General features: G+C 40.7%; 1 pseudogene; it reads right to left on the reverse strand.

Moving 5' to 3' along the window:
• Positions 1 to 6626: 6626 nt before the first annotated feature.
• LOC102251212 lies at positions 6627 to 8355 on the reverse strand (annotated as a pseudogene).
• Positions 8356 to 72089: the final 63734 nt, after the last annotated feature.

Here is a 72089-nt window from a genome sequence, read left to right on the forward strand (position 1 = left end):
TTACTACACAACATCTGCTGACCACATATTTGATTTCTTTTTTCCTTTCAACCATCTTCCTGTTGGTCCTACTTTTCAGTTTGTCTAGTCTTGGAATCGTAGCCTTTGTGATTTCTTTTGGGAACTTATTCCAGGCTAAGACTTATTTTAAAGGGTAATAGTTAAAAATAATGATAGTAATAGTAGTCACTCAGCTTTATAGAGTGCTTGCAAATAAGTACTTCACATGGGTTAATTTAATTAATCCTTGAGTAGCCCATGGCCTAGGCCAGTGATGGCGAACCTTTTGAGCTTGGCGTGTCAGCATTTTGAAAAACCCTAACTTAACTCTGGTGCCGTGTCACATATAGAAATTCTTTGATATTTGCAACTATAGTAAAACAAAGATTTATATTTTTGATATTTATTTTAGATATTTAAATGCCATTTAACAAAGAAAAATCAACCAAACAAATGAGTTCACGTGTCACCTCTGACACGCGTGTCATAGGTTCGCCATCACTGGCCTAGGCCTTAGGTCATCTCCAATGCCTTCCATTGTCTCCATTTTGTGGTTGAGAAATCTGAGGCCCAGGCACAGAAGGTTGTGAGACTTGCAAGGTCTCAGAGCTCTGGGGACAACTATCAGGTTTGAAAACCCATCCTATTCTGCCTTAAGAACCTGTGTATTTAACTGCCCCTGGTAGTAAGGTGGTAATGGTGAGTTGCTTTTCTATTCTGGTTTATTGCTTTCTGTGGACCTCAGTCAAAATTAACAGCTGTATGACAATATCTTGCCTTCTCTGCTAATTTGCATATGAAAAGTTAAAATAGTGATTAGTGCTCTCCTCAGAATGGAAATATCTCCATTGTTTTCCTAATCTCCATTGTTATACTAATTCCCTGGGTGTGTTGCCACATCTGATCCTCACTAGACCCTGATGAGATAGGTTCATAATTACCTGCATTTTACAGGTGGAGAACCCAAGACACAAAAAGGTTAAATAATATGCCCAATGACAAACAATTTAAAAGGAAAAATTGGGATTCAAACGCAGACACTATGGCTCCAGAATGCATGTTATGCAATACTGTTTCTAATATCTATAATCTATAATAATAAAAGGGTAATATGCTATTTAGACCGGATGTCTTTCCGGACGAAGTGCCGGAGCAAATCTGCCCGGGTCTCTGGTGCCTGCCAGGGGCTGGAGGGAAGCAGCCCGAGTCCCAGGTGCCAGAGGGAAGCCGGTGCCAGGAACCGGGGAAGGAAGGCTTACTCTTCCACGAATTTTCATGCATCGGGCCTCTAATATATATATATATCCTTTACAATTACAAGCTCATTGGGGAGAAAATAAGAAAAATACAAACAATTTTTTTTTGAAAAGGAAGAAAGATTACCCCAAATCTCACCATTGAGATATTAACCACTAATAACATTTTTTATACATTCTGGAAGACTTATTTTCCCCAATAAAATATAAAATAGGATATGCATCCTACTTTATAACTCCTTTTTCACTTATAGCTATACATGGCTTATTGATGTTTAGGGTCAATAACTGTCTCCTTTTCACCACTGAATATCATTCCATTGAGTGGATCTACCATATTATATTTAATAATGCCGTAATATACCTTTAGGGTTTCTGTTTATTTGTTTTACATTTTCACTGTTTTAAACAGAGCTGCAATGTATTCCCAAGTTTTAAACAATTGTCCAGTGATTTTCTTTGGTAAATTTCTAAAGTGAAATTGTTGTGTGTCAAAAATCTGCCCATCTTTCACACACGTTGCCAGATTGCCCTCCAAAAGGTTTAATCTGCACACATTCCCTCCAACACCCAATGAAAGTACTCATCTCCCCAGTGAGGAGGCCCTTCCAGTTATAAAGGCACCTGTTGTTTAAAAAGCACCTGACATTGTAAAGCTTTTTTCCCCCCTTAAAAAATGTTCAACATTTGGAGGTTTTGGCTATGAATCATCAAATAGTTTTAACCTGAAAAATGACCAAATCATGTAACCCAGCAAACGGTATGCAGTGTGATTTTAAGGGAAAGTGAATGTCCTCAATTAAAAATTTTCCCCTAGGAAGGAGTGCTTTTATAAAACCGAACTAATAAAGGAAGTAAATGACTGAGTCTCCTCAAAAGGTGAGGCTACTTTGGCTGATACTCTGTGCTTGCAGGCATTCTTCTGGACAGCTGGAAAAGGCTCGTGGAAGAGGGCCCAGCCCTGCATTACAACAAGGAGGAGGAATTTCCACTTACTACATCGCTCCCGGCTCTCTATGTTCTCTGTCCACCCAGCTGCCTGTTCTACTACATGGTTTTAATCATCCGAAGAGTCATAGGTCCAAATTGCAGACACTTTTTGCCAAATCTACATGGCATCTACTAATATGTTAAGAAATAGAATTACATTTGTTTAAAAGATGATGGTATTACTCAAAACATTCTTATAATGTTTATTCTGGAATTGCCTTGTAGTCCCATGAGAAAATAGCCTCATTGTTTACTTGTCATACCTGACACAGATATTCTAACTCAAGTAGATGATATTCTTCATTCACCAGATTTGGCTCTAACATACTTAAAAAAAATCATCTGAATATATGATTTTATTGATTTTTTTTGGCAGAGAAAGGGAGCAAGAGGGAAACATCGATCAGTTGCCTCCTGGTCACACCCCGACTGGGGATTGAACCCACAGTCTAGGTATGTGTCCTGACCACAATCAAACCCACAACCTTTCTGTGTACGGGATGATGCTCCAACCAACTGGGCCACCCAGTCAGGGCTCTAACTTACTTTTTATCATCTCTTTCAAATTGATCTTCAAAGGATGGAGCTCTGTTAGGAATATTTAAAAGAATCAACCCATGCTCCAGAAAAATATCAAAGAGTTTTATAAAAATGGTAGGCATCAGTTGTTTCCATGGAACAAGCACATAGGGTTTCCAGTGACTTGTGACAAGGAGACGTCACTCATTTGAATGTAAATTGTGATATGATCACGTTCATTAGAATGCTGAGATTTTTATATTCCTATTCTATATTTCATACAGCTGACTTTTCATTGAAACGAGAACTCACTACCTAGGTTACCAATATCTATGTTCCTTCTTTTCATTATGGACACATGACTAGATGCACAGCTATCTTCCTTGCAGTTGGATGGTGCCATGGAATGTGGGTGGAAAGGATGGGATCTTGTCTAGGCCGGCCTCTGAAACCTCTCCACAATCCTGCATATTTTTTATTCTCTGCACTGGTGGGAAGCACTACATGGATAGAGTTTGGAACCACTAAATGGATAGATCCTAGGTCCCCGGATGACTACATGAAGCAGACCTTCCATGTACGACATATTGACACACACACACCTCATTGAATCTCAGTGAGATTTGAGTGAGAAATCAGTCTTTACTGGGATAAGTCACTGAGATTTGGGGATTGTTTGATACAACAGTTAGCCTGTCCAAACAGACTACTTTAGCTTGAACAGAAATAACATTTACTGTTTATTCAGGCCCTAACTATTATTATATGTTCTCAGACAAAATGCAATTTTGACATAAACTTATAACTGAGTTGCATTTGTTTGTTGACTAATCCTGGCATTTAAAATATTTTCAATATTATAATGCTCCAAGAAGACCTTAGCATTTTGCTTGTATTGATTAAAAGCAATTAAAATAGGTAGTATAGGAACTTTCCACTTACTCAAATGAGAGGATGGCCATCTACATTGCACTACCCAGTGAGTTTTTCTGAGGCTCCATACTCTCAGACCATCGCTGCCCATGACTTTACAGTGGGTTACCGAAGTTATATGCACTCAAAGGAGAATGAGGCCCTTCAAATCCTCATTTTTTTTCTTTTCCCCCAAGTCCTTCAGAATATATTACTTCCTCCCCAAGCTTCTTCTGTAAAACTTCCCATGTGTGCTCCCCTTTGAGGCCTTCGTCACCAATATCATCCTCATTGCATCAACGTCCATGGAGTTATTATGAACTTTAAATCCATAGCTCACTTTGAGGCCTTCGTCACCAATATCATCCTCGTCCATGGAGTTATTATGAACTTTAAATCCATAGCTCCTTATATTTGTCATTTGAACTTAAAGAATATTTTAATATTTTGATATTGGATTCTAAGGTCATCATATCCCTCTCCTTTATTATTAATGTTCTTTGAGAACTTAATGTATCTTGGTCACTTTATTGGCTACAGTGGTAGTTTTTTGCCAGCTTTTCCAAGCTCAAACTAAAGTTTATGCAACAAATCAAGTTCCATGACCAAGTGCTAGCTGCTAGTAGGCTGTGACTGTGTAAATGACTACTGGTCTGAGATTAGCAATAAAACTGTAAGAGTAAGCTCATAAGGCATGAAACCATGCAGGAAGAGGATATAAGAGATTCCAAGAGTGTCTCTATCATTAGCTGATTATTGCCAAAGACCACGTCATATTTTCTATTTAGATTTGCCAGGGAGAAGAGCTAACCAGCAATGCCAATCACAGGAGCTGGAACAAGAGGACTGACTAGTCTATTTTTTCCTTGTCAGATTATTGTCTAAATTAGGAATGTCCTCCATGATGGCGAGGCATTGTGCCAAAAAGTGCTCTAATGGAAAGAACATGATCTTGGGAATTACGTTGACAGGATCAAATTTTGACTGTGTTCATCCCTGTTGTATGACTTTGAATAAATTATTTTGTAAGTGTTTTATTTTTTTCATCAGTCACTTAGGGAATTAGCACCTATAGGATTCTGAGCATATAATAGATAATAAGTCTTTTAACATTTTTAATGCTGAGATTCTTAAAAAACCTGTAATAGGTTCAAATATTCACTAAATGTTTGCTACTTTTAAAGCTTGTGAGATGAGATCCAGTCTATGGTTCTAGAACAGGGGTCCTCAAACTACGGCCCGCGGGCCACATGCAAATACAAATATTGTATTTGTTCCCGTTTTGTTTTTTTACTTCAAAATAAGATATGTGCAGTGTGCATAGGAATTTGTTCATAGTTTTTTTTAAACTATAGTCTGGCCCTCCAACGGTCTGAGGGACAGTGAACTGGCCCCCTGTTTAAAAAGTTTGAGGACCCCTGCTCTAGAACATAGTAGTACTTCTGGCCTGTGTCAGGATCAAACCCATTATACTCCCTCACAGTCCATATTTCCCCTAAAATGTTACTTTTCACCTCTGTCCCTCCACTTACCGCAGGAGATGTCCTAACAGGCAGGATAGGGCCTTTGAAGCCAGGCAACTGGATCCTACATTCCTAATCACTACGCTAATGATAAAAATAAATGTCACTTTCCTTGTGCTTGAAGGTCTTCTGTCTAGTATGGGCAACTGGTAAATAAACAGTTTTAACATAGTATAATATAAATTTACATGAGGAAATTGAAGAAAGTTTCACAAAACTTTTTCATGAAGGAAAAGATAATTGGTTGAATCTTGAAGGAAAAATAGATATGAGGTTTAGGGTTAAGAGAGGGAGGAGAAGAGATTGCAAGTAAAGGAAATGGTGAAGTGCCTACCATAGGGCTTGGCACATAGTAGGTGTTTAATATACAGGGTGGGGAAAAACTAGGTTTATAGTTGTTTGTATGGAAAATAATACAATAATTAATATATATTAATTCAAGAAAAAACTCTGTTTCATGTACTCACAACTGTAAAACCTACTTTTGCTCTACCCTATATGCTGGTGAAAGAAAGCACATATGCTTTTTGCAATGGAAAAAATGAAAGTTTGAGGTAACTGGATGCCTGGTGGCAACTGATAGGAGACAAGGCCGGTAAGGTGGATCGGATGGCCAAGGCCCAAAACCTAGAGCAGATAGTTTAGACTTCATTCTATAGGGAAATACTTGGAGCTTTTAGAGACAAGTGACTGCATCGGATTCTTATTTTATAAAGACACCATATCTTATCAATTTCAAGACCCTTTCACAATATTTTAACAACTCTGAAGGTGAGGTGTATCCCACAGTTGATTTCATGTCACAGTTTAATCAACAGTTGTTTACTTTCTTTCCCAGTGGTTTATAAAATAACTAGAGGCCCGGTGCATGAAATTTGTGCAGGGGAGGGGGTCCCTCGGCCCGGCCTGCACCCTCTCGAAATCCAGGGCCTTCCAGGGGATGTCCGACTGCTGGTTTAGGCCCGGCCCCAAATGTCACAGCTGAGGTTCTTGGAAGTGGCCCAGCAAAGTTCCTTCCTGCCTTCTTCCTGCCCTGACCCCAAGTCTATGGCTTAAAAATCAGGGCACCAGGCTGGGGCTGAGCACCCCAGGGGCCTTTGTAAACATGGCAGCTACAGGCAGGGGGAGCTTGGGGGAACTGTAGGAACTGGTGGAGGCAGCAAGAGCCAGGGGAGGGCAGTGCCCATGGGGAAAGGGGGCATGGGGTGGAGGAGGTATGCTCCTCTGAGACTTAGAGGTACAGAGACTAAGAGAGACAGAGAGGACAGAGATGGAGATAGAACGAGTGACAGAAAGAGAGAGACTCAGAAAAAGCAAGAGAGAGATTGAGACAGAGAAAGATTCACAAAGAAGAGAGACAGACAGACAGAAAGATGGAGTCCTGCTCTGTATGAGTCAGCGGGGCCCGGGGCTCACATGGGATGTGTCAGTGTGATGGTAAGGCATAGTTGTGTCGCACGAGGGAGGTGTGCTGGTCATGCAGCACCAGCTCCTTCAGAGACCCGTACAGGTTGTAGGGCTCCGCAGAACCCAAGCCAGTGGCCATGCGGTAGATGACATAGTGCTGGGTATCGCCATCCACCACCACCGAGCAGGCACAGCAGCCCCGCTGGCTGCTCTCACGGATGAGGAAGGTACCCTCCCGCCTGCTGTTCAGCATTTCCTCAGCCGGCATGCGTTGATCTTGCCCACATACTAGGTTCGTTCCTCATGGTGGGGAGGTCATCCTCATCCTCCAACAGTGCATACTGGTCTTCAGGCTCATTTTTGATTCCCAACCACTCCTTGATTTTCTTCTGCCGGGCGCCTTTCTGGCTGAGCCATACCAGCTACTGGTCTCGGATCTTGCGCAGCTGCATGAGGTCTGGCTTCAGGCTGTTCACGCGCTGATCGAGCTCCCGGTTGTCCGAGGCCTGTGCCCGCAGCTCCTGTTCCAGCTTCCCGCGGCTCTCGTGGGTCCCCGCAATGCGAGACTTGCGCCGTTCTGAGCTCAGCAGGATCCTCTGCATCTCTTTTTCATGGCCCGCATGCCAAGCACTCCAGGTACTCCTGGCTGCACTTCTCTTGAGTCTGGCTCTTCGAAGATCTTGATGGTTTCATTGAAGGCTTCGATTGCGTGCGCTTCATCTGCAGTTCCTGGGAGGTGCGTGTGTGCTCCTCGTAGAGCTGGTCCTACTCGCGCTCTTTGTCCTCTGCTTCAAACCAAGGTAACAAAGGAAACCTTTAATTCTGATCTTCCTCGAGGCAAGGGAACAGCAAACCTCAATTGAAAGAATTTCCTGCCAGAAGTCACATCCAAATACTGCAGACTGAGAACTATAGGGCTGACCATGTACATGTGCAGTAACAGGCTGACGGTCTAGCAGCCGTAGGCGCCCAGGAGTCCTCCACAATCCCACAATCCTCTGGTCGCACACTTCGGGTTTTTCTAGCTCCTCCTTAAGTGGTGTTTCCTTCAGTCGCGGCCTCTAGTTGGAGAGGGTTTTTCTGTTCTTTGACGTTGATAGCTGTTTAGTATTTGGAATCAGTGAAGTTGCTGCCGTGAACATGTCGGTCCCAAGCGCACTCATGAGACAACCGCCCATTCAGTCCCCGGCTGGCGCCGTCCTGGTCGCAATGAGAAAGGTACTGAGCTGAGCCGTTTTCCATCGGATCTTCCTCTTCCTTCCCCAGCACAATCCAACCCCGCAGACTCTTAAGACCTTCCCCTCTATTTCTTCGACTTTCCCCCATCACACTCGCACCCTATTGCATTGCCTAGGGGTGCCCCTAACTGCTCCCTAGGGGGTCGGCGGGGGGGCAGCTTGGGCGAGGGGCCGTGGTGTTCTGGTCTCTGGTCGTTAGGTTTGCTGGCTTTATATCTATATCTATACATATAGATAGATATAGATATATAGATATATAGACATAGATAGATGTTGCTGCTTGCATGTGATGGTATCTTCTATTTAATAAAAAGTTGAAATTATGGCAGCAGAGGAACAGAGGGACAATGACTGGAAACCAGAAAACTCGTTGGGAGACTTACCAGATAGCATAGCTGTGGGGTAGTGGGCTGTGATGCAAAACGTAATATGACGCAATAGATTTTGAAATTCTAAAATAGATTCGGGGCTCCCTGAGTCTAACAGGTTGAACAACTTCTGGGTCTTCATCTTGTTCCTTACCGCATTGGTGAGAACCTAAAAAAAAGCTCCTAGCTTTTCATTAAAACCACATTTTCTTAGGTGAATAACTTAATTGTAAAGAATACCATGTAGCATCTATTAGGAATCAACATTTTGTGAGGAAAAGTACAGGCCCGTTGAGCTGGAGGCCCCTTGAGTGCCCTACCCAAGGGCGTCTGCTCTTTGCCCTGAACTTTCTTACAGAAATAAAGAAAGTTTAAAGTCCTGGAAGATGCTTCAGATACCCCTGGTTCAACTCCTTCATTTTATAGACGAGGAAAATGAGCTTTTGGGGATGCTGTTCACCTTAAATTTGCTGACTCTTAGCAGCCTCATCCACGGAGGCTCTAGCTTGGTCCCCCACCCCCGTCCCTCCGCATTGCAGGTTCCTTGTCTACCTGCCTCTGGATGTGCCCTGACTCCAGTTATTGAGCAGACAGCAGGAAAGGACCTTTTGCCTCTAATTGCCGCAGTTCAGGGTTAATCCATTTGTTATTAGTTCCCCTGTCTTTTTTTGGATTCATTCTATAGCTGGAATCTAATTCCTTTTGTCTAAATACCTGGTTATCGGCATCCAAACCTCAGCTGATGAGTGGTGGTGTCTGGGTTGTGCTCTGTTGCCTGGGCATTTGCTGCCTGAGTTTCTAATGGGCACCACCTGTCGCTCTGTGCACCAGCTCCTTCCACACCACCCTGAGGCACTTCACCTGGTCCAGAATAGCAGTCTCTAGAAAACAGAACTCCCCCTGTTTTTTTCCCTCCATCTGACTCCAGGGGTGCTGGATGGAGTTCTGTTGAGTATTTACTTCTTTTAGAAAACAGAACTCCCCGCATTACTGTTTTTTTTCCCTCCATCTGACTCCAGACTGTTTATATGGGGTGCTGGATGGAGTTCTGTTGAGTATTTACTTCTTTCTCCAAGCCCAAACTCTGGAACACTTATTCAACATGAACATCCCCTTCTTCTTCTTCTTCTTCTTTTTTTTTTTATCTCTAAGAAACAGTACACACCAGTAGGCTGTGCAAGACTCATCCCTTCTTATGGATTAGGCCAACTTTTCTCTTCATTGGGGATCCCTTCTAATTGGCCTCATTGGTCAGGTGCTTGTTCTGATTATCAGTGCCCATGGAGTTTAGTTCTTAAATAATTTTAATGTTTTCTCTGCTTCCTAGCAACCATTCACTGAGCACATGGAATGGAGTATATGCTAAATGCTTTGCGTATCTCAACTCCTTTCCTCTTCATAGCAATCTCATCGTAAGGTGTGATCAGATATCTCCACAGAAGAGGGACTGAAGCTCAGAGACACTACATAAATATCCCAAGGTCATAGGCCATGTGCCCGAGTTAAGACTGAGACCCAGGTTTGGTGACGCATACTTTATGCCTCATTATGACACTGTAGCACCCCCTATCCAATGCCAACTCATCCTACATTGAGTCTGACCTGGTTATCTCATTCCAGAACTAGAACATCGCAGTGGGCTGCTGGGGCTTCCATGCGTCACTTGCAGACCAGGGCAGTGGCTGTTCACCTGTTCAGCACATTGAGTTTACCCAGCCTTAGTGATCAACTGAGCTTCCAGGGTTTCCCACCCCTTCGGCATCCAGCTTGCCCTTGTCCTGTTTCTCAACTATCTAAACCAGTGGTTCTCAACCTTCCTAATGCCGCGACCCTTTAATACAGTTCCTCATGTGGTGGTGACCCCCAATTTCATTGTTACAAATTGAGCATAGTTAAAGCATAGTGATTAATCACAAAAACAATATGTAATTATATATGTGTTTTCCGATGGTCTTAGGCGACCCCTGTGAAAGGGTCGTTCAACCCCCAAAGGGGTCGCGACTCACAGGTTGGGAACCGCTGATCTAAACCCTGCTTAGGTGATGCAGAAACTAGAGACCTGTGCAAGAATTAGAACATACATTTTTATTCTCTTATTACATTCGAAAAGCCACCAAAGGACTAAGGTGAGAGTGCCCTTTGGTTTCTGATTTGTATCTCACACTAGAAATCTCTCTTTTATTTTTAAGTTCTTAAAATGAAATTTGAGGAGTCTGAATATATCATCAGGACAGCTTACCTCCAAATAGAGCAATAGAAGTACATGTAAGCAATGCCTTAAAGTATGCCTTGTGGTCTAGGTTTGAGCAGGCCATGAAACCACACAATATTGCACTTAATAGTAGCTATTAGATAGCTGAGCCCTAAATGTTCTTGGTTCTATTATACATACTTTATGTGCATCCTCTCATTGAATGCCCAGCAGCATTGTGCAGTAGGAGCTATTATCTTCATTTTATAGATGAGGAAACCAAGGCACAGAATAGCTAAGTAGCTTGTCTTGGGTCGTTATCCAGGTCGTAAGTGAAAGATTTGGGATTTGAAGATAGGCAATCTGATTTTAAAGCACAGGCTCTTAATCAAGCCTAATGATTAGAATGTTTTACTTAAGTATATAAGAATTGAATATACAGATGAGTATAGTTTTCAAAGCACTAACATTGTCACTTTGGGAAAATAAATCTATTTTCTAAGAATGTTGCCATTTCTCAATATATTTTTGGAACTGACCTCTGATTCAATTGCAAATCTACAAGGAAATTAGACTCATTAGGCTCATACGTGGGTTTTGATTAAAAGCAGCATTAACATAGTATAAAAGTACTTCTGTTAATCAATAAAAATGATGAACATTGCCTTCCCCAAATGGAAATGTACAAGGACAGGTAACTTACAAAAGGAGAAATATAAATGACCGATAAACAAATGAAAAGATGTTCAACTAAATATAGCCAAAGACATGCAAATTAAAATGAGAAAACACTTTTCATCTATCAGATTGATAAAAATTTTAAAAAATCCTCTCCCAGCCAGAGCTTGACAAACATTTTTTTCTTATTTAAAAAAACTTTTAAAAAATATATTTTATTGATTTTTTACAGAGAGGAAGGGAAAGGAATAGAGAGTTAGAAAAATCAATCAGCTGCCTCCTGCACAGCCCCTACTGGGGATGTGCCCACAACCAAGGTACATGCCTTTGACCGGAATTGAACCTGGGACCCTTCAATCTGCAGGCCAATGCTCTATCCACTGAGCCAAACCGGTTAGGGCAACAAACATTTTTAAAGATTGGCTATATCCAGGATTAGCAAGATGAGGTCAATAAATACCTTTCGAATTACTGGCAGTGGTAAAACTTGGTATAATTTTTCTGGAAGGCAGTTTAGCAATACACATCAAAATATTAGCTGGACAAATCCCTGATCCAGATATCACAATTTTAAGAGTTTAAGAAAAGAATTCTTAGAAAACTTCTTATTCTAAGAAGAAGAGAATGCAGTTAGATGTACAAATTTTAATAACCAGGATGCCAATTATAGTGTCGTTTATGGTTAAAAAAATAAAACATAAACTAACTGTCTGTTAATGGAGTTTTGAGTAAATAAATCTATGTAATGGAATATTATAGTTATTAAGATAAAATGTTGTTTTATGTTGACTATTTTGGAGAAATATTCACAATACAGTGCTCATTTTTAAAAGCAGGTGATAATATAACAATTACAGTAGAATCTTAGCTTACCTCACTCTATTTGTATCTATCTGTATCTCTATACCTATCTCTCTATACACAAACACACATATATTCTGGAAAAGCTATTCACCTAATACATTAAGAGTGATCATCTGTGTGTGTTAGGATTTCATACATTTTAAAAATATATTTTTCATGCCATTATTATTTCATGCAATGTATTCTTATATTGTTAAATTTTAATTTTACAATATTCTCTTTATAATCAAAAAAATAAAAATATTTACATTTTGGGGAAAAATGACTATGACCTAGCTAGATCATCCACAATCTTTATCAGACATGGTTTGCAATAATTTTGGAGTGTATTATAGATAAGAAATACACTCACAGATGAATATTTTGTTATGTGAAATAGAAACAATGTCAAAAGAGAATTTATACAACTATTTCATAATATCATTGAAACGAGAGTCTCCCAATGATGACAACATTTAAATGCTCAACATTTATTTGAAGATATAATTCTGGACTGTTTGTTAACAAAATCATCTCCCCACTTTTACTGGTGTGCCTCATATACTCTGTTTATTTACTTCAGTTTTAATAAAAAAATATGAGAGAGCTGAGTCCTAAAGAAATTCTCTCCCCTGGTGGATTATCAAGCTGTGATTTCTTAGCTTTGGCATGCATCTGAAAATAAATACATATTTTTACTTGCTTGACCAAACTCAGGAATCTGCAGGTCTGTTAACGTTGCATTATGTGGCTGGTGCCCTGAGTAAAACCAGGTGCCCTGTCACAAAAGCTGAGGATGCGCTTGTGAAATTTATTTTATTCCGATTTATGAGGACTGCTGCACACAAATAGATTATTGTAGTGTCTGTGATTAATGGGACACCACACGGCTGCGTGGACTTCATAAATCATTGGATGCAATGTCTGAGTGAATTTTACTTGCAAAATCAGTTTCAATCAGCTTGGCTTAAAAACCAGGGAAAGCAGAAGGATGTGTCCAGTTGTGGGAGGCATTGAAGTGGCGGAGCAGTCACTACGGGGTCCAGTTTTATGCCTCTTGTTATCAGTGATGTGGAAGAGTGAATAAGCAACACGCTAATTAAATCTGCAGATGGAATTGGAAATGTCACGAATGTGGAGAAGGCCAGGAAAATGATACAAATTGGCTTAAAGTGATAAGTAAGGGTTGGAATAAAGGCCAAAACTACAATAGACCTGAGCGTGCGTGCACACATGTACACACACTCATGAATCATAAATGATTTTTAAAAATTAGTTAATTCCATAACTCTTTGAAGAAACCAAATAGCGTATGAAAAATACAACAGACCTGAGCATGAGAGCCCACTCGTACACACACACACACACACACACACACACGCACACACACACACCAATCAATAAGTGATTAAAGAAATCAGTTAACTTGATAAATCTTTAAAGATCCCAAATATAATATGAAAGCAGTTTGAGTGTAATGAATATTAAAAAAGAATGACTGCAGGGCTTATTCTAAGATCAGTAGCATTTGTTTTGTTTGTAAAATAATGATTTTATTGTTCATTTTTGATGCATAAGTAATACATATTCATCATAACAGAATCAGAAATGAAAGACCAGCAAAAATAATATTCTCTATAATCCCATTATTCAGTGGTATAATCATATACCATATATATATGTATGTGTATGTGTGTATATATATATACAAAAATATGAGATCATATTGCATGTTCAATTTGCTATCCAACTTCATTCATGTAAGAACACTTTTTTAAAAGGCCAGGTTCCTGAGAGCCTTGCTCTGTACCCACCTTTCTCTTGCTCATTAAATTTGTTCCCTTCGATCTTAGTAATTAGAAGCTCTGAGAGAATGACAAAGGGGTAATATTTGTAAAGGCTAAAGCTGGATAGAAAAGAAAAAAGGGAGTTTTCGTTGAGGATTCTGCCTGCTCCTCAGAAAACCTGACGCCACCAGCTATCCATTTCTGTTAGCCCTCACGGTCAGCCTTTCTCCAAGGAGCCACCACAACCCCCGCGCCCACCTTTCCTGACCTGGGCTGAGGCTGGCCCTCTGATCCTGAGAATTGCTGCCATTGCAACAGAATCACTATTATGAACTGAGGAGCACTCCTATTTCCATAAACAGTTCTAAAGGAGGAGGAAATCCCCTGCACGATAGATTATTCACAAGGAAGGTAGTAATCTCCGATGAATGTCCTTCATGGGGTGGAGTCAGGGGAGGATGAAAGGAAGAGTAGTTTGCTTTTTTCACTCCTTGAAATATAGCTCGGAGCATGAATGTATGTATAAGATGGAACTTCATTGCAAAGGAAAGCTGAATAAATGAAGTAAAAGTCTAAGTCAGACAAACATAGGCAGAATCTGAATCCTACTATGACTCAAACGTGAAAGTATAGGGAGAAGGTTATAAAATCAAGGGAGACCAATGCACCAAAAGGTCTCCGGTTGCATTCCTGGTCAGGGCACATGCCAGGGTTGCAGGCTTGATCCTCAGTAGGGAGCATGCAGGAGGCAGCTAGTCAGAGTTTCTCTCGCTCTCCTCCTTTCCTCTCTCTCTAAAATCAATAAAAATATATATTAAAAAAAAGAAAAGACCAAGGGAGACCAGGATTCTTGGGGTTAATCTAGGAACACTGCCTTTGGCATCGGGTAGACTTCCCCTTTCCCAGCTCCCAGTTCTTGGTGAGGAGGGTCACACAGGCTGGCTTGGGTAACCTGTCCTGGCAGAGGCCAGATAAAAGAGAAAGAGCCATGGGCAGGAGCCCCTGGCTACCAGTTTCCAGGTTTCTTACCACCCACCTGGCTGCCATTAAGTAATGCCTGTCACCTCTTTGGGTCTCAGTTTTCTCGTTGATGAAATGAAGAGTTTGCTCTGGATTATCTCTAATGTCCTCTCCAATAGACCTGTGCTTCTAAATCTCGACCACACTTAGAACTACCTTGGGAGCTTTCAAAATCCACTGTGCAAAGGCCTCCTTTCAGACCATGTGTATCAGAATCCCTGGAATCGGACAGGTGTCAGTATTTTTATGCTCCCCAGGTAATTCCAGTGTGCCACCGAGTTTGGGAATCTCTGAACTATATTAGATGATTTTTGATTCTTAAAAAATTAAGAATAATAATAGCTTATATATTATTTTTAATTGATTTTTAGAGAGGGGGTAAAGGAGAGAGAGGTTGGTTGAGAGAGAGAAAGAGAGAAAGAGAGAGAGAGAGGTGAGAGAGAAACATCAATCAGTTGCCACCCAAATGTTCCCCAACTGGGGATCCAACCCAAACCTAGGTATGTGCCCTGGCTGGGAATCGAGCCTGCCACCTTTTGGTGTATGGGACAATGCTCTAACCAACTGAGCCACACCGGCCAGGACAATAGCTAATATTTTTGGGGTGCTCACTATATACCAGAAAATTTGTACATATTAAGCCTCATTTAAGGACCTCAGGAGTTAAAATTACCATTTCTACGGATGCAGAAATCAAGGCCTAGAGTGCTTAGGCAATTTATCTGGGCTTACCCAGCAAGTAAATCGTGAACTAGAATTCTAACGTAGGCAATTTGATCCCAGGATCCAGGATCCTGCCTCTTAAACCATACTGATACACAGAAGAGTGAGCAGCCTCTTATAGAGGAGTTAGCTTTGGAAGTTTTGTAGCATTACTATTTTTTTTCATAAAATAAAACTGTGAGGACATTTTATTCTGGTTCTGTGTCCTGTCTCCCCTTCTAATTTTGTAATTCACTTTAATTTTCACTGAGAGCAGTGCAATAGGGGCTGCGTCACGAAGCATCTGCACAGGTATTGTCATCTGTGCTGATAACTGGACTCACACACTGCTTTACTATGTGCTAGCCACTATCCTGTGTGTGTATGTGTGTGTGTGTGTTTTCATATATTTGTAAAAAAATGATGACAGTATTGTGAAGCTTCTCTCATCAAGAAGTTAAGTCTGTTTCTTTACCTCTTGACTCTGGACTTGACCATATGACTTGCTTTGGCCAATGAGATGTCAGCAAAGGTGACAAAAGAAAAGGGTTGAAAGGTGCTTTGGTACTGGTGTGTGACTACACATTTTCAGCTTTTAGAAGCCAGCCAGTAACTTCAGTTCCAGCTACACAGATACATGCTGAAGATGCATGGCTCAGTTACTTAAGCCAAGAACAAGACATGCAGTGTGGCCATCTGGGACCAAGCAGCCCCTGCTGACCTGCCAGCTGACTGCCAGCATGAGAATGAGCCAGGGAGACCAGCAGAACCACTTAGAACCATTTAGCTGAGCCCAGCTCAAGTTGTCAACTCAAAGAATCATTAGCTAATAATTTTTTAAAATATATTTTTAAGTTGATGTCAGAGAGGAAGGGAGAGGGAGAGAAAGACAGAAACATCAATGATGAGAGAGCACCAATGATTGGCTGCCTCCTGCACTCCCCACACTGGGGATCGAGCCCACAACCTGGGCATATACCATCACCTGGAGTCAAACAGTGACCTTCTGCTTCATAGGTCGACTCAACCACTGAACCATGCTGGCCGGGCTAATAATTATTTTAAACTATTAAATTTGGGGGCAGTTGTTTATTCTTTAAATTCATCAAAAGCTAATTGACACACACATTAACTCTTAGTTCTCATATAGCACTATGAGGTGAATTTTTATCATCATCTCCATGTTACAGATGAGGAAACTGTGGTACAGGAAGGTTAAGTGATTTGTCCCAAGTTCCTGAGCTGGGAAGTGGTTGCACCAGGATGTGAACCCAGATAGACTGGCTCCATCCAGAGCCATGCTCTTGACCTCCATGCTATACTATCTTATGTGTGCTTATCTTATAAGTGTGTTCATTACTGCGTTACTGCATTCATTTCCAATGACTTGGACCAAGAAACAGCACCAAAAAAGGAGAGGAATTTTATTACATTTTCCATTCCTAACGTCACCATTCTAACATTTCCTTCTCTTTCTTTCTTTCACCCATTTTTTTTCTTTCAGCATTTATTAAGCCTCTACTATTGTCCAGGCTCTGTGCCAGGCATTAGGGCTATAAATACACATTTCTTGCCCACAAGGAGGATCAGAGATTATAGGAAGAGACAACTGTATCAGTAAATAATTACAACACAAGATGAGAAGTGCTGTTATATGGATCTTCAGAAAGTACCGTCATGGAGAAGGTGAAATGATTAACTTCTGCTAAGGGGTAGCTGGGAAGTCAAAGCTTGTCACACCATGAGCATCGTTACTTATATTGTTTTTTTCATATCTTCCTCATGTATTTACTTCTAAAATATGGAGACATGCTTCTTTATTCACATTTATTTTATGTGTTTCATACCTTCTTCTCTTCTGTTCTTCCTTCCTTGCATGCTATCTTTTTCAAATAACCTATTGAGTACCTACTTTGTTGTCAGGCACAGTTTCTAAATGAACAAGATAGGAAAGGTCTCTGCTTTTAGGAAGCTTATACTGAAATGAATGGAAACAGACCATAAATAAGCAAGAAAAAAAAATCTTATTGGTATTAAAAGTGCTTTATAGTGCCTCAAACAGATGATGTGATGGCCATCTCAGATGGACCAAGTGGCTGCTTTAGATGGAATATTAAAGCAGATTTCTTTGAATCAGTAATCTTTAAGCTAAAATATGAGTGACTGCAAGTGAGCAATTCAAGGATGAGGCAGAAGAGTATTCCTGGCCGAGGGAACAGCTAATGACAGTCCCTAGACTGAGAACAAGCTTGGGGACAGGAGGACATTGTCGGGGTAGGAGGTGGGAAGAGGGATGGGGGAAAAGAGGGGAGAGACATACCTGTGAGAAAGGGGCCCATGGAGGTTTTGGATGTCATGCTAAGGAGCTTGGACATTATCCTGCAGAAAATTGGAAGTCTACAGGAGTTTTGAAGCCGCAGATAATATCAGTTTTGTTCCTTAGGAACATAACTGGCAGCTGTGAGGAAGACGGGCAGCAAGGTGGCAGACAGATGGCAGCGAGGACAGTGTGGGGACCTGTGCTAACAGGCACCGCGCCCGGAGGCTTCCACGCGTAGATGTCACCCTCGCGGGGAGGTCAGGAGGAGCCCTAGGCAGGAGGGGAGGTTGGAAAGGAAGGAAGACCGTGGCTGCCATAGGTCAGCAGGTCAGAGGCTGAGCCCGGAAAGCTGAGGAGACGCAGGAAGCAATATGCAGGTATGGGGTCCCGTCCAGAGAGGTCAGTGGAGGCTGGAATCAGGAACCTAACCAGGGAGAGAAAAAGGAACAGGAACAAGAAACTATGGGACAGGAATCCAGGCCAGAGGGCCTGGGGAAGCAGTGAGCAGGCTTTTGGCAAGAGGTCTGAATATTAAATGGCACAGGATAGCAAACACGCCAGTGCTCCTGAAGATGTAGTGAACATCAGAGTCACCTAGAGGCCTCGACACAATGCAGATTCCAGGGCCCCGCCCCCAGAGATCCTGATTCCTTAAAGGTCTGGAGGAGTATCTAATAATCTGCATTTCTACAAGTCCCCACGAGATGTAGATCCTACTGGTCCACAGCCTGTATTTTGAGTAACAAGGCTCTAGGGCAGTGGTCCTCAAACTTTTTAAACAGGGGGCCAGTTCACTGTCCCTCAGCCCGTTGGAGGGCCGGACTATAGTTTAAAAAAAAACTATCAACAAATTCCTATGCACACTGCACATATCTTATTTTGAAGTAAAAAAACAGAACGGGAACAAATACAATATTTGTATTTGCATGTGGCCCACGGGCCGTAGTTTGAGGACCCCTGCTCTAGGGAAGTGGTTCTCAAACTTGGCTGCACATTAGAATCACCTGGGAATCTTTTTAAAATCCTGATTTCTGGGCCTGATGTGAACCACTGCTCTAGGGGGACTGCTGACTCGGGTATTACACATGAGGGTCAGGATTTGAAAACATCTGACCTTTCAGGTGTAGACAGTTACCAGGCTGCAGAGAGGTCTGGGTGGTGGAGGAAGTCCAGTTCCCGACAGATCAAACGTACCATTTAAGAGGCACCACGGCAAAGTGGGCAGCTGTACACGAAGGCCAGAGGCGGCTTGGTCCTTCTGCTCTGTAGGTAGTTGCTACACAATGGGACTAATGGTTGTTTGAGGGAAAGTGAGAGGAGGAGGCAGGCCTGAGCAAGCACAACGTGTGCAGACACCGTCTCTTTGGAAATTGGATCTGTCAGCCGGGAGCAGGGGTTCTGCTGGACCAGTCCTTCAGGGCTCCAGCAGTCAGCACAGGGAACATTGCGCTTTCCCGGGCTGGTTGAACTCAGCTTCATCATGAAGCTTTTCTGAGGCCTCTGAAAATGAGAATGAAGGATTTGGTTGCATTATGAAAAAATTAGGTGAAGATCATAAAATTCTTGAATTGATGAAATTAGGGTGCGTCTTTTAACATGACAGACTGAAGAGGCTTCCAAAAATTAGGCCAGCTTTTCTGAAGAGCTGCCAGTAATATGGCGTGAATACATGTATAAGCAAGATGGTTCTTTTCTGACTTAAGCTGTGAGGGTAACACTACCACTGAAGCTGTACCCTGGCCGGGTAGCTCAGTTGGTTAGAACGTCACCCCAACATGCCAAGGTTGAGGGTTTGATTTTAGACACTACTCCAGACCTTTAAGGATACATACAAGAAGCAAGCAATGAATGCATAAATAAGTAGAACAACAAATGGATATTTCTCTCTCTTCCCCTCCCCCTCTTTCTCAAAAACAAAAAAGTAAAAAAGAAACCCCCTGTCCCCCCCCAAAAAAACACCCCAAAAGACAAACAAAATCACTGAAGCGATAACCAGTACAACCCAAGCAACAGGTGGCAATTTGCTTACATTGAGAGGTAGTTTTGAAATTAAAATAGATTAAAATACTAGTGCCTATATTAGATGAAAAGGAGTTGACTCATTTTCCAAGATCCTCCAAATATGGAAATTATTAGTCAGTGAATCAGCTAGTTTTTCACTAGGTATTAGCACATACAAACACATTCCTCTAAAATTCTTACCTATGTGACATACATTCCTTTAGTTGCATAAGCAAACACTCCATTTCCACATCCGTGAATAAGCATAACAGATAATCAGAGCAATACCAGCTAGAACAGTGCAGGTATATACTAGAGACTCAATATGTATTTACTTAACCAATGAGTGAATGAATGAATGAGTGCCAAAGAAGACAGTGGAGGTAATTGGCAGCCTGGCACTAGACCGGGACTACAAAAACGGAGAAAGTGTTCACTGTTTGGCTACAGAGCTCCACATTTAGAAAGCAGGAGATGCAGAGGGCTGGGAGAGGTAGCAGTGGGGGTAGGAGAACAGTAAAGCCTGGATTACTGGTGTGCGGGGGCCTGGGGGACCTGGAAGATCAGCGTAACAGAGACGGGAATGACTGAACCAAGGAAAAATACTCTAACAAAGTAACTCTTCAGACAAGAACCAGAATAAAATCAGCATTGATACGAGCAAGCTCTTGGTTATAATTATTTGGCAGCAACTGCTTGCTGCAAATCTCCAAGGTGAGTGGGAGAGGCCAATTGGCTCGATCAAGGGTTTTGGAGTTTATTCAAGCCATTTTGAAGGCCCTTAAGGAAACAAATGTCGTGAGGCTTGAAGAGTTGAGGATACTAAATTTTTTAGAAAGTGTTTATTGATCTCCTACTTTCAGGAGAAATCTTTTGCATGGCACAAAAGTGAATACGATGACATGCCTGCCCTCATACATCATACAGTCTATATGGGGAGATTATATATGTTCAGAAATAATTATATAATAGAACAAACTGAGATAAATGCCCAGAAGTATGAGAATGATTTAGAACATTCATTTCTTAGAGAGTGTGCAATTCAGTGGATTTTAGTATATTTATAAAACTGTACACCCATCCCCACAGTATAATTCTGGAATATTTCACCACTCAAAAAGAAATTCAGTAACCATGAGTAGTTACTCTTCATGCCCCCCTTCCAGTGGTTCTCAACCTTCTGGCCTTTTAAATACAGTTTCTCATGTTGTGACCCAACCATAAAATTATTTTCGTTGCTACTTCATAACTGTAACATTGCTACTGTTATGAATCGTAATGTAAATATCTGATATGCAGGATGGTCTTAGGCGACCCTGGTGAAAGGGTTGTTTGACCGCCAAAGGGGTCGCGACCCACAGGTTGAGAACCGCTGCTCTAGACCCTGACAACACTAATCTATTTTCTGTCTCTATGGATTTCTAGATTGTCAACTGATTCCCCCAAAGTGACCATAAAATGTAAGATTTCTCAACTCTGATATCTAGTCCAATGATGTTTATGCTTACTCTTCTGCCAGTACCACACTGTATTGATTACTGTGGCTTTATAGAAAGTTTTGAAATCAGGGAATTTGATTTGAGTCATTCAATTATGTTCTTTTTTTTTCAGATTGTTTTAGCTTTGTATTTTTTTTCAGATTTGTTCTGAATCTCTTGCATTTCCATATAAATTTTATGATCAGCTTATCAATTTCTGTAAAAAAACTCAGCTGGCATTTTTAAAAAAAATATATATTTTATTGACTTCTTACAGAGAGGAAGGGAGAGGGATAGAGAGTTAGAAACATCGATGAGAGAGAAACATCGACCAGCTGCCTCCTGCACACCCCACACTGGGGATGTGCCCGCAACCAAGGTACATGCCCTTGACCGGAATTGAACCTGGGACCCTTCAGTCCGCAGGCTGACGCTCTATCCACTGGGTCAAACCAGTTAGGGCTCAGCTGGCATTTTTATAGGGATTCCATTTAATCTGTAGGTTACTATCAGATTACTGATTACTATTGTGAAATTATTTTGTGTTTAATTCTGTGAGATTTCTGTTTCGTGCATTTTGGGGCCCTGTGATTTGGGAATTTTGAGGAGGGGAAAAAAATCAGGAAATGTATATTCCCCTAGATTAGTGATTTTTAACCTTTTTCATTTCATGGCACATATAAACTAATTACTAAAATTCTGTGGCACACCAAAAAAAAATTTTTTTTTGCTGATTTGTCAAAAAAGTAGGTATAATTTTGATTCATTAAGACCAGACAGCTATTGTTGTGTTGGCTATTGTCATTTTAAAAATTTGACCATAAGGGAAAAGAGGTCAGTGCCCCTGACTAAATAGTCAAGGTATTGCGTGTTTTAAAAATTCTTGTGGTACACCAGCTGAAAATTATTGCCCTAGACATATACAAATACACAGACCATGTATGTGTGTACTCAGACATATACACACACACACATATTTTCCTTTAAACAGCTTGTTCTGCCTTCTGTGTTCCTCAAGAAACACTTAGGAAACTGTTAGGCAACAGTTTAGAAAGTTGCCAGCTAAGCACCAAGCAATTCTGTTTTAATTAGACACGTTGGAGCAAAGAATCAGGCAGGGAGGTGGGTGGAGTGGAAGACAGAATTATACACTCCTGTTTTAATTAGACACGTTGGAGCAAAGAATCAGGGAGGTGGGTGGAGTGGAAGACAGAATTATACACTTTCTATTACATAGAAAACTATTGCAACATCCATGGGTAAAGGAAGGAAGTTTTACCTCAGTGGTCCACAAAGCTAAAAGGCTGTTTGAACTGGTGTGTTTTTAAAGTTATGTTTGATATTCCTAGGGAATGTCAATAAATGAGGTTAAATACTTGTCTTCCAGGTCCGACATTCTCCAGGCACACAAGGATTCTTTACCTGTCCATGGCAGATGAATATGATAGAAATATATGCATAGATATCTACTTATACATATACTTATCTTTCATGATTTAACCTCAAAAGATTAGAGATGTATCCCAGACCTTTCTGATAGAAAAATTTCAGGAATATACTTAAAACTTTCATTGTATTGATTTTTATTTTAATTAATACCTCTTCTGAGGGGGTTGTATTTCCTAAATTTGTTTAGTTCCATTTTCCCAATTAGCTTCTTGATTTGAAAAGTGGCCCAAAAAGATTACCGAAAATTTTATATAAATATTGTGATCCTCAACTCAACATTTGATAAATATTAAGTGACTTTGAGTTCAAATTACTCATATCTAATATGAAAAGCACCAGGTAGAAGTTTCTGTAGATACTGTTTAAGAAGAGAGCTGTGAACTCTTCCATTCAGCAGAGCTGGGCATAGGGTATACACCCTCTGAGGAAGGCTGAAGAACCTGAGAAAGATACATGCCCGGAATAAAAAAAATGGTAGTACCTTCCCTGGTACCCTGCACATCAAGATAAGGAGAGGCAATACCACTGGTCTAGGCCAAAACTCTCCTCATGAAGTAGTTTTGGGTTCACTCTAATTCGCTGAAGAAGGATGATCCTAAAACTTTGGTTCCTAATTATGGCCACAATACTATCAGTCTAGAAATACTTTATGAAAAATAACCAAATGCCCATTTGGACCATAACGTAAGTAATAACTATATATGGTGTGAGATGGGTACTAGATTTATTGGGGTGATCACTTCATAAGTTATATAAATGTCTAATCATGGGGTTGTACACCTGAAACTAATATAATAGTGTATATCAAGTGTAATTTAAAAATAAAAAGTATTTTAAAAATAATTCAGTAGAATACCAATAGAATGTATTACCTTGGGCAATCTAAAAATTGCCTTCAAAATGTAAATCCAAGCACTTGGATACATTATGTTGTTCCATAGGACTTCAACCTTAAGCCAGTGAATGTTGGTGCTGTGGACTTCTTTCAAAAATGATGCCTGGGCTTCAAACTGTTTGTGGCTGTTTGGAATGGAAAGTAGGGCCAACTGTTTATTAAGACTAGTAAATATATGGCAAGAATATGAAGCCATCTGCATATGTGCAAATGCTAGTCATTTTATTTATTGTTTTGAGGATGGGGAGCAAGGGAATGCAGATACCCAGGTCATTAAAAAAACACCATATGAAGATATTGATTAAAAATAAGGAAAGTCAGACATGTCCTTATTTTACCCCATTTGAAATTATTATTTCAAATGTAAAATTATTATTTCAAAGGTAAAAAAAATATTATTTCTTCAATTATTAATTTCAACAAAAAATTGTATTTTGTTAACAACCCTATTCCTAACCATAGGGCAAAATGCAGACTCTGTATTAGTATTTTTTTTAAATGGGAAATCTTTATTGAGCTAATGTAGTGTAGGCCATCATTGGTCATAGAGGCAAAAGTGTTTTTGAGGTCAAAATTATATGTTGTTTTTTTTTAACAGGTTTTATTTTAAGGTGACAAAAAACAAAACTATTGACAGTAGAGAAAAAACACACGTGCCTAAAGTTTGCTTGTTCTTTGAGTTGAACAGGTTCAGAATTCATCAAGAAGAAAACTACCGTATTTGGAATTGAACAATGTATAAGGCAGTGGGTTGGGACAGGTGTATTCTAATTCCAGTCAGGTAGAGTCATGGCTGTAGAGATGACAGAGAGAGACAATTTACAAATTGTCAGGGTCCACCATTCAATTTTGTGATAAGAAAGTTTCTCTGGATCTTCTTTGGCATGAGCTTTTAAAAATCAACTGTAAAATATCAAAATTATACCAGTTCCCAGATAAAAAATGGGCAAAATTTGGGGCCAGTTAACCTTTAGTTTATAAAGTTGAAAAAACCAATTATCTCAGGTTTCCACTAGAATCTGAGCTACTATAAATTCTCCCACAAGAAATTCTTCCAGTTATTATTTTCCAGGATCTTTTTTCCTTATCTGTTTTGCTGGCCAAATTCAGTCATATTTATGATATCTGGCTTTTAAAAAATCCTCACAATGGAGTTTATAAGAGCTAAATTTGATAAATTCTCAATGGCTTTCCCAATTTTTGCATGTTACTTAAAAAAAAATCCTGCCCTAGCCAGTTTGGCTCAGTGGATTGAGCGTCGGCTTGTGGACTGAAGGGGGCTGGGTTAGATTCCGGTCAAGGGAACATGCCCAGGTTGTGGGCTCAATCCCCAGTGGGGGCGGGGGGGGGGTTGTGTGTGCAGGAGGCAGTCGATCAGTGATTCTCTCTCATTAATGTTTCTCTCTCCACCTCTCTCTTCCTCTCTGAAATCAATAAAAATAATTTTAAAAAAAGTCCTTGTCAGTTAAAGACAAAGGAGGCCAAATTAAAATTTTTCTGGTTCTCACTTCAGAGATAATCTATTGACAAGTGGAAGAAGTAGAAATTCCTTTCTCAAGGCATTGTGGAGTTTTAAATGGCTCCCAGATAGCAACAGATCACCAGCATAAGCTGAAATTTCCTCACTCCATTATAAACTTCCCATTTCTCTAATTTCCTCAGACCAATTAGGAATATAGATGGGCAGCTGGACAGGTCCACCCAGCTGAGGTTTGAAAGGGAACCACGTGGAAATGAACTCTGGCATGAACTCAAAAGAATCCAACCACAAAAAGCCATTGGTCCTTTGAAATCTGTTGGGTTGGATACTGTGCTTTGTTTCTGCCTTTCAGATTCCAGATTTGGACAAATCTTTTTTCTCACACATCAGAATCACTGTTCCTTTCCACTTGGCAACTTCTCTCCACTGCTCAAATGTTAATTTTCTCTGTGATCTAACAATAAGTGGATATGTGGCCAAAAATTGGGGTATTGGACTCAAAATCAATGAACAGCTCAATTTGTTCACAGCTTATGAATATGGAGGAAGAAAAAAGGCCTTTACAAATGCTCAAACACAGACACACACATGCACATCATTCATTGCTCTTGCTATTAAAGGCGTCCTGGTGACCACTAGGTGTCACTCTGCACAGATGTCTATACTTGGAGATGCAAAGGCTAGAAAACTTGATTCTTTGGGAAAGTTGTTCTCTTTTTCTTTAGGAGACAGAGAAAAGATTCTGCACACAGTGAGTTTAATTTCCCCTTTCTCATCAGCGAAAGTTTTCAATTTGCCTTTTACTTAGATCTGAAAGAAAATTTGCTTGAGTTCCCCCCCTTGTGTCAATCTTCCATTCTCTTGAGCTTAAAGCTAAGAAAAAAGTTGTCTTGGTTGAAAAAATGCATGTTGAAGGTTAAGAATTCCATGTTGTATGAGCATTGTGGAGGTCTTCCTTTGGAGGTTGCTTAGCTAAGTCCAGCATCTCCTCAGACTCTTGATCCCTTTAGGGCAGAGCAAGCTTTAGTGGGGGGCACCTTTAGGGTGTGATTTGAAGGTATAACTGCGAGTATTTCCCTTGCCTCAAATAGTCACTTCATTAGTGGGTCCCTCCTACCTGGAGTGAGGTTCACACTAATGAAATCTTACCCCTAATTTAGACACATTATGTAAATAACATTGTAATTCAGATGTATATTATTTATACACTCCCCTGAAAAACACAGAGAGAATAGATTTGAGGGTATATGTTTCAAATAATAAAGAAAAAAAGGATGCCTGGCCAGTGTGGTTCAGTGGTTGAGTGTTGAACCATGCACCAACAGGTCGCTGGTTCAATTCCCAGTCAGGGCACATGCCCAGGTTGTGGGCTTGATCTCCAACAGGGGGCATGCAGGAGGCAGCAGATCCATGTTGATGTTTCTCTCTCATTCATGTTTCTATCTCTCTGTCCCTCTCCCTTCCTCTCTCTCTAAAATCAATAAAAACATACTTTAAAAAATTTTTAGAAAAAGAAAAAAGGAGGGACAGATGTTGATCTAGACAGTCAAATTGGATACAGGAAATGTAGCCACAGGAAATATAGAGAGGTTAAGTTTATCATGGAACGAACAGGGATTCTCCTTGCAGTCTTAATAAAGTAGATGGCCATGTTAAGGAGGCCCATGCAGTAAGGTTTATAATATCTATTCACATTGTTGTATATGATTTCAGTTCCTTTCTATGATATGAGTCCACTATTTCTACATAACCTTTTACCAGTGACAGTAAACCAAATTGCCTCTGATTTCCTGCTCTGATCACAAACAATGTCTTGGCAAATGTCATTGTCCACATCACACTGTGGAATTTGAGCACATGGGGTATATGCCTGGGAGTGGGATTACTGGGCCATATATAATATGTTACTAAATTTCATTAGGTACTTCCAGGTTGTTTCTGGACTGGTTGTACCACATGGTATGCCCACAGCAGTGCAAAAAAATCTGACTGTATAATTATCATAGTACCCAAGTTTTTCTCTCTCCCAAGAACATGTTCTTATTAAATTTAAATGCTATCCTAGTCATCCAAGTTTTGAAGACATTCAAAGACATGCCTTTAAAGATGAAAAATACAAATACTCAGAAGTTCCAGACATCACTGTATCAAAATTAAAAGAGAGGTCATTATCTGAACTTGTCATGGTTCATTGCTGTTTGTGTTCTCCATCCACCTCCTCTCTCCTGATAATGAGAGAAAACAGGGGTATCGGGAGAGGGAGGTTTGGAATATTGTATTGAAGTGTCAGGGAAGTAGCTATGCATGTATGTGTGTGTGTACACATAGAATGGGAGAGAGAAAGAGAGGCTGAGAGACGAAAGTAAAAGGGAAACAAGAGTGACATGTTATAACAAAGAAACATGTTTTCTCTTTAAAACATTGGTTGGGACCAAAGGCAATTAGGGTAGGAGACAACAAAGGGAATTTTTAATATGAGCTTGTATGTATGTGTGTGGTGAGAGGGGAGGAAGGACCTCTGGCCAACTTCTGCCTCATCAGGCTGCTTAAGCCCTCTCCATATATAGACTGAGCATCAGAGCTTAAATGCATCTAAAGAGCAATAATTAGTGCCGCTGTGTGCTTGGGGGGACAAGGAAAAGGTAGAATACAGCGATGGAATTAAGGACTGAGGTCATGTCAGCATGACCAATTTCTTCTTCGCTTTCTTTCCTTTAGAGCTAAATTGTCCAGTTGGAAAAGAAACTCGTAACCAGAATCTCCTCATCACCAAATATTATGTTTTAATTGCTAGGCATGCCAGATTGAAATAGATATCGCTAAATCTGCTTGTTGAAAGCATATAAAAAGCAGGCTTTCAAAAGAAATTAAGGCCTATATAGGTTTTTTCCTGACATATTTTATTTGAGAAAGTATTGAAAAACAGCAATTTCTCTCTTACTGAGTTGATGATTGATATGTAACTGTCTTATGCAAATCAGCAGGGAGTATGAGTTATAGTTAAGTGATAATCTATGCTAATGGGAGGGTCTGAGGTTGCAATAACTGAAACCAGTGGTTAAAAAAAAAGTGCACATACTTTTGAAATGAAGTCACCTAAACATTTACTCACACCTTGCAAACACCAGCCTGACTCTCTCGGGGGCTTGGTCCGCTCTCTGTCATCTGAAAATAAGGCCCAACTCTACCCTCCCCTGTATGAGTGTTGTTAAGTATACTAGGGGGGAAGGTTCCAGAAGGAACTTAAAGATCATCCAGTTTCAGCCTCCCTCTGGTGCTTGATTCTCCTCAACTCTGTGTCACATGGCTGTCCAAATTCTGTTTCCATATTCCTATTCTTTATATCAGCAATAAATAGAAAGACCTAAGTTTTGTTCTATTTAAGAAGATATCTGCACTCATTTAGAATCTTCCTCTTAGTCCTGCTTCTGACCTTTCAGATAACACAGGAAACAAGTTTCTGCTTATTTCTAGGGAAAACATTTGGAAGGCATCCCTCACTTCAATCTCAAAGCTTTCCCTTTGTAACGAAAAACCATTTCTAGTTTTTATAAATTTCCTGTGTCATAGTTTGAAGTTTCTTTCCTGTCTTGGTCATTACCCTCTGGACACCTTGTTTTGTAATGATTACTAAAGCTTAGCACTCATAACCAAGGATGATACTCAGAGAATAAGAGACAGCAGAAGGGAAAATATAGAATAAAATGGGGTCAGGCAGGTGGGTAAGCATAAGTCTTTTAGTGTACATTTTAAAATCAGAGATGATGGTTATAAATAGATGAAGTGAGATTTTTTTATATTAATAATTTTCTTTAGCTGCATGATAGAAAGTTGACATGCAGCTAAACAAAATAGGATCATGCAGCTGACATGAATAGGATCTCTCCTGGCTTCTGATAGTAGCGCCCAGAAGGTGGTCTATAAAGAATAAAGACAAATGGTGCCTGTCCTACAACTTATTGATGGCTTAACACATGAGCTGCCATTGGTCAGGGGGTTGGGATGGTAGTTAATGTGTTAAAATCTACATAATTTGACTTGCAGTAATTCTGATATTACTTAATTGCGTATACTAGACTCTTGAATGCGTTACCATCCTCCACAGGTATACCTGGTTACCTCTGCAATCATCATGACCCTGAGAACAGCCCACACACCCATGCGGCCCATCAGACTCCCATGGGTTTAGCATGCGAAGCTCTCCCATCCCCTTTCCACCAGTGTTGATGAGAATAGAATGCACTTCTGATTCAGAGAAGCCAGGCAATGCCTGTGTGTGGCCAGAACTGAGGGACATGGGACAACTGAGCACCGGTGGGTGACGAAGAGGTGAAAGGTGAGAGGTGAGGTTGGTGAGTATGAATTGAGGAACAGAGAAAGCAGATCACAGAGAATGAAGAATGACTGAACCAGGCAAGAGAGGGAAACAGAGATGAGAAACAAAGATGACAGCGCGTCTGGATTTCCAAAGTATTTCCACTTTCCAGTTCCACTTGGATCCGGAGGCCCAACTGCTTTCCTGATGAACTAGCTGGAGTTAGGTTTGGTTATTTGCATCCCAAAGTGTCCTAAGCGAAGCTCCATTTCTGACATTAGAGGACTGACGATGAGAGAGGGTGGGCCAACGCCAAAGCCATCAGGTCCCCAGAGGAGCTGTGGGGAGGTCACAACTGAAGTCCCTGCCTTAGAGCGATGGCCATTGTATAAACAGGAGAAAGCAATTACTCCGGACTGCTAGGGATATAAAGACTTGCCACATCACCCAGCACTCATTTAGGTGGGCAAAGGGGGAGGCTTTTGATCCTCTACAAAGCAGGCGAATATAACAAAACGCAATCAGGTGTGCATTGTGCTCCTTCGGTTACTATGGCAGTGGGACCAGACTTTACTGTGGCTTCTTTCTGGACACTTTTCTATATGTTAACAATCATGGTGAGTCTAGATAACAATGAAGTACCAGGACGGGGGTGAATGCTGTGACTGACATCTGTATTGTGCTCTACAGTTTACGAAATGCTTTCACACATATTCTAGTGCTGTAATTTATGGATCACCTATGGTGTGCAGGTGCTCGGTCAGGCTTTGTACCTAATAGCTCTGAATCCCACTACCACATCCAGAGGGAAGCATTCCAATTCATTCTCAATTTACAGAGCAGGAAACCAACCCACCTTTGAATATTCAGGTTTTGAACTAAGCTTTTAAGGCTGAAGTATGCACTGCTTTTGCCATAAAATGATACTTTCCCCCTTTCTCCACTTTACTCCATTCATCCATACAGATCAGAGGAAATAATACACTTTCATAAAACTGGGCATGATTAGGTCAAAGTAATGACAAGGGAAGTATTCGAAAAGAATTGAGAACTGTAAAATAAAAGTACAGAAGAACCCAATGAAGTCCAGAGTAAAAGTATTAGATCAATTCCCATTCAATTCTCTCTGGTGGAGGTGAGAAATGAGACTCTTACCAATTTTAATTTCATTTCATTATTTAGCAGATATTGAATGCATTGGCTACTTCGTGCCAGGTATTGTGCTAGACACTGGAGAAAGAAGTTGAAAATACATGGCTACAATTCACAATCTTAATGGGCTCTTGAACCATTAGGAGACAGATTTATAAGCAATCCCCCAGCAGTCTCTTAAGGGCATTGAGGGAAGTAAGATATTTACAGGGTGCAGCAACTATTTAAGTTAAGTGTGTATAAAATGTTTGTTTTTGCTGAGGGTAAGGTTTAGGGGACCTGGAAGGTAACACAGAAGTAGTAATTGAGCCGGGATGTTAAGGATGAGTAAGAATTTAAGTGAGCAAGAAGGTATTGTTGGTGAAAAAGATCACTGCCTTTTTATTTGCTTCAATGTAAAGGGAACAAGTTTGGAATTTTCAGAGCCGGTTTCTCTACCAGCATGTGAATTCATTTTTCTTGGAATGAACATGGACTAGAAGAAGGAGTTGAACAGGGAGAAGGAGTTGGAAGGTGCTGAGTTCTACCTCTGCTAGTGTAGAATTTCCTGTCCTAAAGTTATCATATGTAGCTCTTCTACGTGTGTGTGTGTGTGTGTGTGTGTCTTTGGGATTTTTTAATCATGTGCCATTGCAGAAGGGAATATAGCAGCCGCCGAGATGATATATAATCTGATAAAGCTCCAACTATATTTCTGATGATTTTTATTATTTTTTTACCACAATTTGTATAAAACATTATGTGTGTGATGCTGTGTATTTTCATTTACATCAGTGGTTCTCAACCTTCTGGCCCTTTAAAACAGTTCCTCATGTTGTGACCCCCAACCATAAAATTATTTTCATTGCTACTTCATAACTGTAATTTTGCTACTGTTATGAATCGTAATGTAAATATCTGATATGCAGGATGGTCTTAGGCGACCCCTGTGAAAGGGTCGTTTGACCGTCAAAGGGGTCGCGACCCACAGGTTGAGAACCGCTGATTTGCATGTTTAACTTGGATATCAACTGTGTGCTCCTTGAAAATGAATTATTTATTTATTTTTTTGGTTTAACTGTTTTTAAACAGTTGTTTCTAGATGAAAACCATCAATAACACTTTATTAGAAATTTTAATTTGGTTGTGGGGTTGACTAATCAGTAAATAACATTTAAAACTAATTGCTTAATTGCACTGACATGCTCCATGATATCTTGTTGCATACTCTGAACATGGCCTAAATGTTGTTGGGTGGTATACAAATCTAAAACAATAGTGTGAACTTTGTGAATTCTTAAACACTCAGGTTTTCCAGATCAATGAGATCATTCAGTGCAATACTGATTGAAGGTGATTTATTTTAATAAATGCATTAACAACTGGTGACTAAAAAGCATGTGAATTGATTAGTCCATCTGCCCAACACATTATGGGGTAGGCTACTAAATGCATATAGATCATGCACTGATAAAGACAGAGCGCTTTCCAAATGTGAAGGTTATATGCATTGTGGCCAACATAGTCCCAGTGGGAACCATTCTCTGAAATTATAATCAAAGTCATCGGGTTAGGTTATTAGTTTTTAAAGTAATTGATTTACATAAAGTCTCAGGAAAACATTGAGTGCCTAATGCAAAACCAAAGCCACATATTAAATGTGAACAGTCTCTGGTAACTCAGTTCGCAGAGTTTAACCAAAAAAGTCATCAGAAAAACTATATGCCTGTGATGTGGGATTATATGTGAATAAACACTTAATTGCTTAAGTACAGTTAAGACTGAGGATACTTCATGGTCACTCCAGTCATTCTGTGAAGAGCTGATTGTATCAAAGGCTTTAGTCTCTTTCAGGTAGTTTGCTGAGGGAAAAAGCAACACAGACAATAATTTCCAATCTTGATGGATTTTATTTCATTCCTCATGGCATTACCCATCAACAAGAAGTGCTTTTTATACTAGTACTGACTGAATATCTATCCACTTGGGTTGACATTGTCAGCGGATGACATTGGATTCATATGTTATTTTTTATCAGTAACCTGGATAATGCAATTACAAGCATTATCAAGTTTGCAGACACCACCAAAATGGAAGGGCTTAACATTTCACAGCTCACACACAAAGAACACAGCACAATCTTTTGAGTGAAGAAGCTTGAGAGCTGTTACAAATCCTTTTCAATGACCCGACAGTAGTCTGTGGCTTATCATTAAAATGAGCAAGTACAGGGTGCGACCTTCTGTAGAACCCATTGAGTTGTAAGAATTACCTACATGACATTTTGTTCCATCTCAACAGCTTCTCATAAGCCAACACATGATGGACAATAAAGCCTTTTCGAGACCTCTCAGGCTGGCTCCAGGATGCGGGCTATGAGTTAGGAGGCCTATAAAAATCTCTCCATCACTATTCATTTTATTTATAACACGTCTTAATTAGTAATTAGAAATTTATTGGTTACTAGTTCTATAAGTACAGTGACTATATCTTTTTATAAATTTTCAATACATAACACGTTGTCTTAATTAGTAATTAGAAATGTATTGAGTTTACTAGTTCTGTAAGTACAGTGACTATATCTTTTTATAAATTTTCAATATATTTCCAGTATCCAACACTTAATATGGGTTCTGTACTTTTTGAAGAGTAAATGAATCACATTTATATTTACTGACGCTTCAAAGAAGTCCAGAATTCATGTTCATCAAAGGTTCCAGTTGGGACCTGAGCTATGGCAGCTACTGGGTTCAGATGCATCTGGGCTTGTCCTCTTGGAGGGTGGGAAACACACAGGAAGCCATACCTACTTTATGGAGTTCACATACTGGGAGAAAAAGGAATGGACATGTGGCCGCAGAGCTTTCTGTATGGAGTGTGATGAAAGGGGGTCATGAACTGAGGGATCCACGAGGGCTCTGGGAGACATGTGACACACATGGGATTTGACATAAGCAGATGAGAGACAATCCCCCCATTGCTCCCAGGGCTGTTTGGGTACCCCAAGGGTTGGCATCTGTGGGAGGGTACAGGTGTCACAGACATGACTATTCTCATGAGAGGAGCAGGACCAGTGATGGAAGAGTCACACTCCATGAAGTGGACCCCAAGTAGAGGGCAGAGGAGAAGAAAACGTGGCAGAATGTGTACTTCACAGACTGGTTCCTGATCTCAAGAAACATCTTTGGGCATTTCCAGATACAAGTAAGGGAGGTTTGGACCCCTTTAAAGTAGATGGGTCAGAGCCAATGAGATGTGCATTATTTCTGCTTCTGTGCTGCCATCTGTACCCATAGGTTCAAGAGGCCTGGGGAAGCACCCGTTACATTTCTATCAGGAAGTTTTTTATACTTCTCTAGTCATTGGTTGCCAATCTTTAGTTAATGTGGCCAACTGACATGTTCAACTGTATCTCATTGCCTTTCAAGTTTCTGGTACAAAAGAAGCTCTGGGTTGGAGATTCCAAGGATCACAGAAAACCCATTCCTAATTGGTCATGTGGATGCTCTAAAAAGAGGATCAATAATCCTCCTTGGATTCCTGTTCAAGGAGGCTGCAGATTCTGGGTGTGAACTTCTAGCCTCACTGGGAAGCTCCAGGAGGCCAAGGTTTGTGTCTTGTTCACTTTTGTGTCCTCAAGGCCCAGCCCCATGTCTGGCACAGAGGAGGCACTCAGGAAATATTTGTTGAACAGTTTTATTTTAACTTCATAACCCTGACAGGGCAGAATACATATAAGTTGACTTCAAAGAAAATCATTATTTTCATGAACAAAGAGAAAGGAAAAGCAAATGAGGGTTTCAACAGATTCCACAATGCAAAGTTTCTGATCTTCTTTTTTTAAAAAATTCATTTTCTACCTCTCTGCTCTTCACTCTAACAGCTGTGGCTCTGATCTGCTCCAACCTATGGCCTTGAAGGCACCATGCTACCTGTCAGCTGGGCTCATGTCAGCAGGCAATGCAGCCTGAGCAGGGAACATTCTAAAATATGTTCAATGTCTTTTTCCTCTCAGTGCTATTCCTCATACTAAGCAACTGAGTTGTGTAAAACAAGCTCACTCCAAAGAGGACATACAGATGGCCAATAGACATACGAAAAGATGCTCAACGTCACTAATTACCAGAGAGATGCAAATTAAAACCACAATGAGATATCACCTCACACCTGTCAGAATATCTGTCATCAATAAATCAACAAAGAACAAGCTCTGGCGAAGATGTGGAGAAAGGAAACCCTTGTGCACTGTTGGTGGGAATGCAGATTGGTGCAGCCACTGTGGAAAGCAGTATGGAGTTACCTCAAAAATAAAAAATAAAAAAGGAACTGCTTTATTCCACTTCTGAGACTATATCCAAAGAAACCCCAAACACTAATTGGAAAGAATATATACACCTCTATGTTCATTGCAGTGTCATTTACGACAGACAAGATTTGGAAGCAGGCCAAGTGCCCATCAGTAGGTGAGTGGATATAGAAGCTGTGGTGCTTTTATACAATGGAATACTACTCAGCCATAAAAAAGAAGGAAATCTTACCTTTTGCAACAGCATGGTTGGGCCTGGAGAACATTATGCTAAGTGAAATAAGCCAAACAAAGACAAGTACCATATGATTTCATTTGTATGTGGGATCTAATGAATAAAATAAACTTACAAACAAAATAGAAACAGACTCATAGATGGAGAACAGACTGACAGTTGTCAGAGGGGACGGAGTCTGTGGGGCTGTCTTAAAAGGGATTAAGCAAAACAAACAAACAAACAAACAAACAAAACCCTCCAATACTTATAGATTACCAGAGGAAAAGTGGACATAAATGGTGATGGAGGGAGACTTGACTTGGGGTGATGAACACACAATACAGTATACAGATTATGTGTTATAGAATTGTACACCTGTAAACTGTATAATATTAACCAATGTCACCCCAATAAATTCAATAAAAAAAAAGAAATTCCTGGCTAGGAGGCAGGGTTGACACCTACCCACCGCACCCTGCCCATCCTCACTCAATATCATCTCCCTTCTTTACAATTATTCAAGCCTACATTTGCTGCTAACTTGCTTCTTTTTTGAGAAACAAGAAGTGTTTGGGATGTCACAGACTGCCTGATTCTAATAGCTGTTTTGATATCCTTCTATAATTAAGGTCGTATGTGCTGGAAAGGACAAGGACTGAAATAACCATGCAAAATTCCTTAGGTTTCATTGGTCTAGTTAAGGCTATCATATCAGAATAAGAAATGTGTCCATCTCCTGCCAAAATTATAGTGGTGCCAAGTTGCCAACATGGTCAGTCAATGGGAAGGCCTATCTGGGCTGTATGTGCCATGGTAATGGGGCATGCATGGCAGTCCTCCCAGAAAGAACACCCCATTAGATGTTGAATGGGACCCAATGATTGACTAGGAGCTGGTTTTATTTTCTTCCCAGTGACATTAGCATCCAGGCGGTGGTGCCAACCCAAGTTATGGGTGTTTATGCTCTGCTCTGAGCCAAGGCTTGGACAAAGATTGACTTTTTTCTTATCTTCAGTGTCATAGTGTTTGGGTTAAATTAAATGGAAAGTTCCTTGTTCCATTTTTAGTTTTATTTATATAAAATATTTAAGTAAGAATACTGTCATGTAATACTTTTCTTGACCAAGATATATAAATTAACACAATTACTTTATCTAGTCAGTACACATTTATTGAGTGCCTACTATGTGCTAGACCCTCTTCTAGGCCCTGGGATAGGTCAGTGAGCAAATTTTTAAATAGATCAGAGTTCTGGAAGTCAGGTTTATTCCAGTAAAGTTAAGTTTCCACTGTTTTGAAGGAGTGTAATCTCTAGGAGAGTGGAGTTTTATATTATAATGGGGTTTTGGCTTTGTTTTCTTATTGTTCAGTGTTTCAGAAACACTGACTTAATTGTATTTTACATTTTTCCTTTCCCTTCCCATTCTTTTACTTTTCTCTTTCCTCCTTTTCCTCCCTCCCTTCCTCATTCTTTCTGTTTTGTTTTTCCTTTCTGGTGATATTAGTGTGACATAAACACAGAAAAGACAGTGACTGACAATTTAATAAAAGAGAACTAAGACCTTGAGATGTCACTAGGAAGTAGAGAAATAGGAAGCTAGAGGCACACATGCACAGCCATCTAAAACCTAGAGTTCTGTCTGCACTTGTTAATTTTTTTTTTTTGGCTGTTTGGTGACCTGTACACTCAGCAAGCATTAAGGATACATTTACTGTATTAGCTAAGTGATAAATGGTCTTAGTGATGCAGTAGCTGTTAAGTGGCAAGGCCATCTGATTCTTCCTTTCTGAGAATCTCCTATCTTCAATCTACCCGTCAATTAATATCTACAGACACATGCATCTTTCCTGACAGAGAGCATGTTATATGGGGAGATGGATTGACAGGGACCAGGCCCGACATTAATGGTAGGAGATGTTGCTTTTGTGTCAGCCTCTGTAGAGATGGGAGAAGGGGCATTGCCACAATTTGCAGCATCGATTGACTCTGAGAAACTACCAAGCAACCCCTGTCTACCAAAGGTGGTAGGCAGAAGTACATCTTCCTGATTTCGAGTTCCAATACATCACCCCTTTCTACTCAGAATGCATGGCCTCCTTTCCCTTGGGCCCTTCATTACCCCTGAAGCACACCTGGCGATGGCTTGGGAGGAGGATGAGCAGCAGGATGCGGGGCTGTGCGTTTGCCTCCTGGGAACACGTGGCCTACAGAGGAAAGCGGTCTGAAGGCCAGGAACCCAACTGCTCTGGACATAGGGGTTGCATACACTGTTTGTGATTCTTAAGTCTGTATTTCTTTATGACCACATGTTTCTTTTGTTACTCTCATCCTGGCCCTATTTAGTTTGAATGTCTCTCAGAGTTGGGACCATCGTAGTGTTTTCAGATTCCAACAGACACAAACTAAGCATTTATAAACCAAGTGTCGGTCATAGAAGGAAGAAAATGAATCTGTTCCCGCCTGTTTTCTTCATTTATTTAGTTGTTCATTTTTTTATTCATTCAGTCAACAAATACGTAGTGAACACCTACTTTATGCCATCTATTGTTGTAGGCCTGGGGATGTAGCAGTGAACAAAACAGACAGCATTTCCTGCTGTAGTATTCTAGAAGGTGAGACATACAATGGACAGATAGGCACACAATATATCATGTGACGGTAAGTGTGATGGAGAAAAATCCTGCATGATCAGAAACTGCAATTTAAAAGAATTTTCTGGGAAGGTGTATTTAAGCTAAAAAATTGAATAACTACTCTAGTCGGTTTGACTCAGTGGATAGAACGTTGGCCTGCAGACTGAAGGGTTCCGGGTTCAATTCTGGTCAAGGGCACATGCCTGGGTTGTAGGCTCTATCCCCTGTAGGGGGCATGCAAGATGCAGCCAATCGGTGATTCTCTCTTATCATTGATGTTTCTTTCTCTCCCTCTCCTTTCCTCTCTGAAATTAAAAAAATCCCCTGTAGGGGGCATGCAGGATGCAGCCAATCGGTGATTCTCTCTCATCATTGATGTTTCTCTCTCTCCCTCTCCTTTCCTCTCTGAAATTAAAAAAATAAAATAAAATTGAACAACTAACTCTATTTCCCATTCTGCCTGGAAGGCATTGTCCCCAATCTCGATGGCAATCCGTACCCTACCTGGCCTTACAAAACCCAGCCTCACGGTAGTCTGGTTAATACTTATACTAAACACCGGATTTGTTATTTATTTGAAATTCAAATGTTACTGGCATCCTGTGTTTTAGCTGGCAACCTTAGCACCCCAGTGCTTCCTCCCGAATGGAAATCTCCCTTCTCTCCTTTGAACCGCCAGGTCGCTTTCTTCTCCTCTTAAGGCACTAGTGTCCCCCGTGGCATCACGCTTATGTGGAGACAGATTTTATCACATCTCCTCTCCTCTCAGCACATTAAAGTCAATCCTTACCCGATTCATCTGTTCATCCCCACAGCGTTCAGCGGAGAACTGGCGCTCAGTAGATGTGTGGGCATTTGTTTAATGGACGCACAGGGTGTTTATATAGACCGAAACCAGAGCATTCGCTACTTCGGCAAGTTCTTCACAGCCTTTTATCTGAAGGCAGGATTAGCTGCCACCTAACGTCTGTGTTCCCCAGAGTACGCGGTAGGCTCCTGAGTGTCTCCGTCTTCTGCTCCGATGCTCCCTTCTCTCCGAGTATGAGCCGCACTTGCCTAGTACGTTGTGTTTAGGCTGCTCTTGCCCATTAACATAGCTGTTCACTGACATAGAGAGAGATCTATCTGTCTGGCAGGACTCCCAAGGCTGGATAGAACTAGATACCCTGACACTCCATGATTGATCTGAATCCCCGGGGAGGACCGCTGAGGACTTTGATCTGGTTGGAATTAGAGAGTTCTGCAAGGAGCACTTAGTCCAAACATCTCTGGCTTCCCTGTGTACTGTCTTCACTCAGTTATTTGTCACCTGGCAGAAGCCAAGTATTTCTAATAGCATGAACCATTTGACTGTCCCACTGTTCCTTACCACTTTACTCCAGCAGTTCTAGCCCTCCCAGAATGCTGAGCCTTTTTAAAAAAATATCTTTTGCCCAGGCCGGTTTGGTTCAGTGGGTAGAGCGTCAGCCTGCAGACTGAAGGGTCCTGGGTTCGATTCTGGTCAAGGGCACATGCCTGGATTGCGGGCTCGGTCTTCCTGGGGACATGCAGAAGGCGGCCGATAGGTGATTCTCTCTCATCATTGATGTTTCTATCTCTCTCTCCCTCTCCCTTCCTCTCTGAAATCAATAAAAAGATTTGAAAAAAAATCTTTTTATTGATCAGAGAGGTAGGGAGAGGGAGAGAGAGAATCATTGATTGGCTGCCTCTTGCACACCCCTACTGGGGATCGAGCCCGCAACCCGGGCATGTGCCCTGAGCAGGAATCGAACCCAGGACCTCTTGGTCCATGGGATGACACTGAGCCATACCAGCTGGGCCCAGAATGCTGAGCCTTTGAGGGCTCTGCTGGGCAGGCCAGCTCTCCATCCCATCCCTTCTGCAAGGGTCCCCAGGGCAGCTCCTCTGCTCTTGCTTTCTGTCTCAGGGAAATTTGTTAAAAGCTATCATCTTCTGATAGCTGTCATCCTCTTACTTCTTGCTATACATTTATACATTTGAAAGGAATCTTTTATAGTTTTTTTTAAAGACCCTGGAAGGAAAGGCTTTAAGCATGCACATTCATTCTGCCAACTTGCAGGAGTCCCCAATGCAACCTGCAGAATCCTGAGAGATGACCGTCTGCCCTGAAATATTTCCTAAAGCAACCCAATCCAGCCATGCTATCCTCATTCCCTGGGAGTAACGACAGTTTCTTTAGAAACTATGTGGATCGTGGAGTAGTCCAGGGTCTGCTGGAGTTCACTCAGCCAGTCTGGACATCTCTGCACAGCTCTGCCACATCGGTGCCTTGAAACTGGCCACGGTGGGAGTATTTGCACCGTGGAAATGGCAGATGACGTAAAATGGGCTCTTTCCCTCACACCCCCCACACACCAACTGGTGAGCCAGTTTACCAGCAGGCCTCTGAAGCTATTCTGTGGGAAGGGGGTTAGTGTGGGATGAAACCCATTTCTAGTAACACTTGGGCACTCATTATACCTCAGCAGAGCTACTTTATCAGCCTAGCTAAGCAGTCCCTGGAAAGCCAGGGAGTAGGGACTGATAAGACTCAAGATAGGGAGGTTTTCACTGCTGAAAATCAGGTCTTAAAGGCCCAGAGCACAGCAGATTCCAAGGGAGGTGTTTGGAGAGCGCCATTGCGAGCAGGCTGCTCCCTGGGAGCAGGAGAGAGTGGCCAAGCTACCCGCACAATTGGCTGTTGATTTCAGTAGATGAACATCCAGGATGGGGCTTAAGGCAGAGGCAGAAAGTTTGCTTTTTCTTTCTTTAAGGCGCTGACCTTGCTGGAGATGGGGGAGGCGGCACTCACTTATTTCACCCTCTTTCCTCCCCGCAGCAGGGACCCGACACAGATGCTCAACTACCAGGAACAGCAGCGAGTACAGACACCTGCCGGCAGCGCTAATTACCCAGGGCCCCTCGGGATGCGGCCTGGGTTCCACACCTGGGCAGAGGTAGCTGACTCTGTTAGAGGCAGAGAGCGATGGCTTTGCAGTCAGTGTAGATGCCCGGATCATTAATCAGAGAAACGGCGCTTTGTACCTGGGAAGCAGGGCCAGAGAGAGCCTTTTACTTTCCATTAGCGGGTGTTTGTTACAAGAAGAACATAAACAGAGTTCCTTAGCTTTGCTGAGGCGGAGAACACTGACACCTCCGGAGAGCAGAGAGCCCGATGTGAGCGCATTTGTATTTCGGTAACATTTGTTGCTCGAAGCATTAATGCAAGGTGTCCTCACCAGGTCGCCTCCTCCATAAACGACCTGAGTACTTTTTTGTGATCAAACTGTGCATCCATTTATTTTAGACCCAGGCACTTTGATCGTGTGGGCAAGGCAGTGACCATTAAAAGGCTTCCCTAGAGCACAAACAACTCTCCTTCCCTTTTTACTATGCCCTGGAGCCTTTCCCAGTGTTTTTCTAATTTATTTATTTATTGTTGGAGAGATAATAAGGGCCAATGTGAAAAACATTTTTTTTTTAAATTTTCTCCATGCTATTGTGCCAGGCAGTGTGTTAAGGGCTCCATAAAAATTACCTTGTTTAATTCTTATACTAATTCCCCGTGGAAGGAAATTTCCCCCCCCCCCCCCCCCCCTTGGAGAAAAAATGAGGCCTAGAAAGAGGAGGAGATTTGATGAAGTTCTTGCCTCTTTCCATTTGTCCTGTCTGTCCATTTTGATGCTTTTAAAAAATATATACTTTTTAAAAAATACGTTTTTATTGATTTCAGAGTGAGGAAGGGAGAGGCAGAGAGGAATAGAAACATCAAAGATGAGAGAGAATCATTGATTGGCTGCCTCCTGCATATTCCCTTCTGTGGTTTGAGCCCGTGACCTAGGCACGTGCCCTGACCAGGAATTGAACCATGACCTCTTGATCACGTGCAGGAGGCATGGGGATATTTTGACATTCCTCCCATTTTGACTGTCATACCTCAAGTTCTTCCCTCACTCAGCAGATTGGTGGCCAGGATCTCCTCTGCCTTCCTGGGTGATGGGTCACACATGGCCTGAGCTTTCTAGGAAAAGAGCTGGTGTTCGCTGCCTGGGAGCACATGCCCACTATTACAATGCACAGGGCAGTCATACCAAGATCAGATATGGATTTTGAGTTTAAAGGAAGTCATTGTTTTTCCAGTTCCATGCATACATTTCTTTATTGATATTATTGTATGCTGAGGCATAAGCGTTAGTAATTTTCTGTTTGTCTTCACTGCAGATATTTAAAGGATTTTTGTAGTTGTTTTAGATAAAGAAAAATGAGGAAGTCTGTGTCTTCCATTCAGGCACCTGAATATAATTTCCACTTTCAAGATAATGCAAAAGGAAGTATATTTCATCTAGGCAGCGTGGCTAGGGAACAAAAAGGCAACAGCGGCAGCCCTTTTAGAACAATTAATCTTCCTCAGAGCGCCTGTATTGAAGACATAATCCAAAAAGCAGCTTGGTTATTTATCTGCTGCCATTGGAGGTGATAACGAGAGTTCAGATTTCCTTGGAGCAAGTGCTAATCACACAACTTTCATTCAAATGTTTAAAAATTAACACAAAACTATTTTTAGAAAATATTTGTGACTTATTTAAACCTCTTTATATTTCTTGGGGTAGAAGAGATTTAAAATGAAGGTGATGGAGTGCAGAGGACTTTTAGGACAGTGAAACTTCTCTGTGTGAAACTGTGGTGATGGATACATGTAGTAATGTGAAACTGTAGTGATGGGTACATGTATGATGTGAAACTATAGTGATGGATACATGTAGTGATGTGATACTGTAGTGATGGGTACATGTAGTAATGTGAAACTGTAGTGATGGATACATGTCGCTCTACACTTGTCCAAATACATGGGGTGAACCCTCGTGGAAACGATGGATGCTGGGTGATCATGATGGTCGATGGAGGCTCATCAGTGATAACAGATGCATCACTCTGGTGCAGGTTTGCGAGTCTGGAAGGCTGTGCATGTGTGGGGTTAGCGGTATTTGGGAAATATCTGTACTGTTCTCTCAATTTTGATGTGAACCTAAAACTGCACTAAAACTGTATTTAAAAAAAGAAAAAAAAATCAAGGTGAGACTAATTGTGCTGAGTAGTGCTTCCTTAAATGTGGGCTCAGACCCTGCATAACAAATGCAGGTTTGTAGGCCCCCACTAGGCCTACTGAACCAGAATCTTTGTTTTTGGGGGTCCAGGAATTTGATATTTTCCTTTTCGCCTCCAGAGCTATTGGAGTAGAGAAAAAGGCCTAAGCTCTACTGTCTGGCAGACTTGAATCTTGACTCTTTCACTTTGTAGTGCTGTGGCCTTGGGCAAGGGCTTAACTCCTTTTTGTTTCCGTTTCCTCTTCTGCAAAGTGAGAATAATGTCATTTTCCTGGGAAGGATGGACGTTATGTGGAAGAACCGCCTAGTACAGTGCCTGGCATATTGTAAACACCTAACATGAGCAGGTACGATTCTTTCTCACAGGTCACCGCAGCCTTTCCTGATGCCGACAGAACCGAGAGTCTCACAATAAATCCTTTAACATTGTCCACCAACTGACTTTTCAAGAAGTTACTTGAAGTAGAAGGAAGCAGTTGATGGAATGGGTCACGTGGGAACAAGTCACGTGGGAAAGGTCGTCTGTGAAGCTGCAGGCAGCTGTGCCTTGAGGGTTCTGTCTCTCAGAACAGTGGCTCCTAACCTCAGAAACCACCAGCAACTCTTGGAGTGCCTGTTCTACAGACAGATTGTGGGGCTCCATTCCATGCTCGCCAAATCTGACCTTTGGGGTGGAGACTCAGAACCCGTATAGACAATAAGCTCCGAAATTGATCTTTAGGGAGCCAGTGAAGCTTTTTTAAAAATATATTTTTATTGATTACAGAGAGGAAGGGAGAGGGAGACAGAAACATCAATGAGAGAGAATCATTGATGGCTGCCTCCTACACACCTCCCACTGGGGATCGAGCCCGCAACCCAGGCATGTGCCCTCAGTGGGAATCAGCCACTGAGCAACAATGGCTGGGCCAGTGAAACTTTTAATCATAGACCAACTTTTTCGGAAACCGGGCCTAGAGTGCATGACTATTTTATCCTCCTGATGTTACTAGTGTATCACTCTTTTCTTTCTTCCCATCCAAACCCTGAGCCTAGGGAATATGATTTCGAGCAGCAGCAGCAGCAATAACAGCTAACATTTACTGAGCTCTTCCTGTGAGCCAAACATTGTTCTCAACTTTAAATGCATTAACTCATTAACCTTCATAGCAATGTTATAATCACCTGTGTTTTACAGAGAGAAAACGTAGGCACAGCTGTGAAGTGCAGAGCAGATCTGGGAGGCTGTTCACTTGATTACCGGATTATACCTCGTTCAAGGAAACATACATTTGAAAGTGGACTAAGAGGCCTTTACCTCTTCAGTTTAAAGGAGCCTCCGGTGAGCCTTTTGCTGGTTGGGATGAGGGAGGGGGCAGGTCTGAAGCCAGGCCAGCTTCTGGGAAGAGGAGGGTAGCAAGGGAGAGGCCTGGTGAGCGGCCTGTGGTCCCTGGCCCCGTGTCCTCAGGTGGTTTGGACTGGCTGGCATGCTGCAGGAACCACGGAGAACGCCCAGGCCTGCGCTGTTTTTAGCTCCTCAGCGTGATGGTCAGCTGAGAGAAACTAGTCTCCCAGGCTCAGCACAGTGTTCCCATCAGGAAACAAAGATCTTTCTGCTTGGAATTCCCCTGGGTCAGTTCTCAGGCCCTGGAGGCAATTTTTTGGAAGCCGAGGGGCCCACAATACATTTTTCTCTTTCATGACTCTCGCTTCAAAAATGGCAAGTTTTCCCATCTCCGGTGTCCCTGAAGGTAAGCACACACACTCTTCATTCTAGCTCTTTTTATTAATAATTGCTAGAAGGGACTGGGGAATGGTGGAAGCCAACTCTAATGAATGAACGCAGTCGCAGTCCAAAGGGGATAAGAGTCTCGGGGGATTTCAAGCCCGTTGAGGTACCTGGGATTGTTCCTGAGTCTCTTTCTTGTCGATTCCCCAGATCACGCTGTCTTCTTTTATTCATTACCTCACCAAACCTCTTTGGTCCCTCAGCCCTCAGATGCTCTGGGCAATGGTTCTCTGTGAGTGTCAAGTGGAACCCCCGAGGCCTCAGTATACTTTCTGGGCCCAAGGCCTGGAGTAGGGTCCTGCCGTGGGAATGAGAATTTGCATTTCTAACTCACTTTCCAGGTGTGGCTGAAGCTGCTGGTGCAGGAGCCACACGTTGGAAACTGCTGCTCTGGTAGACCCAGGCCTGAAGATGTAATTCAGACAGGAACACCGGTCATTTAAAGGGGGAGAGGTCACCAGATAAAAATACAGAATGCTCTATTTTTAAATTTCAGATAAATCATCCTTTAATGTATGTATGTCCCAAATATTTCATGGGACAGATTTATACTAAGCTTTGTTGCTTGTCTGAAATTCAAATTTATTGAAACAAAGAAGCATGGAACAGACTGTGGAGCCTCAGAGGGAAGGTGGGGGAGGATGGGTGGGAGATAAACCAATGAACTTGTATCCATATATACATAACCCATGGACACAGATAATAGGCTGGTGAAGGCCTGGGCTGGGGGGCGGGGGCGGCCTAGAAGAGGTCAGTGGGGGGAAAATGGGGGACTTATGTAATACTTTCAACAATAAAAATTTGTTTTTAAATGTAAAAAAAAAAAGTATTGGTGTATCTTGACTTTTTATTTGCTAAATCTGGTGACTCTATTTCAAGGGCATGATATTTGCCAGTTTCCTGATAGCATAGTAGCTATCTTGGTGACTCAGCCGAGATATCGTCTCAAATATTTTCCTTCCACCACCTGGCCCGCAGGCTCCTGAAATAGATTTTCCACTTCTGACATGGATAATCCCTGTCCTGACCTTCCACTAGGACCTACCTGCTCACTTAGAGTTGACTACACTCCATTCCCTTGGACTTTCCTGTTGCCATGTGTCCCATGCCTCTTCTGTACCTGAGTCTTTTAATATGCTTGAAGAGTGGCGATTTCAGGCCAAGGAAGGGGAGAAGGTGGAGCCCACAGAGCACACAGCCAGCTTCTGCTTCGTTGGAGCCAAGACTGGCCAAGTGCACCTGAGAGGAGTCCCCAGCAAGCTCAGAGAGGGGCAGGGCGTCTATCAGCCAAGCAAGCAAGTCTGGTGACTTTGCCATGTGGAACAAACGTTAATACCATATAGTGTGTAAGGCAGTGATGGCGAACCTTTTGAGCTCGGCGTGTCAGCATTTTGAAAAACCCTAACTTAACTCTGGTGCCGTGTCACATACAGAAATTTTTTGATATTTGCAACCATAGTAAAACAAAGACTTATATTTTTGATATTTATTTTATATATTTAAATGCCATTTAACAAAGAAAAATCAACCAAAAAATGAGTTCGCGTGTCACCTCTGACACACGTGTCATAGGTTCGCCATCACTGGTGTAAGGGGTGTTTCTAGGCAAGTTAAGGACTGCAGTCTGTGTTTAATTTTAATATCCTCTTATTGCTCCGATAGAGTTATTTCTGAAGTTAGACAAGCTTGCTTAGTAGGATATGTCAACTTTAGAATATTGCTCCTGAAAGTAGCAGGAGATTCTTAGACACCATTGACTATGATAATGATGCTAATGATGAGCTCGATAATGAAATGATTTGAATGGAGATCATTCTCATGAGCCTTAAGTTTAGCTAGAGTTACCATCCAGGAGTTTTCCCACCACTTCTGGTCATTTCCAAGAGAAGCGCTGTATTCACACTCACAGCCCAGCATCATCATGAAGACTGCCGAGTTTGGGGCTCACATCATCCTGCAAGTTTCTGGCATAACCATTTAGAAGGACACCATCGTTCTCTTCTTTCAAATATTAATAACCTTGACTCAAAGAGCAGTAACTTGAAGTGCTTTTCCTGTAAGGCAGGCCTATTTCCAGACACTCTAATAAAGCTAATCAGAAGCCTCGGGCTTGGTTCTTGTTTTTCTCAGAGGAATGGAGTCCTGTTTAGTATTTTTTTTCTCTCTAAAACTTGCCCTTGCTTGAGGAACAGATGTTAGAGGCTTGGTTCTTGTTTTTCTCTGAGGAATGGAGTCCTGTTTAGTATTTTTTTTTCTATCTCTAAAACTTGCCCTTGCTTGAGGAACAGATGTTAGAAGAGGATACAATCAAAAGTGAGAAGAAATAACTATAGCTGAGAACAAATATTTACTTTTACAAGTTACAACTATGTGTCCAGTGGCTTCTTGTAATCACCCGTGAATGAAAAGTTAAATAATAAATGTGTCTATTGTTTGTGCACAAGAATGTTATTACTCACCCACCATTAGAATTGGCATGCGTTGTGTGTGTTTTTCCGTTAGTCCTGGTGTACTTGGACAATTGGACAATGTCACTCATACACTCTTGCCTCATCGAACTAGTAATCAGTAGCAGGCATCTGCAAAAAAAAAAAAAAAAAAAAAAAAAAAAAGCCATGATTTCCTGGTGTTTTCTGTGGCAAAGGGCTGGATTTCTGCTCCACTAGCACTGTGTTTTGCATTATGCCATGCATCTTGCAATGTTCTATGGTGGCAGACAGGGGTAGCAGAAATTAGGAGGGTTTAATCAGCACCATAATTGAAAGGTATTCCACATTTTATTACCAGGAAAGCCAATCTACTCGAGCCTCTGGATTCAGACTGCCCCTCTTCAAGTCCTGACTGTGTCATTTATTTGTGCTGCTAGTGCAAGTGACCTAAGCTCTCTGTGCCTCAGTTTCCTCCTTGGTCAAGTGGAGGCCATTTTATCGCCAAGCTCTTAGAGAGGTTTCCAGCATTAGGTGAGATAATGCATGTGAAATGCCTAGCACAGAGTGAACACTGGATGTGTATTAGCTAACAATAGAATAAAATCAAAGAAAAAATTAAACTCTGTTCTAAGCTAATCCTGGATGGATCTTTGATTAGATTGTGCAATTACTGCATGAAGTAGAGTTATGTTGGCTACCTAATGGAATTTAACCAACGAGTTGAATTTTGGAATAATCACATCGTATACACTAATTAAGGATTTGTTTGGATACCAATAGAAAATGCATTAAGGGCACATTTAATAAATGAAAGACCCCTTTATATTTTAAGACATCATTCTAGAATAAACTTTTGCTTATTGTCTAATGCAATAAAGAGAACAGTACAGAATAAATCGAGTTTTATTAAAAATGGTGTTTCTTTTTTTTTTTTTAAAATGGTGTTTCTAATCTTATTGTTTTTACATTTATTACGAGGCTGTGGCTTTTTAAACAGATTCTCTAGGTCTATGCTTTTTGGACTTGGACAGTATCCCCAATAAGCCACAGGAACAGCAGCGAATGGAAACAGTGCTGTCTTCCAGGATGTGGTTTCTGTGGTCTGGCTCTCTCTGCTGCAGCAGTCATGGCTTGGTGGGGAGTGAGAGGAGGCATGAAAGGAAATTGGGCAAGGTAAGTGACGTGGTGTCAGTGGTAATCTGGGTGTTTAGACCATGCACACTGTGAAAATTTAATGTTGGTGCTTTCCTGCCTGCAGCGATTTGCTTTGATGGAGCCCGGGTTTCCATGACCAGAGAGGTTCAAGCATCCACAGATAAGAGTATAAGGAAGGAAGGAAGTGAAGGGAGCATGCAGCGTGTCTCGGTGCCCTATTTGCTCTCCCACTGACTGTGCTAGAAGAACATGGACACTTTAAAAAAACAGCTGTGATATTGCGAATGGAAATGGGCACTCGCTCTGATTCCAGTCCCCCACCTCTGTGGTTCCACATGAAGACCTTGCCTGGGTGCTTCTCGCTTCCGTGGGGGACTAGACAAGCTGTGAATGTTCTAACAAAGCACCTCTGCAAGGGTGAAGTGGGCATCTGCTGGGTGACTTATTCTGCGAGTTGATTTGATAAAATTGACTCCCATTTACATCTTAAATGTTCTGCATAACGTGGAAGAAGAGGCTGGAAAACATTGCATCATGTCTGAAACACTGTTCTGGGCCGTCCTTTATATTCATTCACAAAGGCACATGCTCATTGTATCTGTACTGATTCATCTCGTCTCCTTTTGTTCCATTAACTGCTGATGTCATTTCTTTGGGCTATTCCTGGAAGGTAGCTAGGCTTGCTTTGTCTACTCTTCAGCATAACGGGCACATAGCAAGTCATATTTCACAGAACTGCCATTATCGAGCACTTACAATATATGCTCTGTAAGCCGAGCCCTATTCAGAATACCTTATCCAGGTTGCCTCATTGACGTCTTGTGTCGAGGCTGCAAGGTAGCTAGTCCTCCTCCACACAATTAGTGGTTCTGAAATTCAGAAAGTTTAAATACTGTGCTCAAGGTTAAACATCTACTGAGTGGTAACACACTTTCAAAACTCCTCAATCTAACTCTAAATCCATCGCTCCTTCCCTATGGTGATTAATGACTTTCTCTTTTGGATGATTTCATATGGAACCCAACACTGTTTTTATATCACTTGGCCATCTTTTCGGACAATGCTGTCCTTACACGCTCATCAATTTCAACATTGTTCAGCCTCTGCAGAAAACAAGACACTGTGGACTGCACAAATTGAAATTCCTTTTTCTATATTTCACGTATATGGTATTGACCATCCTATTTGTAGTACAGTGCAAGGCACTGTAGGAGATATAAAATAAATGAGCCGTGGCCTATAACCTTAGGAACTTGCATTTTAATGGCAAAGGGGTGAGCATGACAAGGCCTGCGTACAAATGCCTATAATATGAGCCAGAATAAAAGTCCCATCACTGAGATATAATCCATGATAGGAATTCACAAGGAGGAGGAAGTAACCACAGAAGCCTCTTCCCTTTGGGTCTTGGTCGAGGTTTGGCTCTTAGGCTGTGGTGCTTAGGGGGTTGAGGGACCCGAGAGAAAGGTTGTCAGCCACATTTCTTTCTTTTCTTTCCTTTTTTTAATCCTCACCTGAGGATATTTTTCTATTGGTTTTAGAGAGAGTGGAAGAGAGAAGAAGAGACAGAAATATTGATGTGAGAGAAACACATTGATAGGTTTCCTCTTGAACGCTACCTGACCAGGGCCTGTGCCAGGGAGGAGCCTGCAACCAAGGTACGTGCCTTTGACCATAATCAAACCCGGGACCCTTTATTCTACAGGCCAGCGCTCTATGCACTGAGCCAAACCGGCTAGGGCATCAGCCACATTTCAATAGTTCGTTGTCACTGCCATTTTATACTAACATCTCATTTTTTGGTGAGAAATAAAAAGCAACGCAAAAGAGGATGTAGACAGGGGTAGGGTGTACAGACACTCCTTTATTTTACTGGTATTTTCTCCAGGTTCTAACAGTGATGATAAACTCTAAAAAAGAGTAGGAAAAAAACCCTCTATAGTTCTCATCACAATTATATTCAATCTGACAAACAACAGTTCATTAACTCAATGTAATGTTAAATATGTAAATGTCTTGAGTTGGAATGTACAATGGTGAACTGAAGCTTATATTCTGTAAAGAAAGTAAGTTGTCTATAAAATAAATATCCCATGTAGGAAGTGATAAAAATCATTAGGGGAGAACAGACAAATTATCATAGTATTTGAGAGGAGGTATATGTTATTTTTGCAAGAAGGGGGTGATAAATATTAATAGCTAACATCTTTTGATTGCAAACCAGGTACTGGACCTTAAGCATATACCATATTAACTTATTTAATGCTCACAAAACTCCTCTGAGGTAGAGGAGTTTTTTCAGGAAGGGAAACCTCATTTTTTTTTCAGGAAGGGAAACCAAAGCATGGAGAGGTTACTAGTAAGCAATTTCCCAGCAAGTGACCAGCAGTTTGGCTTTAGAGTTTGGCCATTTAACCACATAACTCTACTCACCAGGCTGCACCCTGAAAGGTGGCTGGGAACGGTTTCCCACAAGAGCTAAAACAAGTAGAGAGAGAGCAGCAGGAAAGGACAAGGAGAGCATGATGAGGCGGACACGTGAAGAGAAGTAATTGTCAATAACAAAAGAGAAGGGTATGTAATGCTAGAGGCCATGCAGGGCATCCAGTAGCTATCTAGGTTGTACTTTATATGATTGACAGCTTTTGAAAGCCTCATCAGCCGAAACCGGTTTGGCTCAGTGGATAGAGCGTCGGCCTGCGGACTGAGAGGTCCCGGGTTCGATTCCGGTCGGGGGCATGTACCTGGGTTGCGGGCACATCCCCAGGAGGAGATGTGCAGGAGGCAGCTGATCGATGTTCCTCTTTCATCGATGTTTCTAACTCTCTATCCCTCTCCCTTCCTCTCTGTAAAAAATCAATAAAAAAAAAAGCCTCATCATATGACGTAGGTGGGCGGCAGGTAAGCTAATCTGATAGCTCCATGCATGATGGATATGAAGGTTGCCTAGGGCTATGGAGACCAGTTAGGAGGTTAGAATCAATAACAGGGAATGCGCCTTGGAGTGGTGGGATGACTGACGTGAGGATGACAGTGAGGAATTTCAAAATGAGAAGTAAGAAATTAAGGAAGTCATGGAAACACAAAATTATGAGACATTGTAATTCTGGAGAAAGAGATGAGTCAAAAGAGATGCTAGTTTTTGAGTTTGCGTTATTGCAAGGGTAGGGGGTGTTACCCACACAGCTCTGGAAGCTGGAAGCAGTGAAGTTGGAGTAGAACATGAAGTTATTTTTGTACATATAGTTATGCAGATAGAACTTTCTGTTGGATAATCCTCTGACAGAAAATTTGATAAGTGGATATTTGACTGCATTCTGCAGGGTTTAACCTTTTAACCCTAAACAAAAGTCAGGGCCTAATAAGGAAAGAATGTACTCTGAGACTTGAGATGGCTATCTGTTTAGATGCCTGAAAGCAGCTACAGGCTTCATCAACAGGAAAAGGTGCTTAGCAACACTAGCCATCAGAGAAATGGAAATCAGAACCACAATGAGATATCACCTCACACCTGTTAGAATGCCTATTATCAACAAGATAGGAGATACATGTTGGCAAGAATGTGGAGAAAAAGGAACACTTTTTGAGTGAAATCAAAAGAAATCACCATCTTGAAGAGACAAATGCCCCATATTCAGTTCCATATATTCACAATAGCCAAGACATGGAAACAACCTAAGTGTCTGTCAACAGATGAATGGATAAAAATGATGTGGTAGATATATGTATCATGAACTCTTATTCAGGCATAACACATAAGGAAATCTTGACATTTGTGACATTGTGGATGGACCTTGAGGGCATTATGCTAAGTGAAATAAGTCAGGAAAACAAAAATACTGTATATCACTTATATGTTGAATCTAAGAAAGCTAAAGTCATAGAAATGGAGAATAAATTGATGGTATCCGGGGGCTGTGGGGTGCGAGAAGGGAAGAGATGGTGGTCAAAGGGTACGAACTTCCAGTTATAAGCTAAGTTCTGGGGATCTAATGTACAGCATGGTGACTATAGTTAAAATATTGCATGGTATACTTAAAATTTGTTAAAAGAGTAGATCTTAGCTGTTCTCATCACCACCGCCATCACACCAAGAAATATGTAAGGTGATGGATGTGTTAAGTAAACTTATCATGGTAATCATTTTGCAGTTTGTCAGTGTATCAAGTCATCACATTGCATACCCTAAACTGAGTATTATGCGCCAATTTTGTCTTGATAAAGGTGGAATAGAGGAAATACTTTTAAAACGTTTTTTTCTGTGGTCTCTTTCTTGACCTGTCATTTTCTTGTTTTGTTTTTATTTGCTATTTAGTGTGAATCCTTGGGCACAAGATACTTGCAGGGTGAGAGTAGACCCTTACACTTGCACAGTAATTCAAGGTGGTAACAACAGAGCATTAAACCCCAAGTATGGGTATCCTTCTGAATGCAGGGCCCTGTGTGACTGCACTGGTTGCATGGCCAGACTGGACCTGTCTGTGAGCAATGGAATGACAGAATCCCAGACCAGCGGTAGCCAAGATTTTGATTGGAATATCATGTTTGAAGGAGACATACATAGACTTGAATGTCACCAGAAAACTTTAAGGAATTGAGATTGGCTTTAGAAGCCAATGAAAGCCCTTTGGAAGAACAGCCTGGCACCAGCTTACATGGTCCACAGCAATCTTTCCAGATAAGGAATGAAGGTTGCTTTCCTGGGAGATGGCAAAGAAAGAACCTTTTTTTTCAGATGTTTTTTTAGGGACCTTGAATCTCAGGAATTCACCGGAAACTGTAGGTATAGTAAGCAAAGGCTGATGCTAACTATGTGGCTTGACTTCTTAGCCCTGAGAATCTAAGTTTCACTCTGAAGAGTCCTTATGAGATTCTAGCAAAGCAGATTTAAGGAAGACTATGTGATCAATTACTTGCCTATTGTGTTTATGAAAATAACCTGACCAAATGTATTGAAACTAGACTTATGCAGTTACTGAATAGTCTTAATTTGACTATCTTTGGAAAAAATGGGAGTGATTTTAGAGAGGAAAATTGTGTTTCAATAGAATCTATAATACACAGTTGTGGATATTAAATTCTGGTTCAGTTAATTGTCTTTAAAGTTTTATTTTGCACATTTAAACTAGACTGTGTCCTGATTTTTTTCTAGTTTTCTTAAATACTTGACTAGAACCCTCTGAACTAATGTTTCATTTTTCTCTCATCTTTTTACTTAAATTTGTTGAGAGCTAAAACTTTTTTTTTTTAGCCTTGCAATTGCAAATTGCAGCTAAAGGACATGACATAAGCTTGAGATATCACCACAACAGCTGATGCTGAAGAATTCTAGTGACTGACACTGGGTAAGCCCAGAAGAACTTACCTGAGCCCCTGATGACATCATCAAAGACCTTCAAACTACAGACCAGGAGAATCTATCAGATTGTCACTGCATGCCTTCATTCCAGCTAAATAAGCTGAGCCTTACACCTAAACATCTTCTCGACTGACATCTTCTCGCAGACTCAGGAACAGGTATATAATTTGCTCTGATCTTTAACCTTTGTTTCCATAGACAAACCAATTATAACATCCCTTTGGCCTCACTTCGAGAGCCCATTCGCATCACCATCTCCTGAAATGAGACTCAACAACTTAAGTGAACGGACTTATTTTCAGGACTGAATGATTAGATGAGTGAAAATAGGAACCAGTCTACCAACTCAGCTTCCATCACGTGAAACTTTACTATTTAACGTTTCAAGGGTGGGATTGAAGGGAGCAAAAAGTCTGCCACCTCAAAGCTGCCCTTTTGAAATATTGATTTAAGCTGTTTATTAAGAAATAAGACTCAGAGGGAGCCTTGGACTCTTCCCTGCTCAAGAAATTTAGACAGAGAAACCTGTTTCGGAAAGGCGAGCTTAGGATGTCACCTTAGCCTAATTTGAATTAAGTATGATAAATAAGACGGTTTTAGAGACTTGTTAGCTAGATACCCCATGTCCTATTGTTTCTGAGCTGCCTAGCACAATTTGCCTGCTGTGTATGTTTCACTCCTCCTGAACTACCTGTAAATCGCCCATTCTTATTTCTAAAATGTAATACCTTATTCCCCAACTTTCCCCTTTGTTCAAAATGTCTTATAAACCTAATGTTGCTTTACTGTGTTTGGAATTTTTGTGCCTGTGTGAATTCCCCACACACATGTATTACAACTTTGATTTTCTACCCTAGCTGGTTTGGCTCAATGGATAGAGCGATCGGCCTTCGGACTGAAAGGTCCCAGGTTTGATTCCGGTCAAGGGCATGTACCTTGGTTGCGGGCACATCCCCAGTAGGGGGTGTGCAGGAGGCAGCTGATTGATGTTTCTCTCTCATGATGTTTCTATCCCTCTCCCTTCCTCTCTGTAAAAAATCAATAAAAAATATATTAAAAGGAGCAAGTTTAGTTGATTGGGGGACAAATAGGTCTGGGCAATAGGCATGTAGATAGACCTATGAAAGTAGGCACAGAGGGTAAAAATATTTGCACCATATGTTAACCTTTGTGTCATGAAAGAAGCACCAAAGAACCAAAAGGATGACTCAGCCAGTTTGGATAAACCATGTACGTGTTCTAAAGTGAGGCGCAAAAGTATTTCCTGATGGGTTGAATGTGGGGTATGACAGACAGAGGAGAGTCAAGGAGGACTCCAAGAATTGGGCCTGAGCAATTAGACAAATGGAGTTGCCATTAAGTGAGATTGTGTGGGACAAAATTTTCATAAAGATTAGTTCAGTTTGAGACATGCTGGTTTGAGGTATCTATTAGACACACAAGTGGAGATTCTACTGTCTGAAGTTGAAGTTGAGGAGAAAATAGATTTATGAGTCTGAAGTTGAAGTTGAGGAGAAAATAGAAGTAGAAGAATCATGAAATGGTTGGGGAAAAAGTCATCAAAATGATCAAAATAGTTCTGTCTGCTGGACTGAGGGACCCAGGGCAAAGCCTTTCCCCTTAACTTGCATTACTCATGCAATGAGGGCATAGAAGTGTGAAGAAGAGACACCCCTATGGAGCAGGACTTGCTTCAGTGGGGCTTTGGTGCTCACTGAGTCTGCCCCTTGAGTGTGTGCTTATGGATGTGTAGAGTTGTACTCTGGTATGGCACTGACCACTGGGTACACTGGCTCTTGGGTCTCCAGGGAGGTGCAAAGTCAGCCACTGCCTGGGGCCACCCAGCAGGAGCTACAGAGATCCACAGATTCCTGCTCTTTATATGGGGTTTGGATGTGCCCAGATGAGGCCCAGCTGTGAAGTAAGGTAGGCTGGTGCTGGTGCTGGTGCTGGGTCTTGGGCCTTTTATTGATAGGTTTGGGCTGTCTGACCCAGCTGCAGCTTGTTTGAGATTTTAGCCCTAGCAAGGACAGGCCATTCATATGCAAAAGCTGCTGCACACAGCTTGGGTGAGGTTGTAAATTGGATGAGGTGGAGTTTTAGGGAATCACCAGGGCGGAGCAAACAGAAATGGCTGCCAGTCATCTCTGTGACCAGGGAGGTTCCAGTAGGGCAACAGTGATCCCTGCAAGCAGCTCTGTCCGGGAGAACGCCGCCCCCAAATTCCTGCCCCTATGACAGACAATCCAGTTCCTCCTCATATGTGTTTGTGTTCCCTAGAGCCTCATCCTGGTGCTGGAGCTCAGAGGAAGCGGAATGAAGCAGGACCTTGTAAGTTCAATTCGTGTACTGGCCTTTTCAGAGGAACAGCTGGGTCTCCAGCAGCCTCTATGTCACTGAGCCCCAATCCACACTAGTTTTTACAGCCCGTAGTTATGGGGACTTCTCTTCCCAGCTCTGAGAGCTTGGGATAGGGGTCTGGGACCCCTTGCTCCTCTGGGGGGCCTCTGGAGAGAGACTCTCCCTCCCAATTAAAAAAGCAGCCCACGTGGGTGCCGGACCAGCCTGTTCCACGTCTCCGCACCTCCTACCCGTCTCAGTGTGCTTTCCTTCTTTACTTCTCTAGTTGTAGGACTTCCATTCAGCCAGCTTTTCAGTGGTTCTGGATAATGGTTGTTCTGTATTTTAGTTGTAATTTTGATGTGGTTGTGGGTGGCAGCAAGTACAGCTGTTTACCTACCTCGCTATCTTGGTTCCCCCTTGATACTCTATTTTTTTTTCTGGGCTGTAGGGGAGAATTTCATTTTGCTGGGTCCCTTGTAGTAAGGCAGGCTTATATGACAAGTCCAGCCTTTGGGTGGTGAGATGGCTGTCACTCTGTGCCACGTTGGTGGCTGGTGCAGGACCCTCGAATGCCCTCCTTCCCTCCCGTAGTGAGGATGGGATCATGTGGAGAGGGAGAGGCCACGGGGTGGAAGAGGTCAGATCACTGAGCTGTCCTGTGGACTTGCTGCCCTGGATTTTGCCCAGACGTGCAGCAGACTTTTGTGTGTTAAGCTCCTGAGATTTTTGTGTTGGTTGTTATCACAGCATAACATAGTCTATTCTGACTGATACAGTTTCTTGGTGGTAGACCTGTGTTGGGAGTCTGTGGAAATAAGAATCTGGTTTTTAAAATATGGAGTGTTCTAAGAAGAGGAGTTTTGGAAACCAAACTTGACTCATGTCACAGTTTTCCTCGGGGCTATGAGGAACAAAGGAATCTTCTCTCCCATACACGTGCTGTTCTTTTTCATTTTTATTTTGATTTATCCACTGTTTTCAATAATTTCTCTCTTTTCTTTTATGCTGTGGTAGAGATCCATAAGACTTATCTTGGTGACAATAAATACATAAGTATTTACAATTAATTTTAATCATCAGTTTTAATCATTCAGATGATTAGAGGAGACCCCTGAGTTGTTTAAAGATACCACTCACAGTGGAAGTTTGCCCACTGAACAAACAGTTAAGTCACAGATGGCTAATGGAGTTCCCAGTATAACTAACTAAACATTTATTGATGATAATCAAGGATTTATGTTTTTAAAGATCGTCAGATTTGAAATATAGTATACACATCTCTGTTGCAGTCATCTCTGCCCTTGGTGGGCCAGGCCTGGGAATAAAATTCTATATGCATTTGGAAGAAGGAGTAATTTGTGATGCATGGTTTTTACTTGAATGGCGTCTTATACTCACTTGACATTGTGTCTTCCTCTCATACTGTGCATGTGGGGAAATATACCACTGAGGCTTGGATTAATAAGTGAAGCGTACAGCACTTCGTGGCGTTCGTATTTGATGCTTGGTGAATAGTGGTTTGAGTCTAGTCCAAATAAAAAGCTCAGCAAAAACAATAAAAAACCCCCACCACCAAAAATCAGGAACAAACAAAAGATCTACCCAACACAGTTTCAGTTGAAAAAGAATTTTAGCACTAAGTTAAAGAATGAAACCTAATATCACATGGGTTTGCTAGTCTTTCAACAACAATAGCTACATTTTATGTGAAACCTATGAAATTGGTCAATTGATAATTAAAGAAAGCTCATTACAAAGCAAATACAAATAAGCTATTCACCTTTGAAAGATACCATTTTCATTACAGAAACAGCAGAAAAGGACTTAGGAAACTAATAAAAACACATAAAAATGCAAATTACGGCAGCTAATTGGTTGTGTCTTCAAACATATTCTGAATAATTAATTTATAAAAGAGTAAATCTCTTCCTTTAAGTAGAAGGAAATGGCATCTTCCCCTCATGGTTAGCATTAAAATGATAATGTTTCATTATTCTTTAATGTAATTGTATCAAAATTTTGTTGAGGGGACAAAGAGGAAGGACCAAAGAATTTCACTTTTCTCCAAAATTCTATAATTAAGTTACACATTAAATTCCCAGTCTCCATATTTGGTTAAAAAGAACCGAATGAAAGGAACACATATTAGACAGTAAGTTCCCAGAAGGTGGATGTTGTCACTTCTGCTTTGCTCACGGTAGCATACCAAGCATTTTTCATGACTGCCACAGAACCACAAAAACAGCTCTCATAGATTTAGTCCAACCTCATCCTACTAGGTATTTGGTACATGTGACCATTCTCTTTTTTGAAATGCCTTCCCCTTTGCCTTCTGTGATATCACTTATTTTCTTTCCACTTCACTGGATATTTTTTCTCCACCTACTGGCACCTTTATCTCTTTACAGTATTTTCAGGGCCCCAAGGGCTCAGTTCCTCATTCCCTCCTTTGATGATATCACTGAATCCCATGGTTTAAATACCATCTTGATGTGAAGACTCTAGTATTTTGTCTCTAGATCTTTCCCCTGAGCTCCTGCTTTGTACATTTAATTGCTGAGTTAACCTTGCTTGTTAAATATCATCAAATGGGATTTCCAATCAACATGCAATGAATCTCAAAATCATTATACGAAGTAGAAGAAACCAGAAACAAAAGATTGTGTGTTGTATACTGTATGATTCCATTTATATGACAGAGTCATGGCCATTCCCAGTGGCTTGTGGTGGTGAACAGGAGTGACTGTGAAACACAATGAGGTAACTATTTGGAAAGACGGGAATGCTCGCTATCTTAATTATGGTGATAGGGTCATGATTACATGGTCATGTACATTTGACAAAACTCATTGAACTACACAAATAAAGTGGGTGAATATTTTTGTACAAATTATTTGTACTAATTATTCTATCTAAAATCTGATTTTAAAGAATGCTCAGATGTCTTCTCATTGCAATTTGCATAAAACCAAATACTTATCATTCTTTAGCCATATTGGTCATTGTTTCTCAAAGTAACTCAATTCATTCCATTCCCATACTTGTGCCCCAACTTTTCTGTTTGCCTGGAAATTTCTTTCTGTGGGTATTTCAAAAGCTAACTACCCAATATCTCAGAGAGACTTTTCTTGTCTTTGGTGTTGTAAGTAGTTCTTTCTTCCCTCTCCTTCATGTAAAACTCTATCCCATTCTCCTGTTTTAAGCTCTCAGCACTACTTGAATAACTTTACTTATGTATTTACTAAAAGCTCGGTGCATGAGATTCACGGGTAGGTGGACATCCTTAGCGCTGCTGCGGAGGTGGGAGAGGCTCCCACCACTGCCACTGCGCTCGTGGCTTCTGGCTGAGCAGTGCTCCCACTGTGGGAGCGCACTGATGACCAGCGGGCAGCTCCTGCATTGAGCGTCTGCCCTTTGGTGGTCAGTGTGCATCATAGCAACCGGTCGTTCCCCGTTTGGTTGATTTGCATATTAGCCTTTTATTACATAGGATTTGCTTCTTTGTTTATTCTCTCTCTCCTCATTGGTCTGCAAATTTCTGAAGGAAATGGAAACTGTCAACTGGACTCACTGTTGAATTTCCCAAGGTAAGGCCAGGGTCAGGCATACTGTTGGCATTGGGTACATATTTGTTGAATGAATGAATAAATAAATTAGTGGCAGGGACTTAATAAATGTTTGTTGACTAGCTGACTGACTGAATCCTAAACCACAATTGTGAAACACTGGCACTTCATGAGCAATCGAAGCATTATGGTGCAAAGAACCTGGGTCAGTGATGCTAATAGACTATGTACTTAAAACATGCACATCCATCAACACGTATATATTAAGGTCTTTCCATGTGAATGGCACTGAACTACACATGGCAGTCACTTATTTTGGAAAAAAAAATCCACAGAAAACACATCACACCATTCTGTCAATCATTTCTACCCAATTGTTCAAGCTTTCTCAAGTGAATACTTGTTAGGAAAAACCTCTTAATTCAAACTTCTGCAAGAAACCTATGAAAAGTGTGGAAATAAGTTAGACTTTTTTTTTTCTTGTGTATAGAATTTTGTTCTTAAGCCAGTTGTTTAGAGTGTCTTATGGATATCTTTGCTAGGTTTGAGGAAATCTGAAACCAAATATTATTTTCTCTAATAAATCACTCTTGGTATAGTAAAAAAACAATTCAAACTTAGTGATAGAGATGATCAAAAGTTCTTGCCAAATATGTCTTCTAAAGTAGCACCAGGCCAAGGAAAGTAATAATTCAGCAACTTTACGTATTAAATAAGAGATCTGAAGTGTCAAATCCTAATCCTAAATGCCTTGCTTTAATTCATATCATACTGCTTGCTATTGAGTGTGGCATTTAGCTTTATTTAGAATCATCTGAAGAGAAACAAATGCATGGTTTCATTTAATAATTAACAAGTGACTAGGTGAAATTGAGTAACCTCTGTCATTTTCTTCCTTCCCGTGTAAAGACAAAACAGTAAGGCACTGACCGTGCCCAGTACTTAATCTTGAGCCCTCTGTAAGGAACATTTTTTCAGACTCACATGCCAGTGTTCTTGAGGCTAAAAATGATAAAGAATAATACCGCTGCTACCTCTCCAAGCGATGATCTGTTGCCTTTGGAACTCATAATTATCAAGATACAGAATAAAAAATAGTGAAAACCCTGTGGTTATTTCCTACAGCACCCCAAGTTGACATTGGCTTGTGAGGCCACTGTGCTGGAATAGTCATAGCTCACCCATTTTGCTTGTCCTTGACTGAAGGTGTTTTTTTTTTTTTAACTCTGGGTACATGAAGAAAACATAGCATTATTTGAAAGGAATTGAAGTGACACTAGAGAATGAGGACCAGGAACAGTGTCCTATTCATTTTTCTTAAAAGAGGAATAACTAGAGGGGCACGAGGAAGGACATAATAAAGACAGGTACTAGGTGTTAACCTCTCACAACCTATCTGGGGACAGAGCAGGGGCTTTCAAATAATCACAGGTCATTTTCACAACGTGTAAAGCAAGTGCTCTCGAGCCTCGGAATCATTAGTTTCTTGTTCCCAGGACCAAATAATTAAAATATGCCACTGCCAGGAACTCCCTGCTGGGTCTACTGTACTGCAATGCCTCTATTTTGGGATACTTAGATAGGATGTACAAGAATATTCTTGCAATCATACTGTCGTCTCTTTTCTGGTTGGGTTCAGATTTGTGTCTTTGGCTTAGCTGACTTTGGTCTAGGATTGTTTTTGATGTGTTTTAAACCATTCTTATCCCAGGCTGTTTTTCATGGGGGCTGCTCCCTTCTTTATAATCAGGGTCCTTATTAGTAATTGCAAAAACTGATTAGTCTGTTGGGCTATAGTAGCTCAAATTCAGATTGTGAGTACTGCTCACCAACCTGTCGAAAGGATGCGACTCTCTTATGCTTTCGTTCTGTCATCTCCTGGTCTCCCGTACTTACCACCACGTAGTAACTTCTCTTTGAATTTCAAGGTCCCAAAGCTCTCTCTGTTTCTGAGAATACTGCCTGCTCTCTCTGCCTTCCCTGTGGTCAGCATTCTGCCCGAGGGGCTGAGAGGATGTATTGCAGGGAGAGGCATGCTTTTGCTGGGCCCGAGCTGATATGAATGGTTGCCAACATACCTCTCTTGGAATGCGGCTAAAATACTTGTCTAGATATAGCAGCACTTTGTTCTATGCTCCAGTCATTTTATGTCCACTAATTGTGTGACCTACACAACAAATGTGGATTTTTTAAAAAAATGCATACCATTCAAACTGAGTTCTCTCTAATGTTTTAGTCAGAAGTGCCTCTGTTACTGAACATTTCTGCATGTTCCCTCACATTGGTCAACAGTAAAACCTGAAAGCTCTGAGACACGTGTCATCATGAGAACACATATCTAAGGCATCATCGGAATAATCGAGATTAAATCCAAGCTGCTACTGTGTGTTGTTTGCTTTTCTGAAAATCTGATCTCCTGAAAGGCACTTTTGGTAAATTTCATCACATAGTTTTCTAATCTTAATTCAATGTAGTGAATATTTTTAGACGCTGCTACCCACTTTGTTCTGAGCATAAGTAAAGTAATTCTCCACTCGAGGAACTTGCAATCTAATTAGAATATGTTAATAGATAAATGTATGTGGGTCTGTATGTGAAACAATTAGTTACAATTCAGAATGATCTATGTTGATGTGTCAAAATAAGGTTTTTAAAGACAGTACGATAGGAAGTCCCGCAATTGAGAGCATTGTGAACAGTTTGGTCAGTGTGCTAGGTCTTCTTCTAATCCTCTCATCTCAGCTGTGAGGTTTGACTCAGTTTGGAAAAAAAAGAATAGCCTCAACTAAACAATTTTCGACCTATGGCTTTATGGTATCTGCTATTATTGCTTTCTCTCCCCATGTAATAAAGGGGCCGTGTGTTCCTTCATCCGCTGTGGACTCGGGGATCATTGAGCCAGTCTTGACTGTCTTTTTCAGTCTCCCTGCCTGTTGCATCTCATTACTTATGTTGGTTTACCTGACGGCAGTCCAACAGGCTGCCCTAGAGTCAGGCTATTTAGTTTTCTGGGGAAAGTAGTTTCTTTCTTATTCCTGTCACCGTGTGCTCCAGCTTTAAGGTTAATTCACTAGTTGACATATATGCCCATTTAAGAATTGCAGAAGGTGCCATATACCCCTTTTCTTAAAAAATATTATTTTATAATCTAAACATTGTAAGTTGCCAACATTCGTGTGTAACATATTTCTAAAAAAAAAAAAACCACACACACATGGGGAAATTTAACACAAATCTGCACATTTAATATTCAGAATGTGTATTGCAATAAAAATTGAAATTACATCTTTGGCTGAAAGCTGTTACTTTTTTGATGAAGTCACAAAACTCCATTCCCATGTTATAGTTCATGTTTTTGTAAAGAGTGAACTTTGGACAAACAGTCTGAAAAATGTGCCTAGCTGGAGTAATGGAACAGAAGTGGGGTCCATCATGAATCAATATAAATTTATTTTTGAGGAAAGCAAAATGACCAGCGTGGACAATGAAATGTTTCAGGCACTAAAAAATGTATCGAGTTCCAGAAACCAGACAATTTTCTATAAAATGTCCTTTGGATTCGTTTCCCCATGATGACAAACAGTGGAAAAAATGTACTAAAAATACAGAAGAAATATTCCGAGAAGCATGTTAAATTAGAGAAATGATAGTGCCATAACAGATTCCATAAACGCAGGAGAGTAAACTTGATGCAACTAGTATGATGCTTACAATGGCGAATCCAGCTATTTGTTGGTCAATGAAAAACACCTGAAAATAGCATCAAGTGTTTGGAAAACACCTCAAATAAAACTCTCAAAAACAACCCCTAAAATCATACTATATGATTAAAATGAGGTTTCATATTGTGCACCCTTATTGGTTCTGAGAAGGTGCTTGCTGATGGCTATATATCCTCCAGAGCTCCATTCAAAGGAACCCTTTCAAGAAGCCTAGAAACTTCTATTTTTATCTTGAGGCTTGACCTTTTACTATAATTTAGATGTTCTGCATCTAGACATTTTTATTGTTATGTCAATAGTATTGATTTTGTTTCCTGGAAGCCATTTCACTATTTGCATCGATAAATTTTAACATATATAAATGTGCTTATTAATCATCTGAAGATGTTGATGTGGGGATTATAGCTTTTTTGGCTAAATGATCAGAGATCTTTCTGATGACATTCATGTTTTCCCTTATCTAGGAAAATAACCTAATCAATTATTCTAAGTATAAAAACAATGACTATTTTTACCCAAACTATTCTCTTAGGATATGGTTTGAAATATAAAGACAGACTAACAGACTAATTGTTGTCAGCTAATCTAAGGATTTAAGGCAGCAATTTTCAACTGGTGTGCAGCAAAAACTTTTAAAACATGGAATACCTGACTAATTCGTCAGGGGCATGAACTTTTTTTTTCATTAGGTCATCAAATAAAAATGACAACAGCCAACACAACAGTAGCCCTCTGCTGAGAATGCTCTTTCTTGAGTCATAAATATATGGGTCATATAATGCAATTGCATCTTATTGTTCATGTGGCATAATAAGGTTGTGTCTGATTGGTTAATACTTGGTACCAGAAATCCTTATATATAAGTATAGGCACCTGATTTTTTAAAAAGTCACTTTGGAGCAAAAAGGGTAAGTAATTACTACTACTATTATTATTTTTTTGTAAGTCAATAAAAATTACACCTATTTTTTTCAATCAGCTCAGCAAAAAATATATTTTTTTGGTGTGCCACAGAATTTTAGTAATTAGTTTATGTGTGCCATTTTTTTAAAAGGTTGAAAATTGCTGATTTAAAGTAATAATTTAGAGGATAGTTTAAATGATTTATCTGGAATCTTTTTTTAATAATTCTTTATTGTTTAAAGTATTACATAAATCTTTTCCCCCATTTACCTCTCCCCAGCCGCCCCCACCCCCCAGCACATGCCCTCACCCCCTACTGTCTGTGTTCATTGGTTATGCTCATATGCATGCATATAGGTCCTTTGGTTGATCTCTTATCCCCTCTCCCCTGCCTTCCCTCTGAGTTTTGATGGTCTGTTTTATGCTTCTCTGGATCTAGTTTTGTTCATCAGTTCATGTTGTTCATTATATTCCACAAATGAGTGAGATCATGTGATATTTATCTTTCTCCGACTGGCTTATTTTGCTTAGCATAATGCTCTCCAGTTCCATCCATGCTGTTGCAAGTGGTAAGAATTCCTTTCTTTTTACAGCAGCATAATATTCCATTGTGTAGATGTACCACCATTTTTTAATCCACTCATCTACTAATGAGCACTTAGGCTGTTTCCAAATCTTAGCTATTATGAATTGTGCTGCTATGAACATAGGGGTGCATATATCCTTTCTGATGGGTGTTTCTGATTTCTTGGGATATATTCCTAGAAGTGGGATTACTGGGTCAAATGGGAGTTCCATTTGTAAATTTTTTAGGAAGCGCCATATTGTTCTCCACAATGGCTGCACCAGTCTGCATTCCCACCAGCAGTGAAGGAGGGTTCCTTTTTCTCTGCATCCTCGCCAGCACTTGTCGTTTGTTGATGATAGCCATTGTGACAGGTGTGAGGTGATACCTCATTGTTGTTTTGATTTGCATCTCTCGGATGATTAGTGACTTTGAGCATGTTTTCATATGTCTCTTGGCCTTCCTTATGTCCTCTTTCGAAAAGTGTCTATTTAGGTCCTTTGCCCATGTTTTGATTGGATTATCTTCCTTTTGTTCAGTTGTCTGAGTTCCCTATAAATTTTGGAGTTTAGACCCTTACCAGAGTCTTTTGACTCTTTGAGAGATAGGTAGCTTCTCAAAGTACTAGTTTTGTGAAGCTAGGCAATTTATTTAATTTATGCCTCATTCCTTTTTACCTGAAAATGGGGAAATTAATAGTGCCTACCCATAGGATTGTTTTGAGGATTAAATGAGTTAATAATAAGTGTTTAGAACAGGAAGCAAGTATTTAAATACTATCTAAATCTTTGTGTATTATTATCCATCTCCTAACTCAGTGAGTCTCTCTGGCTATGTCAAATATATGAAACTCATCCACTAATTTTGAGATTTCAATTATTAAATTTTTCATTTATTAAAATTGTATTTATTTTGAAATCTCATTGTTCATTTCTTTTGTATTTTGCTTGTTGCCTACATTTTCAAAACAAAAAATTTCCTTGGATATATTAAACACAATTATTTTATATTCTGTTCACAAAAACCTCAACTCTGAGACCACTTGAATTTAAACTCTTGACTTGAGGGTTTTTGTATAAATATATAAATTTAATGTTCATTATTTTTGAAATAACACAAAGCCTGTTGCCTAAAAATAGCTTTCTTTCAGGCATTCAGTTTTTCACTGAGTTTTCTATATGGTATGAGTAAGATTTCTCCATATTGCAGCATGCAGCTGTAATTTATTCAGCTTTGCTTCTACATAATGTTCCACAGTGTAAATTTATTTATAAATCCTTTCTCTTTAGGATGGATAGTGGGTCGTTCTCAGTTTTTCTTTTTATTCTGTGTTTCCCTCACACTACTATCACTTCCATCCCCAGGCTTGATTGAAACCGGTGACAATCGGTCATTTTTTGTTTCCATGGTACCCAGTCAAATGGACTCTTTCAGTTCTCACCCTACACGTCCACACACTGCCATTCAACCGAGCTGGCTTGTCCTTCTGGGAAAATTTTGCTTTCTCGGTTTCCATGATGCCTTTACTGTGGTTTATCTCCTGCATCTCTGATTCCTTCTTCGCTATCTCCCTTGTCTTTCCCACTTCTTCCCATAACTTCTCAATGATATTCCTGATGGCCTGATCCTGGGAACTCTGCCTTCACGTGAAGCGCTCTCTTTTCATGTGGAGAAGTACCACCTGTGGTACTTAATAAACTACAGAGTTTGAAAAAAAAAAGAATACAGATTTGAGGAGGGTTCCCAAACAGATTCTGATTAATTAGCTACAGGATGAAACCAAAGAGTTTGCATTATTAGCAAGTACCCATCTCTTGGTAGATTTAGGTATTTCTTAGCATTTATTTCTTCTTCAACAATTTCTTTGCTTTGCTGTGATTTCTTCTAGAGGCTTTATAAAAGTTAATTTTTCAAAAGAAGTCACTCACATTAATAACACTTTCAAAAGCCCTGCATTTAGAATTTCATTTGAACAGAGCAGAGTAGCTATCAAGCAGACATATAATATTTTCTATGCTTTGGAGTTGGAACCAACGGAAGAGCTAGCTATGTGGCAGGTTCATTGGTTACCAGGACTAACAGAATTTCTTTTATTATCAGTGGTGCTGGTCAGGCTAAACAGCTTCTTGAAGCAAAGGGAACTAGAAAGCTCCAAAACCTTAGCCACTTCATGTAGAGAAGTTGCTTGATAGAAAGTTTTTTCTGGTAGCTATAGATTTGGGTGGTGTGGTGTTGATGTTCAAGTTGGTGCTAATGGGTAGTTGCTGGTCAGTAAATTAGCATTTTTGTAGGTCACATTTAGGAATTTTGTCTTTACCTAGATTGGAATAAGATACCACTGGAGAGGTTTGGATATAGTGATAAGGTGGAGACAGAAGGTCCCATGATTTCAGATGTTTACTTTGAAAAACTCACTCGAGTGAATAAAATGAGTGTGAGGTTCAATTGTGCATTTGGTGGAGGAGACTGGTTAGGTGGCTATTGTCAAAGTGAAGGAGAGATGGACTTTAGCTTGAATCAGAGTGGTAGTGATCGAGGTGGAATTTGATTCTAGAGATCATTATGATTTATGATCAGCTGGGTTTATAATTGGATTGGACACAGGAAAGGAGGAAAAAAGATGTATGAGAAACTTCCAGGTTCCTGACTAGTATTACTGGTGAATGGAAGTGCTATTAACTGAGGAATGGAATGATGCTAAAAGAGGTTCACTTTTGGGTCTTTGACCATAAAAGCAGTGGTGTCTTTAGATCTGAAAGACAATGGCCTCTATTCACAAAGGCCTATCTTGTGGTTTTCCTCTATGAGGAAATGACAACTAAGAAATGTCTCTTATGTATATTTCATGTGCATTAATGTCTCTTATCATTGATAATATTCCCACATGGGTGAAAACATGGTGCTGGCAGCTTCTATCTCCCGAGGAGAGAGTGCCTTGGCTCTCTCTCTGTTCCAAGTCCCATCATCCATCCAGGGAAAGCACTCATTGGCCCAACATTCTCAGGTGACTGTCCTTGGGCTAATCAATAGTGGCCCGATGGGTGGGGCCATGTAAGAGCATAGCAGCTCTTGTGGGAACCATGTGAGCAAAGCAGGGTGGAGAACATTAGGTTATTGTGGGCATATGCTACAGTCGATGTCCACAGTATACTTGCTGGGAAAGCAGAAAAAGCAATTCACTCTCCACAGGCCAACACCGGTTTGGTAATGTTTCCTGGTTTTGTGAGGGGTGGAATGTAAACACCCATAATCCTGTAAAGTACTAGCCTTAGTACTGAATGAAGCACTCTAAAGTCCTATAAAGTACTCATTTTGTATAGCAAAGTCTGGGATGGATATAGTACTTTCTGGGTTAAGGCACATGAAACATTTTATTTTCCTACATTTATGATTTCCTTTCTGTAGTTCTCCATCGCTACAAAATTGCCAGAAAAAAACAACCCAGAAGCTTGGATATAATAAATGTGATATAATGCCATTTTGCCCTACCAAGAAATTATCTGTTTGTTCTATAAGAATATGGGTTTCATGTACTTCCTATTGTATGTATGAGAAATGCTCAGGGATTCAGCTACTTGTCTCAGGATCCTGTGCCCTCCTGCACCCCATCCTTTAAAACCTTACTCATTTTACTTTAGAAAATGTTAAATGATTTTTTTTTTTATCTCAAATTGATTCACTTGGGTAATCTTTCTATCATTCCACCGGGGTTAAATGCATATAAAAATTATGATGATACTTAAGAAGCAAAATGAAAAGATAAATTGGTTATGACTAAGATGGAAAAAATGGAAACACAATTGCTTGAGATGACTTAGGCAGAGGAAAAGCCAATTATCCTATGTTGAAAGGTGGTAGGCGAAACTTTTAAAAGTTTTTCTATATGCGTAATTGTTTGTATCAGTGCAGGATTCTTTCTCTCTCTCTCTCTCTTTACATACCCATCCAGGGCATGCACTCATTGGTCCAACATGCTCAGGTGGCTATCCTTGGGCTAATCAGTAGTGGCTCGATGTGGGTGGGGGGCATGTAAGAGCATAACAGCTCCTGTGGGAACCATGTGAACAACTATTGATAAATTGAAAAATTTACTTACTATAATAGTGACACAATGAGATAGCCTTTTCTCTTCAAGTGAATGCACTATGACTTTTTAGAAGGTTAAGAAGGTTACTTATATCATTTTTACTTTGCTTTTGCGTTACCTATGTTGCTCATATTACTACTGCATTATGCGTTCTCTGAGAAACTCGAGGTGGTGTTGATAAGTAGTAATAGTGAAATTAAAGATAGTTGGAGGAAGTCATCAAGAAGACATGACTGCTGGTTGATTCTTGAGCTGGGTCTGGGCAACCCAAGGCTTCTGTCCCCCCTCCTCCCCCACCTGTCCTTAGAATGTATATCCTGCCCACCCTTGCCATGGTTTTCAAGGGCACAGCCTTGAGAGAGAGCAATGTGTGGTAGAGGCCATCTGGATGGTATATGTGGCTGAACCCAGGGAAGGCCGCTATATAGACGTTTAAGATTCTGGCAGACAGGTGCGAAGATCTACTCATCTTGGGACTGCCCAAGACAAGCCTTGCATGTCAGTTCTTCTTATTAAACCTGCCGCCTGCCTACCTGGAGGGGCCTGCTTCTTTCTTTGGTCTCTCCGGGCTCTCTGTGCACAGGGGCCATTTTCAGATTTCACCTGGGTGATCCTGAGGTTTGTGAACCAACAAAGAGAGAAAAAATGTCTTACAGTTCAGAACGTTAGAGCAGTAGAAGGCTCACATTTTTATGTGCTTTAAGCCCTTTGAGATTAAAAACAACAACAACTCCTAATTAAATAAATGTGATGCATTATAATAACACCTAAGTAATAAATAAAGGAAAACCACCAGCTAGAATTCTTGGATACACTCATTTTATCTAAATCTTTTCAAATGCCAGACTTAAGTAAGATAAGCCATATTCCCATATATTTCTATCACTTTCCTATTTTTCATTCACTATAGTTATAGGGGCATTTTGAGGCTATATTCTCCTAAATTGTTTTTTTTTTTAATTATCCCTTGAGTTAGAAGTAACAGAATAAGGAGAAACTTATAGACTCTGATTTTGTGCCTTTCATAGATAGGCACTGAGACAAGAATGATAGTGATGAGAGGAGAGGAGATTGAATACGTTTTTCTCCCTGTTCAGGCTTTACTTCTACCATTCATTCATTTGTTTACTCATCATTTGTGTAACATCTATTATGTTCCAAGGAATGAGGGGAGAACAAAGAAAAGCAATCATTGCCCTTGAGGAACTCCCAGTTAGTGTGAAAGAAAGCGATGCAAGCCAGTTATTGCATTAAGGAGTGACTAATGGGCGGGGGCAGTAATGCACCAGAATTCTAGGGGTTGAGGAGATGGGTCACGGGGGTATCTTCGGGAAGTATCATTTGAATTTAACATGAAGGGATATTTCCTATCTTATGAAATGAAGAGAAAGGATATTTCAGTTAGGAGGAATGACATGTGCACAGGCATGGACAAGATAAGCTCATTGGGGTAATGTGTGTGGATTTCTATGGCTAAAACTTTGGCTACCTGTGAGAGGCAGCAGGCAAAACCAGAGAGAAGTGAAACAGGCAGGGACTGTTCCCAGGTGATGGGAGGGAACAGTCTTCCTATCCTTAATTAATCTAGTCTTAATTTTATGAAATCTTTCCCAAAGCAGCTGTCTACCTTGGAAGTCATCAGAAGTCATATTTGGGCAGCTTTGAATTTTCCTGATTGACAATCCGTTCTCCATTTCACTTTGTAAGGTGTAACTTTCATAACTATTTCTTTAAGTTGATCAGCCAAATGCAATCCTTTTCCTTAGTCTTAGCTACCTGCGAGTGCTACTGTGAATTCATAAACCCCTGTTATTTGTGAAATTATCTCTATTGTTACAGTCTGACAAATTACTAACAGATACACAGCACCAAAATGCCAGACACTTCGGCTCATTTATCTGCTTTCAGTGGCATTTTATTCCTTTCCCCCATGATTGCTGTCATTTCTTTTTTAGCTCTGTGTAAAATCACCGCCTAATTATGCATCATCACTGCAGCTCAGAACAGTTGAGGATGTCTCACTCCCGAAGTCCCAAAGCAACTCTTTGTTGTCACTTCTCTTGACCTTGCCTTGCCCTCTGGAGGTTTGGCATTTTTGAGTTCCATGATGATGGTGGGAATCTGCTCGGAGAGTGGGGTGTGCTTTGCAAAAGTTCATTGGTCACTTGAGGGAGGAGAAGAATATGGAGCAAAGCAGGAGAGGAATATGGAGCAAAGCAGAAAAGTTATTTCATTGCCAAATTCAGGTGACCCGATTTGTGTTCTCATTTCTAATCCACCTTTCTAATAAAAAGGGCATTGACTGATGGGAAAGTGGAAGTGAAACCTTGAGTTTTTAACCAAATACGATCATTCAGGTCAAAATGCTTCCTTTCCTGTGAATGAGCATAAATCCTACTTGCCTATCTCAGAGATGTGTGGGGATAAAAGGTTCTAAATGATGGCTTGGTCCTCAGTCATTAAAGGGAAAGTGTTTGACACTTCTTACGGAGACTGTTGCCTTTTAAAAATATATATGTAGTTATGATTGGAATTTGAATCTTAGAAATTGCTCTATTGCTACTAACTGGGACATTTGAAGGTGGTGGATTTAGGGAGTCTTGGAGAAAGGTATCCATTTTGATTCTGTTGAATTCCATTGAGGATGTGGCGTCTGCATTGCCTGGGGCATGAGAGCGAGCCACTCTCCTGTGGTCCCCAGTATGTTTCAGGGGCTCCATGGCCGCTTTTTAAAATTTCTCATCTGTTTTATTTTGATGCCTCTATAAAAATACCAGTGAATTTCAATAGGCTCATTTATAATTATAATCTCATCTGGGATCATCACCTGTTCCCATTTATCAGCATTGCCGAAGAAAAGTGGTATATTTTTATTTTTATTTAATGAAGAACCAGCTGCTTTAACAGATGTTTCATAAATTTAGAAGATGCCCTGCCCTCCTTCATCAGTTTAAGAACAACTAAATGTTCTTTTACTGCAATAATAAATATATCATAGAAAATTTATATTATACAGGTACATATATATCCCTGATGATGTGAGTATAAATTGATACACTCTCATTCAAGGCAGTATATTTTAAATTTTACAATGTAACTACTTTTTGACCCAATGAATCTATTACTAGTAATTCATTCTAGAGACATGCTTATACATATAAGAAAAGACATATGAATAAAGATGGAAATAGAAACGTTGTTAAACTACAGATAACACAAGTATCTACCGCTAGGAATCTGCTAAAAAGTAGTTAATACCTTCTTTTAAAAGACTATTTTGAAACTCATTTTACATTTTTTTTTTGCAGTCTTGCCCTTTCATTATTAGTTTTGTGGGTTAAATTTGACAACAAACAATGACTTCTTCTATTTGTTAATTCACTTTCCCCGTTCCAAACAGAATACCTTTCTACTTTATTCTTAACAT

Source organism: Myotis brandtii, unplaced genomic scaffold, assembly GCF_000412655.1.
Source record: "Myotis brandtii unplaced genomic scaffold, ASM41265v1 scaffold958, whole genome shotgun sequence".
NCBI lineage: Eukaryota > Metazoa > Chordata > Mammalia > Chiroptera > Vespertilionidae > Myotis > Myotis brandtii.